Raw genomic sequence first — 71,151 nt, 5'->3', positions numbered from 1 at the left:
TCTATGTTTATGTGTGAATGGATCATAGGTATTAAGCTCAACTGTTTGTTCAGTTTCATGGAGAAGATAAAAGGAATAAGTTGGAGTCCAGCACTATAAAAAGAGAATGAAGAAAAGGATTTTAACTTGAACTCTGCATGATCATCTCTTTCAACTCTTTAAATATGTATAAGTTGTCTTTGCCGATCCCTTACTGTTGGTTTGAATAGAAGAAGGAATGGTAAAAGGAAGTTTGACTGTGAATGCCAAGTTTGAGCAGCTCCATATCCTCCCAGGTAATTAGTATAAATTTCTGCAATAAATTATGTATTCTGAGATGTTTGGTTTAACCTCAGGATAATCCTAACTCATGTAATGGTTTTGCCTTTTAAAGATTTAATGTTCTCTTTTGTGCTGGTTCTTGGACAATGTTTGTAACTTTAAGTGTTTGTTTGTGAGCTGATTGGTCAATTTAAGAGTAGGACCCAACTTTGAGTGATAAGAAATTTTCAATAACTAAACCTGTTGTTTAAGATTCTGTTATCTGAATAAGTATGTGTATGTGCTCGGCCACGCTTAAAATCTAAACTTTAGTATTTATTTGATGACTAAGTTTTGGTAATGCTTCAACACTTGAAACACTTCTGTTTTTCTTTCTTCTCTTGTTAGTATTTTACCAATGTCTTTATTCTCGGGATACTCCTCCTTCACCCATCTTTCTCTTTGCATGACTTGGGGAGTTTTAACTCCTAATCGTTCTTGAGCTGCGTGGGCTGCTGGTATACTTGGCCACACCTTGAGAAGTTGTTATGTTTACTCAGTTGTGCTACGGACGCCTTGATAAAACTGCTGCTTCTTTTCTATAACTTGAGAAGATCTCCGCTGCAGCTTTTAGCTGAGTTTTGCTGCAATTTTAGCCACTGAACTGATTCTAAGATTCCAATGAGGCCTGAAGGGCGAAGATTGTTGGAAGTACATTGTGCTCGACATTTTTCAATCCTGATTATCAGACTTAATATTCACTTTTATATTGTTTATTAACGGCTCCAGTTATTTAAAGTAACGGAAAAGATCCAAAAATACCCCTAACGTATGGGAAATTGCTCACAAATACCCTCCATCCACCTATTGGTCCAAAAATACCCATCCATCCACCTATTTGGTCCAAAAATACCCTAATTTAGTTTTTTTTTGCTTAAGAATACCCCTGAAACTAACACCTTAATTTTGATGGAATTTTTTCAATTTTAAAATGCCACATGGCTTGTTTTGATTGGCCACATATATTATTTAATTTAAAAATTAAACCCCACCCACATTGAAACCCAAACCCGCTGACCCATTTTTTTAAACCCACATTTTATTCGAAGAACATAAATGAGACAATTCTTGGGTGAAACTTCTTGTTTTCATTGGATAAGCAGAGATGGTACTATTACCTTCCTTTCATTTTCTTATTATATGACACAATTGCCTCACAGTTTGTAGACCTACAAGACAAACTTGAGATAGATTTCTATTTGAAAAGTTAACCTTCATCTCTTCTATTCTTGGTCAATAAACAACTCATAGAATTACATATATTTCAGATGCCATTTTCCAGAATATGGATGTCATTTTTCTATTTTTGTGTGTTCAATCAAAGTATTTAAAGAAGATCGGATGATATTTTTAGAACTAGGAATATCATATGCAAGAGATTTCTGTCCAAAATAGTCAAATAACATGCAGAAAAATATAAGAAAAAAGTCATCCCATGCTAAAGAAAGAGTTACAAGACCCAATTTCCAACTGTAGAAACCAGTTTTGAACAAGTATTCAAGATTCAAACTTGAAAACAAAAATAAAGATTACACAAATTACAGGACAACTAAAAACACATAGCTAATTCGATACTGATGATTAACGGATATGAAAAGACGACGTGGGAAAGACAGATTGGGGGTTAGGGTGCAAAGACTGCTTCCTCGGATATACGCTGCAAGAGTTCAGGAAATTGCATAGCGACATGTTACTTTCACATTAATTACAAAGATGTATGAAAAGAGACTTAGGCCTTATTTGTTTTTTTTAAGATTAAGACGTCTGAATCTGAATGCACATCTGAATAATTAAGATGTTGTCCCTAGATCTGAATACTGAATGATTAAGACCGTTTCTTTTTCAACATCTGAATGTGCATAATGTATTTATTTAAATATAATAAATATACAATTCAAATAAGAAAGTATCTAACTATTAGAAAATAAATACATATTTAATAAAATAAAAATATTATTTGATAAAAAATAAAGCATTTTTGTTTACTACTAATGATGGAGATGTCTGTAGTGGTGGTGCAGTGGGTGGTGGTGATGGGTGGTTGGGGGTAAGGTAGGTGGGTCATGGGGGTAGGTGTGGGTGGGTTTATGGGTCGGGGTGGTGGGTAGGTAGGACGGTGGTGAGTGGAGGGGTAGGGTTCGGGATGGGCGACTCGGTTGGGTAGTGGAGGGGTGGGTAGTGGTGCGGGTGGGAGTGAGGGGGTTGGGGAGGAGGTGGTGGTGGTAGGTTGGGGAGGAGGTGGTGGTGGTAGGTTGGGGGATGGGGTGGGTTGTGGAGGGTTGGGGTGGTTCGTAGGAGTTGTTGGGTGGAATCGGTGGTAAAAATTATCCGTACAAAATACCTTTTAATGATATTAAGACTTTGTTCAAGATCTTAATAATTAAGACCTATTAAGATCAAATAAGTGCTTAGATCTTTAATGTAAACAAAGACACTTAATGGTCTAAGGTCTGAACCATTCAGATTCAGACCTCCATTAAGTGCAAACAAATGATGCCTTAGACCATTCTTCATGTAGGGAAAAATGCAGCACATAACAATCCAATCCACAAAAAGGCATTGAAATCAATTAAAAGATTCAAGTTCTCATAAGAAATTCTAGGGGAAAAAAAATAGTGATTGAAAGATGGAGGAACATAGAAGAAAAAAGGATGTTAGAGAAAGAAGAACTCAATATTGAATTTCGCTATGAGTAATAAATCGCAAAAGAACTTGACAGGAAGAGATACAACATTCTTTTTTGAAGAAGGAAGGAGCTCGCATGAGAAGTCCTGGAACTGAATACTCCTAGAATAAAAAAGTAATGAGTGGAGTTTAATTTTTAAATTAAATAATATATGTAACCAATCAAAACAAGTCACGTGACATTCTAAAATTGGAAAAATACCATTAAAATTAAGGTGTTAGTTTGAGGGGTATTCTTGAGCCAAAAAAATAAGTTGAGGGTATTTTTGGACCAAATAGGTGAATGAAGGGATTTTTTTTTGGACCAATAGATGAATGGAGGGTATTTATGAGTCATTTTCCATACTATTTTTGGACCTTTTCCGTTAAAGTAATAGCCGTTGATCTTAATACTGATGATTAAATGGATATAATTTACTTTTAGTTAGAGAAATGAATGGTTGACTATTTCATGAAAGATCATTCAATATTGAGAAGGAAAAAATGTTACAACTGAAAATATGTTAGATAAAATTGAACAAAGAGGAAGACGTTTACGTGATTATAATTCTTGAGATATTATGATAATGTCAAATCTTCTATTTCACGTTGGAATATTAACTTTTAATAAGGATCTATATTTTCTTTTATCTTTCATATTCAGATATTAGAAAGAATCATTCGAAAGTTTAATGACGCCATTCATTATTTTTTATCAAATAAACTTGAAAGCGTAAGAATTGAGGCAAATTACGTAGTTTATTTAGTACTAGTACACGCTGGTGGTGCGCCTCATCCTGCAATTGTGGACCCTCACAATACTCACCACTCATTTTGATCCATAAATATCGCTCCAAAAAGTGGGACCCACAACTCATAAAGCTTATGCAAAAGACTGACAAAATCAATTCACACGAACCATCTCGGTCAAAAGTCGGTCGGTCGCATCTTTATCGGCCAAAAGAAAACAACAAAATAATGACGTTTGGATAAATTTTTTTTAATCGTGTTTGGATAAAAATAAAAAAACTTAAAACACTTATTTTTCAGCAAAATAACAAAAATAAATCTGGTTAAAATTCTTATGCCTAAAAAGTCAATCAATAGTTTTAGATCAAAAACAAAAAGAAGAACATTCAACCGAAATATGAGAGATTAGCAGGAAATCTATTATAATCTTATTTAATTGTAGTCATAAGATTAAACATCAACTGGTAGAAGCAAAACCACAACCAATTACATCACAACCCTAGACCTCGACCCGACCCGACCCGACCCAAACAAAGCAGTAACGATAGATTAAAATTAAAAACGACAAAGACTGATAATAATAAAACTAGATCATCATCAACGTTCAGATCTAGGAAAGTTGACCACAGTCAGCAACAACAACAGGCTTGGAGCACCTTCCAGAGCTAGATCCAACACCTTCAGCCTTCTTAATCACATCAAATCCTTCAACAACTTGACCAAACACAACATGTTTCCCATCAAGCCATTCAGTCTTAGCAGTACAGATAAAAAACTGACTACCATTAGTCCCAGGTCCAGCATTAGCCATAGAAAGCACACCAGGTCCAGTATGCTTTCTTACAAAGTTCTCATCAGCAAATTTAGCACCATAGATTGACTCACCACCTGTACCGTTTCCAGCAGTAAAGTCGCCACCCTGACACATGAAACCTGGAATCACACGATGGAAAGTTGACCCCTTGTAGTGCAAAGGTTTCCCCATCTTTCCAACACCTTTCTCACCGGTGCAAAGTGCACGGAAATTCTCAGCTGTCTTGGGAACTGTGTCGGCGTAGAGTTCCATCACAACACGACCAGCAGGGGCCCCACCGATGGTTAGGTCAAAGAAAACCTTTGGATTTGCCATACTAGATATTTTTTTCAACTCAAGATTTACAGTAAGGTTTTTTTTTTTGTGCTTAGGGTTAAGCGAGAGGGATGGTTATATAGGAAGATGTGAAAGGGGATTATTTATGGAAGAATATTTGTGGCCGTTGGATGGGACAGGAGTCAGGATCTTGGAGAGTTTGATTAAGAAAGGGCTTGGGTTAAAAGTGACTGTGGTTGGTGAAAAGTTTACCATGGTTAGTTAGGGATATGGCTAATCACGTGATATACTCTTCAGTCGGTCAGTGGTGCAAAGGGTCACATAAAGAAGGAAAAATATACAGGCCCAAGCCCAAATCCTTTTTGCATGATGAATCCAAACGGGATCATTTGCACTTTTATCCTTATTTTGTGCTTGTCTTTATTTTTTGGTCCCTCAAGCTGAATAACTTTTTTCGCGGACTATAAATTTTATAATTTTTCACATATAATGTTTCCCAAGTTATGTACCGCGCTTTTAAAGAACTTATGGTAGGCATAACATAAGTTCGATGGAACAGGTGTCAGGATCTTGGAGAGTCTGATAGAGAAAGGACTTGGGTTAAAGGTTACCGTGGTTGGTGAAAAGTTTACCGTAGTTAGTTAGTGATATGACTAATCACGTGATATATGCGTCAGGGATGCTAATGGGCCCATTTTAAAGGGGGTCAATATCTATAAGGCCCATTTACAAAGCCCAAGGACTTTTTGCATGATGGACCCAAACGTTTTATTGGGTTTTAAGTGTGTGCAGGGAATCCAAATGTTGCATTGTTGATCACTTCGATTCTGGTAAAGTTTTTTACTTTTTCTGTTTTATTAATTTGTGCTAGAAGAGTATTCACATAATTATAAACTGTTTGCGATCTTTTTGCTCTTCTAATTCATGTGCGCAATTTCTCAAACGAAAGCAACAAAAAAAATTTAATAATAGTAATAAGTTAGAAGTCCCATGGAGAACTTAAGATCAAGTGTTACGAAAAATTAGAACTTAAATACTTATAGTTAAGACTGACACTGGTATAAAAGGTACTCCTAGGAAGTTTGATATTATGGCTCGACAAATTGAATGATATTGATTAGGAGTAGTACCCAAAGCTAATGAATTATTCTATGTTAATTGCTTAATCATCGATTGCTAATGATAGGAAGTTTGATATTTTAGCTAACAAGTAGGTACGCACGCATTTAATGGAAAATGTCGGTCGCCGTGGAAGTTGCTATATTAGTAGTAATTAATTTGACTCTTTATAGCAACGGAAAATGAGCATTTAAGCGAGCAATGATTATGATAAAGATTGATAGAAACAGCAGAGGTGTCATCTCTATCGCCAATGATCACTGGATATTACTGGTACTATGGATTATTATGCTCTACAAAGTATTCTTATAATATTGACACTATTAACTTTGTAGCATTAGAGTGGGATAGGATTATTATAGTTTTCAGATTAAAAAAGAGATTTTCTTAAAGGAGAAGTCTTTGTAGTTCACCCATTGCTTGTCCAGAAGAAGAAGAGGACTAGTACAAGTTTCCATGAATAACAAAGACCAATAATATATAAAGAAAGGACCAGTTACAAGTTTACGTGAATAACAAAAGCCAACAGTATATTAAAAAAGAGATCACTAGTACAGATTTCCATGAATGAGTAAAAACCAATAACATAACAAGAAAGTAAAAAGATCCGTTCTTGAACGTATACACTACTAGCATACCACGATTATTCACCGGACCATGATTCACTTGAAGATATACAAACATTAATTTGCATGAAAACTCAACTAAACAAACCACCCCATGAACTTCCCTATTTCTCTGATGCTTTCCTTTCACATTCTCAAGCATTATATCTCTTGAATGTTTCTTCTTTTAATCTTATTTCATAAATTGCAAATAATTTTCAAAGGCTGCACGAAAAAAGATACAGCCCTACATGCACCCAAAGGAACTCTTCAATTTAATGTTTTGGTCTATGGGTGAGGAACTTTAGGAGGAAGTGGTGGGAAGAATGGATGGTGGAATGGAGGAGCTTTAGGGAAAGGTGGAAGTGGTGGGCATGGCTTTTTGTAGAATGGTGGCTTGTAAATTGGAACAGGTGGTGGTAGAGGTTTTACTACTGGTGGCTCGTAAACTGGAACTGGTGGTGGAAGTGGCTTCACTACTGGTGGCTTGTAAACTGGAACTGGTGGAGGAAGTGGCTTCACTACTGGTGGCTTGTAAACTGGAACTGGAGGAGGAAGTGGTTTTACTACTGGTGGCTCTGGTTTGGGCTTGGGTTTGTAAGTGGGCGCTTTAGGGGGGCATGGCTTTTTAACTGGAGGAGGCTTTGGTTTTGGCATTTTAGGGGGGCATGGCTTCTTAACTGGAGGCTCTGGTTTGGGCTTGTAGACGGGAACTGGAGGAGGCTTTGGTTTTGGTTTGTAGTTAGGAACTGGTGGAGGCTTAGGCTTCTCTACTGGTGGCTCCGGTTTGGGGTTGTAAACGGGAACCGGAGGTGGCATTGGTTTTGGTTTGTAAACGGGAACAGGAGGAGGCATTGGTTTTGGTGTGTAAACGGGAACCGGAGGTGGCATTGGTTTTGGTTTGTAAACAGGAACAGGAGGAGGCATTGGTTTTGGTGTGTAAACGGGAACTGGAGGGGGAAGTGGCTTTACTACTGGTGGTTCTGGTGTGGGCTTTGGTGTAGGGTTGTAAGTAGGAACTGGAGGAGGAAGTGGCGTTACTACTGGTGGCTCTGGTGTGGGCTTTGGTGTTGGGTTGTAAACTGGAACGGCTGGAGGGGGACATGGCTTTTTAAAAATGGGAGGAAGAGGGGGAAGAGGAAAAGGGTGGCCCCAGTGTTTCAATGGTGGCAATGGGGGCAATGGTGGCAAATTAGGGAATTTCTTCTTCCAAGGATGATCTTTTGGGAAAGGTGGCAACGTTGGCAATGGTGGGTACTTGAAGTAAGGCCACAAGAAAGCTGAAGTGCACAAGGGTGTTGAGAACTTAAGATTTCCAGCTGGTTTCAATGTGTGTTCTCCATCTGTTTTGATGGTTACGATCTTGGAGGATTCAATGCCATTGTGCGCTGGACACGGTGCAGCTGATGCACTGTGTAATTGGGCATAGCATTCTTCTTTTAGCTTGCCATCTTTCATCATCTCCTTAGGAAGTGATACTTCAAACTTGCCATCTCTGTCAAGCTGTCCTTCACCCCTTGTTTTGATCTCTCCATTTTCAAGCTTGCAGTCAATGCTTACATGAAGCCCTGAAACCAATAATATAACGTTGTTATGGAAATCTACTAAGAAATTTTTAGACACATTAAGAAAATGAACTTTGAACATAACTTAGTCAAAAAACTAGCTCAATAAGTGAGGATCTTTAAAAATCATATAAAAAGACAATAGCCATTTGTCAACCAATGAGTGACACGTTATACTCTTGCATGCTCGAGACCAGAACTCTGGAGCATGGACAAGAAAATGTGTGACCCAACATTGGAGAATACAATAACTGGGATGAGCCTTACTCTGATATCATGTCTGGAAAATGAACATTGGGCTTAACTCAACTCTACCATATCAAGAGACAATAGTTCATTCCGTCACCCGTTCATTGTGAGACAGTTTTTTTTTAATTTTTTGATTAAGTAACAAATTTAATTAAAGAAAGGGCAAAAATTTGCCCGTATACATAGTAAAACAGTTGACATGCACTCATATTAAATTATAGAAAGTACCTGAGAGTGCATGAATGGTGTTTATGTTACTCTCTTTGCAATCAGCGCATTCTCCAAAACCAACCACCTTTATTGTCTTGTCATCAGCAATGCAGAAACTACAGAGTAGTAAAGACAGGAATAGTCCTAGAAAGACTCTGCCACAAAGGGACTGAAGCCCCATCTTGTACATAACAAAAAAAAGTAAGTTATGAATTCTTGAGTGTGTTTGTCTCAACTGACGAAAGGGTATATTTATAGTACTTATTACTTCCCTAGATGTAAAGAAAGTCTGGTTTTTGTGACTCTCTCACTGGCACGTAATTAAGGTCCTCACATGAGTTTAGGTCCCATGGTCTTGATTTTTAATGAATGACAGAAAGACTGAAAAATCTGAAAGGTGATTTTTGTAAAATTAAAATAGATTTTGAGCAATGGGTGGTCACAGGCATAAAACGCCATTATCATCATTTAATGAGGTCTCCAACTGTACACCAAATCTCTTTTCTATCTGTAAACCTACTTTGTTAGCTCTCATTTATGTCACTTATTTTACTCAAAATCCTCAGTTATATGTGAAACTTTGACTACTTTTTGAATAAACTGGTGTAATGATATGATTGCCAGTCTTTCTACTACTTTACATCTTGTGTTTCTGTTTAGTTTTAAATTGAATAGGAGTAGGTAAATGTTGGCATTTATAATGAGTAACAAAAACATGTTCTTCTCTCAATCTTCACGTGAATTGATTGACATTTGTCAACCAACTTCTACTGCCAAAAAATTATAGAACAAAATTATTGTACTAATCATGAAGAAGGGAAATGCATGATTATTTTATGTATTATTGCATCCTACAGTACTTCTACCATAGCTGCATCCGACTATAGATCAATAAGAGTGAATATTGCAGCTTTTGCATTGCCTAGATGCAATGGCTGGGCCACATTGGTACAAAGTGGTCAATGAATCTTCTTTACCAGAAATTTACATTGTGCACCGGTATATCTTTTTTTTTTTTTTTTTTTTTTTTTTTTTTTTTTTTTTGAGGAATTGTTGAACTAATATAAGGAAAGCTTTCAGTGCATTAGCGAAGGGTTCAAAAAATACATTCCGTCTTGAGTTCGACTCTAATTCCCGTTGACTTCAATCCTGACTCTGCCTGCCTGAATGTGTTCGGTGTGCGAACAAAGTCCGATATATGTAGTTGAAAAGATTAAGAAGTTACTTGTAAGGTATAAATATTAGTACTAATGATGAAATATTCTTGGAAAAACAATGCCGATTTGCACCAAAATGAACAATAATACACCATGTTAGTTTAGCGGCTTTAGCCCAACAAGGTCTGCTATAAAATGGAAGAACATATATACTAAAAGACTTCATGCGTTCTGTATTCTGTTTATCCACAATTTATATGAAATTTCATTTACAGAAGTTCAATAATCTGGATTAATTATAACGTAAGCTCTTCTTTTGTTAATTTACTATGATTAGCCCCACCTGTAAAAATGCACATTGTTTTATCCTTGTATGGGAAACAAAAGTCTGACATTTTGAGAAGTTCATGAAAAGAAGCTGTTGACAAATGAATTGGCAAAGAACTGCAAAAAATTGTTTATCTTGTGTTCCCCTAAAAGGAATACTTGAATTAAAAAAATTTAAAAAAAGGAAGATGACGGTCCTTTGCATATCCACCATGACCCTACAAATTAAATCCCACCTTGGCCTCGTTGGCGGCTTCTTCCCCTGTCTATTTCTGACACAACCACCGTAGAAAACGTTTGCTCATAAATTTGACTTTTCAGTTCATTTTTGTCTTCTTTATCTGATTATTATAAAACTAATGAAATTTGTCTTTAAACCGTCTAATTATACGACTTTCATTTCTACGATTTCAAGGGACAGCCGACTGGTTAATATATATTTGTCTTCAAGCCATATTGCACGAATTTGAATGCCAATAGCTTGATGGCACCATCCAGGGTGGGATGGATAGGATTACATACCTTTAATCGAAGATTTCGAGTTTGAGCTCCACATATAGAAAATATCTTGATAGGAAGCGTTTTCTCTTTTAATAGGACTTAAAATTATATAGGACCCAATGCGTGTATTGAATGCCGATGAGAAGCTTTCTTTGAACCGAGGGTGAAAGCCAAGCAAATGACCAACTAATTAAGCATGCTTTCACTTGAATATGATCACCCACAGGCCACATGCAGCATTGTACTAGCCAAAGTACAAAATTGGTAAGTCACGTTAGGAGGTTTCTACTTATGTTGTCAATATTTAATTATAATGTACGAAGCGCAATGTGAACGTGTGCGGGGGTAAAAGAAAGGCAGCACCGAGCATTTCCCCTTGGAAATAAGTGAACAATTAGTTTTTCCTTTCTATATTTTCCTTTTAACCATAATTTACTATAGAAAATATACGAGTTAGCAGTTTTATTCTCCTTGTTTATCAAAAAAAAAAAAAGGAAACTTCTTCAATTAGTTTCCCCCTCCAAACAAAAAGGGGAAAGAAAATGAGGCCTCACGGTTAGCAGTTAGTTTTGTGAGGTTCCACGTGAGTCCGGAGCCAAAATGGCTTGTTTTTGGAGCTAATAGTCTAAAATAGGCTGTTTTTTTTTTTTTATACCACAATGGGTATTTCGTTGGATAACCAACGAAATACCTACAATTACCACCGTTCATGGCCGGAATATTTAGTTACATTTCGCTACACTTGTAGCGAAATGTAACAATTTTTTTTTTTTTTTAGCATTTCGTTGTTATATCAACGAAATGATTCATAAAACGAAATTGGAAAATAATATTTTATTTTATTTTTGCATTTCGTTGGTATATCAACGAAATAGTATTTTTTTTTGTTTATTAAAAAACGAAATAAGAATTTTTTTTTATTTCGTTCATCTAAAAACAAAATTGGAATATATATATATATATATTTTTTATTTGTTTTTATGCATTTCGTTGGTAGATCAACGAAATAGGATAAATTTTTTTTTTGTATTTCGTTGATATTCCAACGAAATAGGAAATTATCATTTATTTATTTTTTGCATTTAGTGTATTAAAAACGAAATAGGATAATTTTTTTTTTAATTTTTGTATTTCATTTATATAAAAAAATAGGAAAATAATTTTATTTTCATTTCGTTTATATAAAAACGAAATAAGAATATATATATATATATATATATTATTTTTATTTATTTCATTCATATACCAATGAAATAGGATAAATATATATATATATATATGTATATATTTTTTGTATTTCATTCATATAAAAACGAAATACGAAAATAATTATTTTTTTTCGTTTATATACCAACAAAATATATATTTATATATAAAAAAATATTTTTGTATTTCATTTATATAAAATATATATATATATTTCAATTTCGTTTTTATATGAACGAAATAAAAAAAAATCATATTTCTTTTAAACGAAATACAAAAAAATAAAAATTACTATTTCGTTGATATACCAACGAAATGCAAAAAAAAAAAAAAAAAAAATCCTATTTCGTTTTTATATAAATGAAATACAAAAAATATATATATGTTTATCCTATTTCATTGGTATATGAATGAAATTAAAAAAAAAAATATATATATATATATATATCGTTTTTATATAAACGAAATGAAAATAAAATTATTTTCCTATTTTTTTATATAAACGAAATACAAAAATAAAAAAAAATTATCCTATTTCGTTGGAATATCAACGAAACACAAAAAAAAAGTATCCTATTTCGTTGATCTACAAACGAAATGCATAAAATATATATATATATATATATATATATATATATATATTTTTCCAATTTCGTTTTTAGATGAACGAAATAAATAAAAAAATCTTATTTCGTTTTTTAATAAACGAAAAAAAAAAAAAACTAGTTGTAAAGTCAAGACATAACTTTATTTTGAATATAAATATAATTCTAAAAAATATATAGAGAAAAACTAGTTGTAAAGTCGTCAAACTTTAGATGGTCATAACTTTGCGCTCGGACGTCCGTTTTACGCGTTTTTTTTTAACTTGTGTATTTGTTTGAGATCTATGCGGACAAACTACCGCAAGGCGGTTTGGCCAAGCCGATTTTTAAAAAAACACCTTTTATCCCATTCAATTTCAATTTTCCCCCAAATTGGCGTGAAATTTTTAGTTTTATTTACTTATAAGATGATGATAAGCAATAGATTTCAACGTAAAAATCTCGGGGTAATGTAGCTATGAATGTCAATTTCACTTCTGCGGTTTCAATTTTTGAAAATAAAGCTGACTAATTTTCTCGACATATAAAGTTGACTAAAATAACCTTACAGTCAAACACTAAGTTTTTTCAAACAAAACTTACTTCGGGCACCTTTTCAACACCTAAAATGACGATCCGAACGTCTACGTATCCTTGATGTATTGGGCCTACATTATTGTACGCAGAAAAAAAATCAGGTTCTATATAAAATATTGACGTTTCGGAGTCTTGACACACGACTAATGATTGGTCAAAATATGGAAAAAAAACACTAAGTGTTGCAAAAAATAAAGTTGGCCAATTTTGTTTTTTTGGTACTGTTTCTATAACGCAATATTTTACTGCGTTATAGAAAAAAAATATATATATATATATATATATTTTCCAATTTCGTTTTGATATGAACGAAATAAAAAAAAAATCACATTTCGTTTTTTAATAAACGAAATACCAAAAAAAAAACTATTTCGTTGATATACCAACGAAATGCAAAAAAAAAAAAAAAATATATATATATATATATATATTCCAATTTCGTTTTGATATAAATGAAATAAAAAAAATCATATGTCAAATAAAATAAAAAAAATAAAAAAAAACTATTTCGTTGATGTATCTACGAAATGCTAAAAACAAAAAAAAAATTGTTACATTTCACTACAAGTGTAGCGAAATGTAACTATATATTCTGGCCATGAACAGTGGTAATTGTGGGTATTTCGTTGGTTATCCAACGAAATACCCATTGTGGTATAAAAAAAAGGCAGCCTATTTTGGGCTATTAGCTTCAAAAATAAGTCATTTTGGCTCCGGACTCGGTTCCACATTTACTCTTTATAGTGAATGGTGGCTTTATGTATTTTCTGTAGCATGTGATAATTGCTTTTACTATTTAGAGCAACAAATATGGATACTAGGCATCCAGCGAAGCCAGCAAATAAAAGATCTCTAATGAAATCTTTTGCAACTTCTCCAACAACTAAATGCCATATTAATGAAGCAGGGCTTGGTGATCTGTATATTGATGTGATCTGCTTCCACATTTCATCTAATATAAGTTAGGTGTTCACATTTCCATGGTCCAACCTATCGCTGTTTCTGCTAAATTTTACCACATTAAAATGTTCAAACCTTCCAAGCCGACAATCAGATTAAAGATGACAGAGCAGAAGTATCTAACTCAAAGAAACAAAAGCCACAAGAACCTAAGAGCAAAGGTAAATTTGATTAAAGGGAAAAATGAGAGTCGATTGACAAAATTGTTTCTTTGCATCCTCGATACCCAGTTAGTTCCTTGGCAGTAAAAATTAGAGGCTAATAAGTTATACCTCGTGCTACAACAGTGAAGCAGGCCTAACAATTCTAATTTAAAACCCTCACATTTTGGACATCTCGTAAAATCCAAGCTGAACTCACGAATTTAGACTCATCATACTGCTTCATACAGCTAAAACTACCAGTTCAAGACATTTACTTCTTCTTCTTCAACTTGTTGGCCTGCGACTGAGTATATGCAGTTCCCTTGACAAACAGAACAGGAAAAGTTAGTTAGCAAATTCTTCCCATCCAAGTTCAAACGTAGCTATAAGCATTGGTAATTTGAAATCTAGATTTAAACATTTGCAGATACTCCTAACAATATACTCCCTCCGTCCCAATTTATGTGATATAGTTTGACTGGGCACGGAGTTTAAGAAATCAATAAAGACTTTTGAATCTTGTGGTCTAAAATAAGCCAAAGATATTTGTGTGGTTATAGATCATCTCGTTAAGCGTAAAAGGTAAAGTTTAAAGTTATATTGTTGTCAAATAAGGAAATGTATCATTCTTTTTGGGACAGACTAAAGAAGAAAGTGTATCACATAAATTGGGACAGAGGGAGTAATAAACTACAAACCTGCAACCATTCATCCGTAGATGCATCAGTTGTTGCAGTTCCAACTTCAACCTTTGCCTTTGGTGCTCTCTTAGTTTTCTACACACATCCAGAAAAGAAAAGAGAATGGTTTAGAAGGGAAACAAGACCACAAAATACATACGCTTAAATGAAAAATCCTTCAAGTTTTTATTGCTGACAGAACTACTTTTTTTTTAAACTGGTAACTTATTGCTGACACAATCTTTTAAAGATAATTTATCCAGAGGGTGCACTAAGTTGCATCAAAAGGCAGGTATTTTTCTGAAATCCAGCTCGGCAGATTGGTTTGTTTTCATATGATAACGCCTCTGTATGTCTAAAAAACGCTCTCATTGTCAGCAGCACATCAGCTCTCAATCACTTCTAGAAGCAGATTTCAGAGTCTGTTGATATAGACATGTCAAGAGGATAGTGGTGCAAAATCTAAAAACAATAACCCCAGATACTAAATGCTTGTGGCCCCTCATACATGCCCTACAGGCATTTTACGATATAACCGAGTTTTTTGAAGCAACTTTGTAACGTCTTACAAGGAACATAGGTAAGTATAAGCACCTTTGAGAGATTTTGTATCTGACCACGTATCCAGAACCCAAGAAGGCCAAGGAGGGCAACACCAAGACAAAACAAGAAAACAGACTCAACACTGAGAAGACCACCAGGTTCAGTCACTTCAATAGTTCCATTATAGAACACGTTTTGGTAAGCGTTCTGGTCTATCTCGTAAATAATTGTGCCAACAAGATCAAAACTTCCAGGCTGCAACGTGATGAACAGAGCTATCAGTTCGGAGAAGAAACTGCCAGAATTAAGTGAAAGCAAATTATATGAAAATAAGATGAGAGCAAATGGTTACAATGCTGTAAACAAACCTGCATAAATTTGCTGACAGCAAATATATAAGGAAAGGTAGCCTGAGCTGAAGGAGGAACTGTTGCGTTGTTAAAAGCCTAGTAAATGAATGAACATAAACAATTAGCCAATTCTCAAATCCAAATCACAGTAAACAAAGCATGAAATATTGAACAGATGTTTGAACAAACACATACAATACACAACAATAACGACAACGACAACAACAATAATAAAAGTAACACTAATAATAATTGTGGGAAACACAACTTAGAGTTGGAGGTTACCATCACTGCTTCATCGCATCTAAAATAGAAAACCATTCGTCTGACCAAATGGAAATCTTTTAGTTTACATGAATACATGTTTAAGAGTGAAAGATCATCAAATAGTTCTCATGCTACTTAGCATATTTAGGCACTTACTGCCCTTGTACTAAATTAACAGTTCCAGTTTTCTTTTTAGGCCATCAATTTTGTTACTCCTTAAAATCATCTGTTTCACACACATAAATCATAATTAATACCCGCCCCAGCTTTGTTTGGAATGAGATAGTTGATTGATCACAATACTTTAAAACTTTTTTAAATACCAGAATCTATCTCATCTTTGGACCTGATATTTGAAAACCTTGTGAAGATTATCACTTAAAATAAACACTACTCCCAAATGGAACAATATGATTACAAGTTCAAAGCCTGAGGTAGATCAGTTTTTTAGACCTTGTGAAGAAAAATTCAGCTAACAAGGCAATGCATCCTGTAAATGATGCTTGGGATGGGGGTGGGGATGGGGGACCACCAAGCCTGAGCTTATAGGTACTCTGCTAAATTGGAAGCATAAACGGCTCAATTTCTTCCCCCTTTTTTTCATGGGACAGGTCACAACTGGCTCACCATAAAATTAACAATCATTGAGTGATTATTACTAATAAAACTGATAAATACACAAGCTTAACGGAAGGGCTCACGTTCTTAGCAACTATCGACTCGACTCCAACTCTCTATTGAGTAGAGAAGAAAAGCGGAGAACCCAAATGAATGACAACTCATCTCAGTCCACCTTGAGAAAACAGGCAACATAACACAGATCTTACAGCCTATGAAATGCAGTCCGTGAAGTACTAAGGTATAAGAAAAATGAGAATTCTAATTTTAGAGCTCAAAGGAATAATTTAACAAAGTTTCATTTTCGAAGCTTCTCAAATTTTATCATTTTATGATGTGCATAAAAATAAGCTGTTTGCAGATGGTTTTGTTTTTTCATAACCGTGGTATCCGACTGTCCTCGACAGATTCCACGGGGTACCTGCTACCTCCAACCAACACAGGTACCGGGTCACTCTATCCAATAAGGCGAAGCTTTTTGCAGCTTTTAGTGACTGTATGTCTTAAAACCCGTTTTTAGCATTTTAAACCAATTAAAATGCTTCAGTTTAAGGGGTTTTCTGTAAATCTCCCAGGAATACGGAACCTTGCAGAAGCATTAGGTATTAATGATAGAGTTTAACACAGTTTATTGTTTTTGGGTTAATGTTGAAGTTTATGGTATGCTCAATTTCTTTACAAGTCAAAGGAATGTTAGCACATTTGTTAGTTGATTTTGGAATCTCCTTCAGAATAGAATTCATTTTGAAGCTTTCCGAATTGCCAAAATAGTTTGATTGCATCATAATAGAATACAGTGAAGTTTCGTGCAAAAACTGGAATGTTTTTTGTTCTTTGAAAGAATAATGCTAAAGCAATTTCATATCTGTTAAGAGTGATCTTCTCTTCCCCATTTTCATGATCAATTGCGAATGTCCAGTAACTTTAAAAAACAAAACAAGGACCTTATTAATTCAAGAAATCTTATATTTGATCAAATATTTCTAAACAACAAATTTACGAGAGAGAACATAAATATTTAGAAAAACTATCCTGTTTTTCAGTTCAAGTTTCACTGCATTTGCTCCTAACAAACTACATTTCACAAGTGCAAACATGATCCATATCATGGAATATCTTCAGGTAACATTAAAAAATATTATCACCAAAATTTAAAACTAGGTAAATATAACAATACCTAAGCCCTGGCTCAAAGAAACTAACAACTAAAGATACAAGAGACAGAAAAAGCCTTTCAGACCACAAAAAATTGAGAAAAGGTAAATATGAAAACACTAGATGCAAACTTAGAGAACCAAATAAAAGCTAAATAATCTAAGAGAGAACAAAGCTATTGGTTCAGTTCAGTCAACATATTTGGCGTAAAATCTTAGGGAACAAGCAGCATCAAGCGTGATTAATAGGAAAGGATGTAAGCCAACAATTACCTGAACAGAAAGATTTTGAACCAAATAACGATGATCAAAAGGAAGGTGAACACTGGCTTGGATGGCAATGATATTCAGATTTGATTCCCCTGTTTTCAGCATCCAAAGTAGTAAATAAATGCATTAGAGCAGATAAAGAAATAGATGCTATCAGATCATTACTACTGAAAATCAAACACTAAATGGGAAAAAGAGAAGGAAAATAAAGAATTACCATCATTTTTCATTCCAACTAACAGCTCACTCTCCTCGCCAGCTGCCACTACTGCATAGACAACGAAAAACACGATTTAAGAGACGCAAACCATTAATATATTAGGTAAAGATAATAAATACACAGAGTAGAACACCGAATTTAAACTTACCTTTAGTAGGGTTTTTAGGGAAAACACAAACTGTTTCAACCCCAGCTGCAGGAGTATAACTGTCACTGCTAAAATCTTGGACATCCTCACCAACAATTCCAAGATCCCCTCCTTCCTCAGTACCCTCAACCACTTCTTCGGATTGACCTCTAGCAACTAAAAAGAAAAAACCAACACCAAAAGAAACCATAATGAACTTTACAAAATACAACTACTATGCCTCGATCCAAAACCATTTAAGGCCAGCAACATACATTTTGCTCAAAATAACACGTTAAAGCGTGAAAGCAAATTCTCACATTCAATCTAATCAACATCATAAACATATAAGAAGGTGCAAAAATTGTGACAATAAAGATGTAACTAAATCAAAAGAGTGAACAATTCTATCAGGGAACAGGCAATGCATGCATCAACACTTCTTTTCCAAGCCATTAAATGACAATTAAGTTATTGTCAACTTAAAGACAATTAGTTTGAAGTCTTTGAATAACCAAAACTAGCAAAAATTTCCATAATCAGAAGTCAACTTTCAACTCTAATGCTTACCATTTCCAAATGGAGAACATGTCAAGCATAATATTTAATATTCCAGATTTACTTGAGCAATCAAAATCATATCCAGCCCCGAAGTCAATAGGACAATAACAAATTATTCTAACATTAAATATAGTCAAACCTCGATTACATCGAAGGGAATCTCAATTCCGAATAACAAAGAAACAGAGTATTAATTATACATGAAATCGTGCATGAGAATGCAAATGGAAAGTATCAAATTAACATGCAAAAATGAAGGATTTGATTAAGGAAAGGGGGATCTACGATCTGAGAGGGCAAACCTTGAAGAAATGATGAAGAGAAGAGGAGAAGACCCAACACAAAGAAAACCCTAATTTCCATTTTTGCGCTTTAGATTAGATTAGAGAAAATATTTAGATTAGATTAGAGAGAGGAAGGCGGAAAATACCAAAGATGAGAGAGTTCAACAGTCAGAGAAGAAGAACACCCAGTTGATTACGTGGACACATCTATTATTACGTGGCAGACAAACTTTGTATGCCACTCCACTCATACTTTGCCACCTGGATTTTTGTGTCACCTTGCCCTATTTATCTCTCTATATCTCTCCTTTTATTTATTTATTTTTGGTTCAGTTGCTTTTACAAATTTTGCTACTTCCTTACCTTAATGTGGAATCAATATTTCTTGTCTAACTCTTCCTATTTTCAATATTCTAACACAATAACTTTAATTCGTTCTCTTATTCATCTCTAGCAATTTCATAATTTTTCAAAAGCACTCAAATCCATCAAATAATCTACAACAACAAACAAACAAAAAAAGAGTTTAGGAATAAATCTACCATGTGTTCGGTTAAGGGTCTTAGCTAAAATCAAGATAAATTTTATACACAATCACAGAATTTCGTCCCGTGTAAAAGGTGGAATAAATAATTTTTAGTTATAAGCCCAAGATAACATGATTTTAAACCAAACAACTCCTTCAGGTTATATTCGAAGGAATTTGAGTTATATCTTGTGGGCGCCCAAGACTTTTCTAACCCAAAAATAAATTTTTGAAACCAAACTAACTTGTTAAAAAAAAAATCAAAGTAGGCTTCACGCATAGAATCTGTGCGTGAAATCCCCCCACCCCCGGCACCCCAGCCTTTATTCTTTGGAAATCAAACTCAAAATTAAGCTTTTTTCATACTTTGACCGAAAATTAGTCACGTTTCAAAACACAGGAATATAAATATTTTATATAAAACTTAATATTTTTTTAGTGTACAATAATATCGACTCATTACATCAAGTATACATATAGATTTAGATCGTCGTTTTAGGGTTGTAAAGTGCTCCGAAGTAAGTTTGAAAACTTGTTATACATATACATTTAGATCGTCGTTATAGGGTTCTAATTAATATAGGATGTCGCACGAGTTATTATTAATCGACAATAATTACTAAAATAACTAATTATCATTAAAAAAATAATACCCAAAAATATATATAATATTAACATAAAATGTACATTTTATTTACAAATACACAATCTCCTAAGGCCTAAGGATCCTCCAAACCCTACCACCCTCACTATCATCAGGATCCTCTCTCCTCCTCTTAATGACAGGATGATTTATGCCATGATCATCCTTTCTTCCCTTCTTCAAGCCCTGGGTGAAAATATGCTTCCTGTGGGAGACGACAGCGGTCTCCACCTGAGTAGCCTCATTAGATGCCTTAGGAGATGACTCAATCGAAGGAGACTGGACCACAGGAGCAGAAGAATGAACCTGAAATAACATATAAACAATTTAATGTTTTCTAAACTAAACATGAAATAACATATAAACAATTATTTAATAAATTATTTCTTTGTAAAAAAACAAACCTGTGTGTTGACGGCCTCCTGAGATGGCTTGTCAGAGGGCTCCATAGCTGGCTCCTCAACGGTCTCCTAAGCGCTACCCGGAGCTGTAGCTAGAGGTGGAGACGGGTTAATCTGAACAAGAGGAGACGGGTCCACAGGCGCAGAAGAATGAACCTATAATACATGTAAATAATTTAGTTTAGATTAATAAAATAATTAATTAATACATTATTTTATTGTAAAAAAATAAATATGTGTGTCGACGGGCTCCTGAGATGGCATGTGAGAGGGCTCTTGAGTGGCCCGCGGAGCCGGAGATGCAGATGGTGCCGTAGGCCTGGCTGTAGAACGAAGAAAGTAGTCATCGAAAATAATATCCAAATTTATGTCCTAATCTCCGTCTCCCATATGTAGATCACTAACTGGCACGTGTGGAAATGATGACCAAGGATCATAATGTGGGAACATCTCTGGTGTATATCCAGGTCTCTGTGAAGTCGACGGCCTAGAAGAAGAAGTCGACGGGATATCTGTAACCGACGGAGCCTGACGGGCTATATCATCAGGCTCATCTACTAGACCACTGCCAGCCCGATCACTTCTGCCAGCCCGACCACCTCTATCAGCCCTACCACCCTCTGGAACACCCTCTGGTATAGGCTCGGGAGCAGGCTCTGGAACATCCCCATCGACACGATGCCACTCCTGTGCCCGTGTCATACCAGTGTCGATAAGCTGAACTATCCGTGCTGCATATGCCGTTATCCCGAGGTCGGTGGACTCCGTATGGAGAATGCACTCATGGCATATCATCAGAGTCATCTGTAGCTACATATATTTGCAAATTTTAAGAATTGAATAAATTCGTAAAGTGATACATAATAAGACGATGGATTAAGTTTAACACTAATAAAACTTACCAACGCCTCATACGTTCCTCAGAGTGATGCATATCCTCGGCCATCAGGACGAGGCGTCGAGGGGTTAGCAATCAAAGAGCGAGTGATATGCATGTACCACATCATGTACTCATGGACCGGAGTGTCATGTCCGACCGCCGCTAGAGTCGTCATCCTCGCGTTCCATGCATCGACTTCCTGGTGCATACGCGCCCGCCATGTCGCATTGTCGATTGAACGCTCGTCCCTGGTATAGTGGGTGTGCTCCCAACGTGTAGCTACGGGTATGTTCTGTACATGCTCAAACTGTTGTAACACGCGGTAGGGCGCGTGATGCTCAACGATGTCCATATGGATCAATGGACACCGTGCCATCCACATGTGCTCACCAGCCCTACAAAACACCGGCAGCTGACCCAAAATCTGATCATACGGCGTCCATATGAAAGCTTATAAAAAGAATTCAACTAGTTAACAATAAAAGACTAACAAAAATAACAAACTACTGTTAAATCAAAAAAACTTACCTCGGGCGCCGTGATGCAGTCTAACTGATCCCTAAACGGGAGAATGACATGGTGCGTCTCCACACCTCTGGTACGGCATTGCGACCATCTCCGCGCGGATGGCATATCCTCAACAGCATAGTCATCGGAAGGGTGAGCACTTATGGGCTGAAAAGGTCTCAAACTAGTCCACACCCATATCTGTCATAGTCATCAAAAAAATTATTTATCAGTCGTCGTTTCAAAAAAATATATTTAGTGTTTTATTACACACACTTAAATATATTACCTGAAGAAGAGGGCTAAATGCAGCGACCTCAAGCTTCTCGCCCATAGAGGCTCGATCAAATCCTCTGTACATGTAAGCCAGAACAGCGGCGCCCCAACTGTAACATCCCAGCTGGTTTAGATCCTCAATAAAGAGCAGATACCTCATGCTCATATCCGCACTCGACGTGTTCGGGAACATGATGCCCCCGAATATGATGAGAAGATATAAGCGAGCACGTCGGTCAACATCAACCTGACACGTCGTCTCGCCAATCGGATGTTGCAGATGTACGAGGCGCAAGTGATCATGGAGGGAGGACTGCAACAACCGACTCTGTCCATGCATATCCCTCTGATGAGGCACGAAACCAGTGAGCCTAGTCAACTCCTGGGGATACAACAGTTGCTGAGGCTCCACTCTATACAATGTCTGTCCATCAATATGTAGACCATAAATCACCTCGACATCCTGCAGGGTGATGGTAGCCTCGCCAGTGCAGAGATGAAATGTATGGGTCTCCGGTCGCCAACGCTCAATCATGGCCTTCACTAGAGCCCTATCGTGCACAAGCCGACCAACCTCGATGCACTGGTAGATACCGCCCTGACGTAGTATATCTATGACACGAGGATGTGGGGGAATAGCCTCTAGAATATCCCATGCTGACTCCCCCGAGCGGGTACAGATCACTCTACTAGAGGATACCGGTGCATCCCGTACATACTGGGACCTATGCTTATGCTGTAGATAAAGTACCCCTCTGTCGTCGAAGGGCCCCGGCTCTATGGAGGTGTCCTATCTATTTTAGGCATTTTAAATTAATCATTAATACATGAAGTAAGGATTAAAGTGGTATATTTTTTACGCATTTTAAATTAATCATTATTTTTTTAATTAATCTCTAATACGTAGTATTAGTTATGTAATCTTTTACCGAGAAATTATACAAAGGATTGAATCCTAAACTAAGGATTTTCAATTTCTAATTAGAAAATAAATAAATTAACAATTAAATATATAAAGATTAATAATTAACAAATCAAAAAAGTAACAATTAGCTAGCAAACAATTAGCATATAATTAATAAATAAACAATTAACTAACTAATCAAACAATTAATAAATTATTAGCATATAATTAATAAATATACAATTAACTAACTAATCAAATAATTAACAAATTATTAACAAATAAACAATTGGTTTAACAAAAACTAAATAAATAATTAGCTAGTCTAACAATTGAAATAACTAATCTAACAATTAACAAATAAAAAATAAAAAATCAACAAATTAACAACAAATAAACAAATTAAAAAAAAAAAAAAAAAAAGGGCAGAAACAGCCCATTTTGCGCACAAAAAAAGTGCGTAAAAGTTTTTTTTTTTTGTCCATATCCGCAAATAATACACAATAGTAATGCTTAGGTTAATAATGTAATAGAAAAATCGTAGTAAAATGCCTAGATTGAAGCTTTGATTTTGAGTTTTTGAATTGAATTATACGCCGCTTTATTGCGAAGAAACTTGTTCCTAGACTTCAATACACCAAAAATATTGACTTTTGGGTTGAAAATCAACAAGAAAACGATATTTTTTTTTCTTTTGATCGTGGAGGACCAGTGGTGGGGAAGAAGGAGCGCGTATTATTTAAGAGCTTTTATGCACAAAATCTGTGCGTAAAAGGACTTAAGTGTAAAACTATACTTTGGTTCTTTTACGCACAGATTCTGTGCGTAAAGCCTATTTTAATTTTTTTTTTTAATGAGTTATTTTGATTTTAAAAATTTATTTTTGAGTTACAAAAGTACTTGGGCCCATCTTGTGGAGTACTACTCCACTTAATTACCTCAAGGAAGAACATTACACTTTGCAAGTACGTACCCTTGGTAAAATTACATTAAGCTTCTCGATGTAAACTAGAGCAGTCACGAGCTTCTGTACAAAATTAGATTATTAGCTTTACATGCTAAAAGGTAAAATCTTAGTAGTGACACATCTTTGTTAAATTGTTTTTCCTTTATAAAGTCACATTAACAATTAGCATGTTAATCATGCTAAGATCGTGAAGGGTAAAAATACAAGTTGACATTCAGAACACCAAATGCGCTGCACTTTCAGATTGTATATTATCTGCAATTTTCTGGTTTACGACGCCCACTCACCTAGCAAGTGGTATCAACAAATAAAAATGCAGCGAACAGACAACTGAAAGTGGACTTGTAGTGCGCAAGTTGCCAACCTGCTAATAACTAAATAAAAAGTTCAACAGGGATCTTCTACGTAAACTGGAAAACAACATAGAAGAAGAAATACAAATATTAAAACAAATATCGGTACACTGATCATCTAGAATAAGAGCTCTTAACGCAAAAGGATAATATATCGGGTGAAGAAGAAATACAGTAGCAATCCCTTTGTTCTTACACAAGCATCATACAAAATAAAAACTATAGATTAAGCCCTTTGTCTTTAGCATGTCAAATGATGGTGGAAAATGGCAATCTCATTGGTGATGAAGATGAAATCAGCTTTACAATTACACTTAATCCCCGTGGATGGTATATCGTTCCCACTTCTTTGTAGGGTCATAGATCTGCAACAAGAAGACAGCAAAGGCATATTATTTAGAAGAAAATAGTGATGCAATACAATAATACAGTTTCTTAATGGAAGCGGTGGAAGGGTGTACTGAGTGCAAATACAATAGTAGTTGCAGTAAGGTATCATAGCAGCATTAATATACTCAAAATACATGTGTTAAAGTGAGAAGTTACAAGACGTGACCTATATAATTGTCAATCAAGTCCATCGCCAGCCAGTGAAGAATAGAAACACAGAGACGGAGAGAAATAAAGAAAGAGATTTTACCTCCCACCGAGAAGCTGGAAATATGTGCTTGTTCTTTTCATACCAATGCCTCTCTACAACTTTTCCAGCATGTGACTGCATAGCAATCGTAACACAAGTTAAGCAAATTCAAAGTTCAGTTGTAATGGGCAACTGACTTGGACAAACCTATCAAGTATCAGCTAATTTATAGTTCTCTACATAAGGAGAGAAAAGTGTATTGATAGATCATGAGCACCAAAGTGCAGAAACTAACATTTATGGGATCTCTCCTTCCCTCTCTTGCATACACACACACACAGCTTCTACGTTCTCTGGGATGTTATTGTTTCCAAGGACATTATACTGCATATTTGCTATTTAGGATAATTTCGGAGGAACAGTAAAGAGGAAGAAAAACTAAAAAGAGAACCTTCAATTTCTATTACTTAAAAAAGACAATGCTACACCGGCATCCCAAAATTATAACTTCTATTTTTTTAAGGTAAAAAGTAAAACTTATTGTACTAAGCATTCAATACGATATATCATGGAGAACAGTATTCGAACCCAACACAGTCAAAAGTAACATGGAGAAAATGAATCTGCAAATAGGAAATCATACCTCATCTTTCTCTATAGTAGCATCAGCAATGGTCCGCACATCTTCATGGACATCAAAGTGAAAAAGCTGTCAAGAATAGTAAAGATAGTTCTGAGTAATCTGCCACAGGATATAACAACCATGGAAACAATACTAGAAATCAGGTACTTGACATCGCACAACATGACATAACTCGTAAGGCTTTATGCAAAGACCAAGACGCAGACTTATAGATACATAGTTATACATCTTTTATAATCACTATTGTTGGACATTATTTTGTAATTACACACGTGAAAGGACATGTTTGTGCCCCTTTACTTATAAAATAAGCTTAATTGAAAATCAAATTCTGTTGACTATGCAGAAACTAAAGCAAAAAATAGCAAATACAAGTTTGATATGGAAAAAAAAAAAACCAAATTTCAGTACAGAAACATTATTAATAGTGTTGTCTGTTATGACTGACTTCATAAACAGTTATGTGTAATAGTCACATACAATAGATGTAAAATGGAAACTGTAGGTATTTTTCAAATTTCAATAATTATGTTTACCAAAGAGTAGTTATCAGGAAAGGAAAAGAAAAAAGATAACCAAAGAGCACAGATCATTACAGATCCAACTCTCCTTATAGTATCCCTTTTTCTTTCAAATGCTATTATTGAAAAGTAGACGGAGTTCAATTGAAGAAAAAATGCACTCAGTACAGTATAGAGATTCTACTTTCTTTGATTGATTAATGTGAAGATATTGGAAACAGGTATCTTACAGTTGACGTAAGACACTAACTAGTACTCTTCTTTTCTTAGACATAAACAAAAAGCAACGTGATGCATCAAATTCACCAGAATATAGGTCAGGATTGAACATTACCGGTCCACTCTTTCCCCTGGCTTTGTTTATAATCAGCTCATAGAAACTGTGTTGCTGAATGTTCACCAACATCAGTAGCAAGTTAGCCAGTATTCAGCAAATTAGAAGGTAAGAAGACATGAATCACAAGAGTAAGAAGGGTCTTACATGAGGAATGATTAGATCTTCTTTCACATAAAGAAGATTCTCCACTGAAGTAGTTCGAACCTCTCGAAACTCCGGCGCAAGCTGCTGCTGAACTGCCCGAAGAAACTCCCCTATGCTATCACCCTTTCGCACCTGGAAATGGAAGTAGTACAAGTGAATTCAAAAGTTCGGACAACCTTTTGGGCTCTTTATGTCTAGTAGTTACTGACCTGGATCGCCCGTCTATGGCCTGTTCCGTCCCAATAACTGTAAGTGATCTGTAGAGGCTCATCTAGAAATGTCGCAAGAGAAACAATCAGAAGCTAAACTACTTCAAAGGCTTCAGAATTCTAGGAAGCTGTCTCCATAGACAGGGTAAGGGGAGACTGAAAAATGTTTAAGTATGAATCATATACTTACTTTTGATTAGCTCCTGCTCCCGCATCCACTGTTTCCGGAGTCTCTCACGTTCGGCTTGTTCCTCTGCCTCTCTCTCACTGAAAAAGTGCGCTTCGAATTCCAAATTATATTAAATGAGTGAAAAGGCCCAAAGAGAACAGGATAAGTAAAAAAGAAGTAGAAAGGGGTTTATTTTGGGGGAGGCAGATTGTAGGAATGCCCAACCTGTCCGGTAAGAAGCTGGTCTCTACTGTAGGATCTTTCCCAAATTTTCTCCACACACGTTTGTCAGATTCTTCATTCTCTATATAGTAGATGAAAAGTGAAAAATGAACTATAAGTACCATGCCATCACAATCTGAACCCAACATATATCCTCAACTACATCGGAAAGATTAGCTAAAATAATTGTTTAGAGACGCCCGTGTCGTGGATGGCTCTGCACATATGCACATAATATACTCGTGCATATCTGATGACACTTGATAATGCCATAGTGTCCGCACCACAGCAAACATACTTATTTGATAGAAAAATTAGAGCAAGAAAGAGATGATATATGCTACAAGATTTTCATTAAACAAGACATGACCTATAGGGTATCTACTTTCAGAAACTCGTGAATCCTAAGAGCATTTCCTTCAAAGCTGAAATATGTGATCAAAACTGACCAAGCAGAAAGTTTTCTCACTTTTAATACTGGGACAACTCATGCCATATGCATGTCAGAGTTCCAAAACAAGATGTCACAAGCCATGTAGCAATATCCACCAAAATCCCATCTCGATGAAACTAAAATATTGAAAGCATACAACAACCATCCCCCACCCCCCAGTAAAGGTGAGAGAGAAGCATTACATTCTAAGGTAGATAACCCAAGTGACACTGAATAATGTGTTCTCTAACATGGCAGAAACAAATTAAGATTAAGAACCGACAAGACTGCTAGTCAGCTTGTTTGAAGCTTATATTGAATGTGCCATCAAGAAAGCTACCCAATCGTCACATACAGAATGAGAATTTCATACATAATTTCATGGTTTTCATAAATTTCACTTCAAAAAGAAGCATGTGAAGGAAATGGTCCCAATTGCTCTGAAAGACTTCAAATCTCAAAGAATAGATAAAAATTATATTTCTTACTATTTTCCTCATCTTCATCTTCGTCTTCATTGCCATTATCCAAATCATCACAAAAAGAGAGCCGAGGGTCAGCCTTTATCTTCCTCTTTTTAAGCTTTTGTAACTGGAGTTCCTCCTCCCTGTGGCAGAAGAATCAATCAAAATTTTTTACATAACATCACAACAAAATTCATACATATTACACTATTTCAGCTTTGAAAGAATGCCACAGAAGAAGGAAATACACTCACTCCTGTTGCAACTTTTGAAGCTTCTCCTTTTCTTCCTCTTCAAGCTTGGTTTTGATAGTGACCCTCTACCGCACATGAACCGAAATACAAGAGCAGTTAATTTAACCAAAGATGAAATTAAAAGAGAAAGCAACGCTCTTAGGCAAACAATCAGCTCACCTTCTCAACATATTGCTCCCTTGTAACAAGTCCCACAGTTTCCTTTTTAAACGCAGTCTCAAGAATCTAAAAAAAAAAAAAAACATATCTCAATAATGAGAATTAACCAAAACAGCAATTTCTAAAAGAACACATCCACTTGTCTATCCAGTGAGTCAACAACTGAAGCAAAACATAATTACAACTCTTCCTTACAACAAGAGAAACAGCATGTCTAATTCGCTATGAGCAAAAGACTGAATAAGCTCATGTGTCATAAAAATCAAATCTTGTGAGTTACATTTCAATACATAACAATTACTCCTCAACTAGGCCTTAATCCCAAACTAGTTGAGGTCCACTATATGAATTATTTATAGCCATTCTGCTCTATTGGCTCAACTTCAGACCAAATTTTTACTTCTCCACTCTATTTGGACCCATTATATGCAAAACTATATACGTTTACATATCAATTAAAAACAAATGAAATAAAAGACCAAGCTTTGTATGCAAGTGCAACCGAAATCTCAGATGTGCAAAGGCTAAAATAAATTCAGGTGTAACAGAAGTCCCAGAAATCTTGTAAGTTAATTTCAATATATAACAATTGATCAACTACACCTTAATCCCAAACTACTAGTTGAGGTCAACTAAATGAATCATTTATATCCATTCTTCTATATTCGCGCAATTTCATAACAAGTTACTTCTCTATATCAAAACTAGTTACGTTTGCATATCAGTTAAAAAGTAAATTAAATAAAAGATCAAGCTTTGTATGCAAGTGTAATGTGTGACAGAAGGCCCAAAAATCTTGTAAGTTAATTCTATATAACAATTGATCAACTACACCTCAATCCCAAACTACTAGAGTGGAGGTCGACTAAATGAATCATTTATATCCATTCTGCTCTATTCACGCAATTTCATACCAAATTAGTTATCTATACCAAAACTAGTTACGTCTGCATATCAGTTAAAAGTCAAAACTCGCGAGTTACAACATTTCAATAGATAACAATACAACTAGGCCTTAATCCCAAAATACTAGTTGAGGTCGAGTATAAGGGCAGCCCGGTGCACTAAGCTCCCGCTATGCGCGGGGTCCAGGGAAGGGCCGGACCACAAGGGTCTATTGTACGCAGCCTTACCTTGCATTTCTGCAAGAGGCTGTTTCCACGGCTCGAACCCGTGACCTCCTGGTCACATGGCAGCAACTTTACCAGTTGAGGTCGAGTATAGGAATCATTTATATCCATACTGCTCTATTGGCTCAATTTCATACCAAATTAGTATTACTTCCCCAATCTATCAGTTCTCTATATCAAATTTAGTTACTGTCTGCATATCAGTTAAAAATCACATTAAATAAAAGAACGAGCAATAGTGTAATGCAAACCTCGGATGTACTTGACCCGAATTGAAGAAGACCGGGTTGACCTTTAGATGAAGCCGTCTTATTCTTTAGCTCCTGAATTTTACGCCTCTCTGCTTCTCTCTGCTTTTCAAGCCGCCTGATTCTAACGGCGTCTTGGGCCGTGCCCACATAGCCATCTCCCATACCCGACATTTTCCCCTAAATTTCTTATTCTAGGGCACAAAAAAATTGAACTAGAACAACTGATTAGGAAAATGATTTTGTTAATTATCAAACGCTGCGGAGGGGGGAAATTGGGGCGTGAGTCGGTTCAAGTTGTAAACCCAGAGGCGTAAGTATTGGTTAATTACAAAACCCTACCTGGAGGTTTCTCTTGACAAGGGTTATATTCCCCATAGTTTTAAATGTTACGCAAATCTCTCTCGTTTTAAGTTTTATTTAACCAAACTCCTTTTTTCTTTTTTCACGTGAATTCACAAACTTTCAATTTAACTTTGGTGATAATGTATTGCAATAGAGGTGAAGTTGAGTGCAAAAAATTAATGTTAGAGGGATGGCAAATTCTCTAAGTTTTTAAGTTATATCCTTGCGTTTTTCAGTTTAACCACAAAATATTTATTTTTTTAAGTTTTTTGTTAAAATAGCGTAAATAGAAAGAGTAAAAAAGGGAATAGGTTTTACTTATGAATTTTTAATAACAATCCAACCAACATAGTATGCGGAAAAAGTTCCTACAGAGTGAGTCAACTTGTCATTTATCCATTTTATCAATCACAATGTTAGAAATTTAAGAGTATTTTGACGATTTTAAATAATCATAAGTGTGTCAAACATACTACTCCATTGAAGTGAGATTTAAATATTTATTTTTTATTTTTGTTGTATGTCAATGTAACGTCCACTATATTTTTATTTTTATTTTTTTGATTCTCATCCCGTATCCAGTACCATTTCATTGTATAATATAAACCTTCTTTTTCACAATTATTCTATTGTTAATAATGAAAAAAAATTACAAGCCTCACATCTGTTTTCTTGTTCTGATATTAAATAAGTTTATGTTTTAACTACTATTTAAATTTTGTAAATCTACTTGACATTTCACTCAAATGGACGAGAGAATCAAAAGGTGAAAACAAAAACATCCAAGTCAAATGCGAGCATTTCAAAGATCTTATACCCAAGAAAGCTGTTTGGAGAAAGCTGAGTGGCAAATTTTATATTTTAAGTTAGCCAGTAAGTTGGCTCTCAACTTGTCATTTATCCCTTCTTATTGACATAAATTTTGAACTTTATAATAATTTTGATCAATCATTAAAATGAGCCTAATATAAATATTTTAAGTAAGTTAGAATTAAACATATATTTTTTGTCACAAAATTATTCCAATTGTGCAACAACATACCATATAATTCCACGAGTGAAGTCTGGAGAGGGTGGTGCGTACGTAGCCTTAGCCTTACCTTGTAGAGGTAGATAGACGTTTTTTGAGAGAGACTCTGCTGAAGTAAAGCATACCAAATCAAGTATGAAAATGAAATACAATGGTGAAGCCATGTTGAAAATAATGAAGGAAATAATTATAGCAACAACAAATAATAAATTAACCAAAGCAAGGAAACAACGTGTAATAATAAAATCGAAGAATTAGATAATAGCAGGGCAACAATAACTAATAAGAAAAATTAGACAATGCTCGACTTCGAACCTAATACTCGACCTTCATATCCTCTTATCTAGGGTCATGTCCTCAATAAGCTACATGAGTTCCATGTCTCGTCTAATCACCCCTCCCAATACTTCTTTAGCCTAATACTTCCAATTTTATTGTCAAAAAATAAAAATAAAAACATATATTTCAAAAGATTTCCGCGTATACAAGTAATAAATAAATTTTAAAATTAACTCTTATTTTAAGTTTTGTCTTATCCAATTTGGACATTACATTCCAATTGATGAGAGATTCAAGAAGGTTAAAAAAACAAAGAATCCAAGTCAAATGCAAATATACTCCATCAGAGGTGGATCTAGAATTTGTAGGTGGCGGGTGCCACTATTTTCTTCAATATACATTTTGTTAGAAACGTATATTTGGGTCGGGTCTATCTCTTTTTAATTTATTCGGGTCAAATTAATAGTTTTTTTTTTATTATTTGCAAATATGAAAATTACATCACAAAAATCAAGAAATGAACATAATTAACACCTTAAACAAGGAATCACACTCATTAACACCCATTGACAACATAAGTAAAATCAACATTTTCACCAAGGACTTGCATCTCTTATGTATATTAAAAAAAATGAATTTGCACAAGTAAAATAACATCTTCAATAAGAGAATTACACTAATCAAAATAAGAAAAATAATAGAAAAACTCTTCAATAGGTAAATACATCCCACAAGTAAATGTAGAATTAGATAAACTACAAGTTCTCAAAAATAAATCATAAATTTCATGTTTTTTCTAAGCAGTGATTACGAAATTTTCATCACAATTTAAGTAGTAAAAGTGATTTAAATTGAAATTATACGTACTCTAATTCATTTCTCATTTTTTTATTAAGTACTCCAATTCATTTCTCATGTTATTTATTGCTTATTAAGAGTGTCTCAAGTCAAATCTAGACAAGTAAACATGGACGGAGGGAGTAATAAGCAAAAGAAATTATATAAAAAAAAAATTGAATTTTGATCTCAATCCAAAATTTCCATTGAGACCCAAGTTTTTCGATTTAAATACTCACATATTTGAGATTAAGAGAAATGCTTAATTTAAGGGATTTTGAAGTTTCTATTTGTGTGTTGCCGCTAGAGATCACAGATAAAATAATAGAAAAGAGGAAAGGTAATATAAATAATAAAAAGATAAATAGAAAATTGAAAGGGTCGAAAAGGAAAAACTGGTACAAAGGTAGTAAAAAGCGCAAAGAAAAATAGAAGTAAAAAAATGTTCAAGTAGATTCAAACTCGTGTCAGCCAGCCGTGGTACCTTTGTCTAATTTACGATAGGAGTGACAGCATCAAATATTTAATATAATTTAAGCAAATTATAACATAAATATATAAAAAATTTATTAATCGAGTGTCACCCCACCCTAAAGGGTGATCCGCCTCAGTACTCCACCGGTTATTGTTTTGTATGCAAAGATGCTATTGGAAGAAAGTTGAGTGGGAGATTTTATATTTTCAAGAAACAAGTTGAAAACGAAAAATATATAAAAATAAAAAAAGAGTAAATTGAAGGAAAGAGATAACGGATAACGTGAAGGTGGAATCTCGCATCGGAAACCACTGCGAAATAAATCATCAGTGCATGAACTTCAAAACCCTAAATTCCCAATTCAATTCGGGTCGGTAATAAACTGGAGAAAATGGATCAATTAAACCACGGCGGGCTCTATCAATCGAATCAACTTCCTAATCATTGTTTAACAGAGTTAAATCAGCTTCCTAATGAGCCTCCTAATGGCTTGCATTCTGAATCCAGGTTAGAAAAGAAAAATTATAAGTATGTTTTTTCCAAAATTCCATGTGTTTCCAGCTTACGTTTCGTATTTTAGTATGTCTGATGATGTATATGAGATTATGTACATATTTATGCTATTGCGTTTTAGCTGTACTACTTCAATTAGCAATTTTAATTTCAGTTTTTGAAATTAATAAATTGAATGGAGAACCAAATAAATTAATTGAGATTCTAATTGATTTGCAAAGATCCGTATCTTCTAAAGGTTTTTTCTCACATTTATTAGTAATTTTTTATAAGTTCAAATTTTCAAATTTAGTAAAATGAATGGAGAAAGTTGAATACAGAACCAAATTAATCGAGATTCTAATTGATTGCAAAGATCTGTATCTTTTAAAGGTTTTTTGCTCACATTTGCTGGTAGAGGAAGTTGCAGCAATAGCTATGCCATGCTAAGACGGTGAACTCCTTAGGTTTGCGTGGTATTATCAAGGTGTGCTTGTGCTTTGGTAGGATTTGCGTTAAAATACTTATTTTGAAGTTCCTTTTGGGGATATTTGAGAACATAGAGCAGAAAACTTCTGAAACTGAAAACCATAACTTCGAGAACATAACTACTTTTGATCATATTTGTCCCTTCCGGGACATTCGATAAACTGGGATGACAAAGAGAAGATCAACATGGCCCCTGCGGATGATGACATGCACAAATCAAGAAATGGTCCAAATTTTTACCTTATTTTTTTGTCAAAAAACATAACTTCGAGAAAATGTGATCGTAAACAGATGATGACTCATTTCAGTTCAGTCCTCCATCTTTCCTGCTTACTTTTGTGAAACTTCCGTCAATTAAATTCATCATTCTGAGGTGCAATGTGAAAGTGGGCAGCTCAGAATTTTGATTCACATGGAAGTATATTGGGCAATTCTTAGGCACAGTAGGTGCTGCCAAACTTAACTGTTTTACAAGCATCTAGTTAGCTACATTTAACGAAAAATACTAACTGAATTCTGGACAAGCATCTAATTAGCTACACGTGCAACTGGGGAATTTCTTATATTTCCTTTTCCTTAGTCATATTACACAGAGATATAAATGTTGTTTGAATATGCGTTCATTGGAATTTTCGTGAACTAACCTAATTCTTTTTCATGCACAGTAGTAAGCAAAATCCTGAAGCAGAACTCAAAGACTCTATTGCTGCAAGAAAAGTGCAGAAGGCAGATCGAGAAAAATTAAGGAGGGAACGCTTAAACGAGCAGTTCATTGAATTAGGAAAGACTCTTGGTAAATCAGCACATCTTTGTTTGATAAAATTAAATACTAAGTTCTTGCTACGCTTTGTTTTCTCCGAGCCCGTCGGCACATTTGACACTGCATGTTATTTTACCTCATTGAGGCATGTTATACTTTCATGTTGCAACTGCACATTGCCCTTTAATGTTCTTCTTGTTTTTGTATTTTGTTATGTTTTAAGTTTTACATTTACAATTGGAATATTGCAACTGAATTACCAGAAATTATACATCTTTCAAGATCAACTCACAAATTGTATTTGATTTTGCTCATGGTGTTTTATTCTGCAAATAGGTTTATCATATCCTGAACTTTGAGAGGCAATGCTTTTTTATTAATTGTACTTGTAGGGTTCATTTTGTACACTGATAACAAAATATGGTTCTGAATTCTAATACAAGATTTGAATAATACATGAATTATAAAATGGGAAATACTAGAATTATAGTCGAGTTTTTGGTTGATCGTGCAAAATGTGGTTCCAATACTATGTTTAGTTTGCAATTTTATTACCTTATTCTTGTCTCAAATTTAGCCTTAAATTTCTATCTCTCACATTGTAAGAGGATTAAAGTCATTTGAAGGCCTCATATGGCATATTGACAGCATCACCTGTTCATTGGTATGATGTTTTGCTAATACGCTAATTGTTATAATACAGAGTGCCAAAGGGCATACCAAACACCAGAATAGATGCTTACAAAATTTGTACTTCTGGTCTTAAAGTAGCCTCCTAGTGAATCTGAATCAGTATATGGATTTCTGAGGAGAGCGTGGTAGTCTGCCTTCTTAGACTTGTCGGGAAGAAGAGCATATTAGGCTGCCTGCTTTTTTCTTTGTATTTTTGCTCTTTTCTGTACCTTCTCGGTACTGTTTTATAAACTTTTATCTTATCAAACAAAAACAAAAAAACACCAGAATATCTAATACAGTGTCCAATACAGCTTTTAAATGAGTACCAAATGACCAGTTAGTTTTTGTGCACAATCTATGTATACATTCTTTCAGTATAAAACAGTTAGGCCTTTAAGAGAAAAATAGGTTCAAGCATGAATTCTTATTCAGCCAAAAATTTAATATGCAGATCCTGATAGGCCTAAAAATGACAAAGCATCCATTCTTTGTGATACCGTTCAAATGCTGAGGGATTTGACTTCTCAGGTCAGCAAGCTAAAATCTGAGTATGCTGCACTCACTGATGAAAGCCGTGAGGTGATCTCTTGATACATTCTGAAAGTAATGTTCTACTCTCTCATTTCATAGCCATAGAAGTGCTTATTCTTTGTTTTGTTCTGAAGCAGTTGACCCAGGAGAAGAATGATCTCAGAGAAGAGAAGGCATCTCTTAAATCTGATATTGAGAGCCTTAATGCCCAATATCAACAAAGAGTGAGGACTATGTATCCATGGGCCGGGATGGATCCTTCTATGGTCATGCATCCACCTTCTTATTCGTATCCGATGCCTGTTCCGGTTCCGACTGGACCAGTTCCAATGCATCCATCTATGCAGCCCTATCCTTTCTTCAGCAATCAAAATCATGCAGTTGTACCAAACCCCTGTTCATCTTTTGTTCAATACATGACTCCCAATAGGTTGATGGAACAGCAACCGACTCAGTATATGTCTCCAATAATACAACCAGGTAGTATGACCAGACAAGAATCCAGAAACAAGTCATCAGATCAAGGAGATAGCAGAACTGAGAAAAGTGAAGATTCCAATGAAGTGGCCACAAATTTAGAGCTTAAGACACCTGGATCTACATCTGAGCAGGTTAGTTAGTACTGCTGATTTACTTGGCCTACTTCCCCCCTTAGGATATCCGAATGACCGGTTTCTTAAATAACCAAATCTCTGATCTCCAATCATTCAAATTAATATTCAACTACACTTTTTTTCCTTTGTCAATAAGATAATATTTTATAACTTGTGTAACTTGCACCAAGTAGCTGCTGTGATTACAAAATGCAAAGGAAATCTATCAAGCTATTCAACTACTCTTACTTTACTCTAGCATTGCCTCAATTTCACTTCTATAAAACTACTTCACTTTTATATATTTCAACCAGCATATTATTCAACTGCTCTTATTTTACTCTAGCATTGCCTCAATTTCACTTCTATAAAACTACTTCAGTTTTATATATTTCCACTTGTATATTAAGCATAGATTTACTTGCACCATTATTATGATTCCTGTCACCCTTCAAGGTGTATTCTTTTCTTGATCTATTGCTGGTGAAAGAGCATTCAACAAAATAGGATACCAGAGTATCTTCTGTATCCTCAAGGAGCTTTGGCAAATTACATATACCATCATGACACACTAGCAAATCTTGCAGGACCTTTCATCTGGACAAAAGAAATGCAAAAAGTTGTCAAAGAAGGATAACACCCTCACAGATGGAAGTTCGTCAAGTAGATGTTCGTCATCCCGTAGTGTACAGGCTGTGTCTTCAAATAGTGTAGTTAAGGGAACAAAGACAGATGATTGACATTGGGAACAGAATAGGAACCAGGTTATTACCCTTTTTTTATTACTTCTCCTTTAGTCTGCTCCATCTGTTGTATAAAAAGGTTTGCAGTAAAGAGTCAGGGACAATGGGTTCTGAATTTGGATCTTTCTCTTTGTATTTCCCTAGCAGCTCCAAGGGGGTTGTGACTTGTGACATGGAGGCTAGTGCTATTGTTCCTGTAAGAATAATATTGAATACAAGGGAAATCTAGCTCTCTATAACATGAATGTAATGGTGACATAATGCCATACCAGTCACCATCATTAATCTCCTGGTATATCTAATTTCTACACATCCCTACAAACTCTTATCCTTTTTGCGTGTGAATGTGATTAAATTCGGAAGTTTTGGTGAACATTTGGTGTTACACTACTTGAATCTTCGACTGAGATATGTCTGGAAACTGGAATTAGTACCTCATCAAGACCTGTCCAGTTGTCTGGAATTTCAGTTAACCGCATATTTCAAGACCACAATGCACGATAGAGGTGTAAAAGAGGTTTTCCATTATGACCTGTATGGAAGATTCCTAGTTTCCTGCTAATGTAAAGGATTCATCATTGAGTTTATCAGCACTGCCGTTAGATTGTATGGGATCTTTCACAATTTCCGGCAGCTCTTCTGCTATGGGAAAACTGAAATACGCCTTGTTAACACCTTTTATATTATTCAATAGCTAATTGGGCGGTAGAGTATTAGAAATCTAAGCTGGTTCTTAGGGTTAACAACTTATTGAACTTGATTAGCTGATCACTTAAAGTGAGCAATTTTTTTCTTCTTCTTTTTATTCTAGTTATTTTGAGCATTTTCTTGTAGAAGCATCATTTATAAATTGGTATTGGACGTTGGTGCGTATGGGCTGCTCAACGAACCAGAGAGGGGATAGATAAGAGGTCTTTTCTTTGCTAGGTTGCTACCACATAGACTGTAACACGTGGCAATAGTGGAGGAAGCGTGGAATTATCCCAACCTTTGAAAATAATTATCCTTGAGAAAATAAAAAAAACAAAAAGGAAGTTAATGACTTGTCACGGAGAAGCCGGCCATCAGTTGGTACAATGGCTGGGCATAGACAACGACGTCTTTTCATTTTTAACCTCCGCCAGCACGAGTGTGTTGTTGTTTGATCACATGAAAATATCATTTATTCACATGATTCGTAATACGTGAACTATAATCGAATGCTTGGTTCTTTGTAAAATAGGATAAGTAATACGTGAACCATAGGAGAATTGACATGTGAAATTTAATCAGATGGTAAGACGCTTCTATTATTGTTGTTGATGATTTTAAAAGGACGGGTGAAGGGAAAAAGGATTATACTTAATCATTGCGTTCATTGACTAAAATATAAGATGTACGAACTATACAAGTGCTGGATACATTTGTTGTGCGATTAGATGCACTTATTTTCCAATCCAGTGTTATCTTTTAAAATTATGCCATGTAAGGCAATGAAGTAAATGTGTACACGAGATGAGTTAAAATTGTATAACAATTATATAAAAGTACAATGTGTTCTTAATAACTATTTATTGTGAATACGAAGTGCTAAATGAAGCATCAAATACCAGACTATTTAATAAACGGAAAAGGTCCAAAAATACCCTTAAACTATTGAAAAAGGCTCATAAATACCCTTCTTCCATCTTTTGGTCTAAAAATATCCTTCCATCCACCTTTTAGGTCTAAAAATACCCTTAAGGTTTGTTTTTGGCTCAAATATACCCTTTAAACTAACAGAATATGTTTTTATTTTTTTATTTTTTTTCGGAAAAGGTCCAAAAATACCCTTAATCTATTGAAAAAGGCTCATAAATACCCTCCTTCCACCTTTTGGTCTAAAAAAATATGAACGAAATATGTTTTTTTTTTTGGGTTTTTTTTGCATTTCATGAATAAAAAAATGAAATAGGAAATTATAATTTTTTTTTTTACATTTCGTGTATTAAAAAACAAAATAGGAAATTATAATTTTTTTTTTCATTTCGTGTATTAAAAAACGAATAGGATAAAAAAAATTAATTTCGTTCATATAAAAACGAACTTGGAAAATATATATACCAACGAAATAAAAAAAAAAATATATATATATATATATATATATATATATATATATATTCCAATTTCGTTTTTATATGAACGATTTTTTTTTATCCTATTTTTTTTAATACACGAAATGCAAAAAAAATAAATATAATTTCCTATTTTGTTTTTTAATACACGAAATGCAAAAAAAAAATTATAATTTCCTATTTCGTTTTTTTATTCATGAAATGCAAAAAAAACCCAAAAAAAAAAACTTATTTCGTTCATATTTTTTTAGACCAAAAGGTGGAAGGAGGGTATTTATGAGCCTTTTTCAATAGATTAAGGGTATTTTTGGACCTTTTCCGATAAAGAAAAACAAAAAAATATATTCTGTTAGTTTAAAGGGTATATTTGAGCCAAAAACAAACCTTAAGGGTATATTTAGACCTAAAAGGTGGATGGAAGGGTATTTTTAGACCAAAAGATGGAAGGAGGGTATTTATGAATCTTTTTCAATAATTTAAGGGTATTTTTGGACCTTTTCCGTTTAATAAAGTGTCTAATAAGCATCCAACATAGACAGAAAGAAGCTCAAAGTTTGTCATTTTGAACTTATATTTTCTAGAACGCTTATATACTCCACATAAAATGCAAATCAAGTACTATTGTAAATTGTAATGACAAAAGTAAATAAGAACTCATGAGGAGTTGTTTGGTACATGGATAAAGATAATAATTCGAAGTTGAAATTAACTTTATCTCATATTAGCTAATTCCAATAATGAGAATCCGTATAGAAAGCGAGATAGCTAATCACCTAAATATTCAACAAAAGGCCCGTTAAATCCTCACCAACCCTAATACCAGAAAAGAAAAGAAAAAGGGAAAAAAAAAAGAAAAAATAAAAAGTTCACCAACCCTTAATTAGGTTTTATTACTGGTGTGGAAATTATGGTGTTTGTTTAAGCAATCGTGTGTTCCACGCTCATAAATAGATATTGGGAACAGGGGCACTTTGTTCTCAGGCGCAGAAGAAGCTAGCTAGTTGGTGTTGTAGTCCAAAAAAAGATCTTTCTAAAATGGCGGTAGCATCAACATCTCTAGTTTCTCAAATGTCTGGCCCTAAATCCGCAACTTCTCACTTCTCTGGTCTCCGTAAATCATCTTTCTCCAAGCTTGATACCATCTCTACTTCTCAGGCTTTGTTCCACAACGTCGATTCTCACCTCCACCTTTCTTCCTCCCGAAAAGCTTGTAGGGCTGTCGTCACCATGGCCGGCTCCGGCAAGGTAACCCTTTTTTACTTACCTACTACTTCCTCCATAGCGAGTTCCGAGTACAATGGTCATTTTATCTACTCTCTCCATCCCATTTATGTGGCACAGTTGTAATTTCGAGAATCAATCCAGTGTTTCTTTGACCGGAATTTCTATATATGCCTTTTAAATATAGTATTAAGTTGTTAATTGTTGTGATTTATAGTAGTACTATTTTTAGGTAGTTTCTAAATATATAAATTTTATTTCAGAAAACTTTAAAGCTTCTATGTCTGAATTCAAGGTCAAAGTTTAGAAGTTTGAATCTTGATATTCCAACTCTGCCACATAAATATAAATTGAGACAGAGGGAGTATATTTTAGTGACATCATTTCCTTTTTGTAAAGAAAATATACATGTTTTAATTAAAATTTTATCGAGAAATAGTGATCGATGAAAAAACTAGTATTTGATATTTCTCGTAGTAGTATTGTTCTTTCTCAGGATCGAGGATGTACATTTTTAGATCTGTTGTTGTTTGTTAACTCTTTTGGATTTTACACGCTCTGATTTGTTCCTCAAGTTGGAGGAAGAAAAAAAACGGCCTTGCGGTTTTTGTTCTAAACTTCTAATGCTAAGTTGAAGAGTTTGAACTGTTTAGATCACTGTTCTTTAGACTCGTATGTAATTATGTAACCTCTCAAGAGTATTATAGTATGCCTTGTGAGTGAGTCAACTAACAGTCTACGTGAACAAATTCGATACTCGGAGCAAAAATTAATCATCTGAACTTAGTTGGAGCTACACTATAAACTGATTAAAGAAAAAAAAGATCTTTGTACTTATCAAAAGAAGAGAAGAAAACCTTTCTTTTCCCCGGGCTCCCCTTTTTTCCCGACTGTAAGCAATGAAAGTTGGAAATATAGCTACAGTACCCTGGGATGGATCACCAGCATGACATTGGCCTGCATTCCTTTCACTGACTGGATTAAGGCCAGTATCATTTTCAGTCATTGATGAGCATCTGATACAACGTCTGCACTAAGTTTGCCATTAGACACTAGAATTTTCCCACATTATGCATGATCATATGCTTTCACCTTCTCTCTCAATGAGAATTCTGAAATAGCTGCTTAAGCTGATTCATCCTTTTCTGTGAATGGAAACTCATTTTGTTTTGGTCACGAGACATTGTGATACTTTTTTATATCCTAGGTTACTCCTCTAACCAATAGCTATTATAAATGTTAATAATTATTAGAGATATTGCTTCTTAAGTGTTCTTAAATCATTGGCAAATGAATTAATCGCACTACTTAGAGTTTTAGTGTGAAAATTTAAGTGCTTGAATTTATTCATATTTCCCTCCATAGCACTTATACTGAATTTTTGATTTCATCTTGACCATTGGTCCCAAAGGACTGCCAAACATCATCTTGAAGTTGGTGATAATTGACCAGTTGCTAACCCATGGAAGATTGAATTCCCCAAGACTAATAGATACATCTAAGTATGGCATAAGAAGATTACTTCTTACTGGTTGATCTGAAATGCTTAAAGTATTTCTCCATAAAAGGAAATCCATCTCATTAACCAGGCAGAAAAAATTTGAAAAACAACGAGAATTTGCGGACAAAAGCTGAGCGATGGCCTAATTGGATTTTGAGAATTGGTATCTTAAAAGAGGAAGTATTGAAACTTCTAAATTAGAAGAAGGGAAAGATGAAATTAGCTGCAAATGAATCAGTTCCCAATAAGGCTTCTATTAGTCCTTTTTTTACATGTTTAAATTGTTCCCCTTTTCCAATAGGGTTTCTGATCTTGTCTTCATACTTGCTTGCAGTTCTTTGTTGGTGGAAACTGGAAATGTGTAAGTATCACTTCTTTGTTCCCTACTGGATTTATTTAGGTGATAGATTATGATATTTTATGCATGGCTGGTTGGATGGACTTTCATATATCCTCCATGTTACTTTCATCAATGTTTCTACCAGAATGGAACAAAGGACTCCATAAGCAAGCTTGTCTCTGATCTGAATAGTGCTCAGCTCGAGTCTGATGTTGGTGAGTTCTTCTGCATTGATATCCTATCACCGATGAAAATATATTTGTATATGTCAACATTTCTAGGAAGTTGGGTGTGTGCGAGCGGGTGTTGCAATTTATGTGGCAACATTTCCTTTTTAGTCTGTTTCAAAAAGAATGAAAACATCTAACATATCTCTTACATCAGATGTTAATGCAAGAATCTGCTTTTGTAAAATTTCCAGATGTGGTTGTAGCACCTCCCTTTGTGTACATTGATCAAGTAAAGAATTCACTCACCGACAGGATTGAGGTTTCTGCCCAGAATTGTTGGACTGGAAAAGGAGGAGCTTTCACGGGTGAAATCAGGTAGAATTCCATTTCCCCGAGCTTAAGACTAAATTGATTCTGATCTAATGGCTGGATTGATTAACACTTTTGGTATGTGATATTATTACGATAATTTGAGAAAACTCATAAAAAAACCTATGCTAATTTGAGAAGGTTGGTTTATAATTTCTATAGATTCTTAAACTAATAAAGTTGCAGTCTTCCCAACTCCTGAAAGCTCGGACCATAATGTTCTTGGATAAATAATTTACATTTGACAGTGTCTCTTGTTAAAAGGGCTCATTACTGTGCGATGACAACATACGAGCTCAGTAGCTTATTACAGGCAGTTAGTTTAGTGATTTTACCACAGTAACAGAAGTGACAAGATTGCAGTCCACAAGCTTACTTGCTTCACCTGATTCCCATTTAAGTTTTAATTGGTTTGCTTTCCTTGTAGCATCAACCGTCTGTTTCTCTTGTCTGTTTATATCCGAGAGTGTTACAAGGATAGGTTTCAGAATTGTTTGCCTGTGTAGCATCCTAAGTGGATATAACCTTTTTTAGATTCCATGTTGTGTGTTGTAAAATCAACATATTATGGCTTTGTATTTTGTTGCCATAAAATTCCTGTCGTTGCTGAAGTAAAGGGTCACAGACGGCATCCAAGGGTGTGGCCTAGTTGTCAATAAAGGGGGAGGAGAACCACGAGGTCTCATGTTCAAATCCAGATAGAGGCAAAAAACACTAGGTGATTTTTTCCAATCTGCCTAAGCCATGATGTGCAGAGTCACCCGGTATCTGTGCTAGTGAGATGTAGCAGGTACCTAGTGAAATAGTCTAGGTGCGCAAGTTGGCCTGGACACCACCGTCATTAAAAAAAGTGAAGGGTTATAAAAGCCATTATTTCTTTGTTGTTTACCGTGTTTGCCTGCAAAACCATTGTTATGAATCTACTTTGAGTTTACAATTGTTATCCTGGTTGTGTTGTTCTCCACTCTATGATATTTATCCTTCCATTTGCAGTGTAGAACAGGTGAAAGATCTTGGCTGTAAGTGGGTCATTCTTGGTCATTCGGAGAGGAGACACGTAATTGGAGAAAATGATGAAGTAAGAGTTATCTGGAACTTTTGATTTGTTAATATGAACACTTGGAATTTTGATCACAAGTCGAAGAAAGAAAGCATTTGCAATGTCTTGATGATACCTGATTGTGAGTTAGAGCTGCTTACTAAGGACTTGACTGTACCATTCTCATGCAGTTTATTGGCAAGAAGGCTGCTTATGCTTTGAGCCAAGGTGTTGGTGTTATAGCCTGTATTGGAGAGCTGTTACAAGATAGAGAAGCGGGGAAAACTTTTGATGTCTGTTTCCAGCAATTGAAGGCTTATGCAGGCAGGTTTTGCTGATTAATATTGTCTCCTTTCTCTCTTAAAACATTTTTCTATGTACACACAATGCTAGTAGATATGATTGATGCTTTACAGAAATAAAAAGTATTTGCTGGGGGCAGAGATGTGTTATCCATTTTATAGTAACCTGATTTAATGAGTTTTGCTGATAAGATAAACACATTACACTTAAGAACTTTTTACCCCTTCACATCTTTTTAATTGTTTTTTTAAATGCGCAGATGCTTTACCAAGCTGGGATAATGTTGTCATTGCATATGAACCTGTCTGGGCTATTGGAACTGGTAAAGTTGCCACGCCTGAGCAGGCCCAGGAGGTACATGCAGCTCTTCGCGACTGGCTTACTAAGAATGTTTCAGCAGAAGTTGCTTCTAAAACACGCATTATATATGGAGGTATTTAGTTAATATTATTTAGTTAATATATAGTATCTTCTTCCATCTTTTATTACAGTATTGTATGAGTTGCTAAGGTTGAATTGCATCTATATGTCAATTAGACATTGTAAAGGTTCCCCTATTCACTTGGGTGAGATGGAACCTCTTTGTTAGAAGTTCAAAAAGAAATCCATTTCCCTTGCTGAAATCAATGGCAAAGTTGTGCTACAGCCGAGGATTTCCATTTTTCTGTTTCTTTTAGTTGTTTATCTTTTGAGTTCAGATCATCATCGTGCTTTGTTAAATCTGCAGAACCTGTGTTTTCTACTAGAAGGGCTTTGGTTGTGCTTATTATTGTGCTTATTACTCTGTTCATCGACGATACACCACATTTCAGTGTCAATGACTCTGGTTACTATGTTTCCTAAAAAATTGAATTGTTACTGGCAGGCTCCGTGAACGGAAGCAACTCTTCTGACCTTGCAAAGAAAGAAGACATTGATGGTTTTCTAGTCGGAGGTGCTTCCTTAAAGGTAATTTGATTATTGCTAATATGTCTGTCTTACTAGTCTAAGCTACAGTTCTTCAAATACTTGGCCTCTACTTAACATCATCAGTTTTTTCCACATATGTTGAGGAGTTTTTCGTGGACCAAGATGTTCTAGTAGATCGATGCATTATACCAGTCCATGCGTGAATTAGTTATTTTGACTTTAAGGGAGAACAGGGAATCAGCCATAGTCAGAAATGTTATGCTTTTTATGGTTATGGTTAACAAGAGTGACAACATCTGGATGCCAGATAGACCGTCTTATTTAGGTGATAATGTTTAGCGCATAAATAGCTGTCTGGAGATGCTGAGCTGGTTCTGAAACTGAGTAGTATATGAGTCATGTTTGGAGATTCTTTCCCTTGTAGTTGTATTTGCTTCCTGATATGCAAAAATCAAGAATTTGATAGTTGATAGAACCTGTGAGGTTGATTAGATAGGGAGTCCTTCGGTGGAGACAGAGGAAGAGATTGGGTAAGTAAAATATATTGCTAAGTTTGTTATGTGTCGCTGACCTGATGTCAATTATATAACTGATCCTTATGGAGCAAGAAATATGGCTGGCAAGGTGTTCATTTGATAAATGTTGTAGGGAAATGACATGGAAAATACTAGGTTGCTATGCTTGTGTTGATGGCATGAAGTGACAAAACTGGCCTGCCAAAATTGATTGTATCTTATATTTCTGAATGGAGATGATCAATATATGTGTGTGTGTTGTGTAAAACTTCCTCAAAAACCTCAGCTGGTTGTACCAAGAATGATGCTTGATATTCCACATTGCAGGGTCCGGAGTTCGCGACCATTGTTAATTCTGTGACTTCGAAGAAGGTGTCTGCTTGATGATTTGTCATGGCTTTTCATCATGGAGAAATAAACATCATAGAGAAACACTAGACAATAAACTAATGGTTCAGTTTTGCCAACTCTTCCGGCCTTGTAACATGCTTTCCATCCATCTCTTTGATTAAAAAGCTGTACTAGCAAAATCATGAGCTTTATTGTTTAGGCTGCTTGTATTGCGGGGTTTGTACTGCGCTCTACTTGATGCTTTGAAATTATACCATAGTCGGTCCTCTCCAATAGTCTCCTTACCCAAAATGCGGGGAAAGAGACATTGGAATTTGTGCAAGTTAACAAGGTTTAAAAAAAAAGTTTTACCCAACCATGAGATCCGAATTAAGGTTTCTGAAAATAATTAGGCACACAAGTATGTGGTGTTCTCTGAAAATACCTCTCCCCAGTTATATGTGAAGCTGTTTAGACAACAACCGGGGCCAAAATGGCGTATTTTTGCAGTCATTAGCCCAAAATGTAATATATTTTTTTTTTTTTGCATTTCGTTGTGCAATTCACGAAATAGTTTTTTTTTTTTTTTTGGCAATTCGTGAAAGAAACTGTGTGCATGCAATTGACCTCATTTTTTAGTGAATTGCATTTCGTTGTGCAATTCACGAAATATGCTCTTTTTTTTTTTTTTTTTTTGCAATTCGTGAAACTAATGATTTTTTTTTTTTTTTTTTTTTTTGCATTTCGTGAATTGGTTAACGAAATAGACTTATTTTTTTTTTTTGCATTTCGTGAATTGATCAACGAAGTAGGTTTTTTTTTTTTTTTTTTGCATTTCGTGAATCAATGAGCGAAATAGACTTATTTTTTTATTATTTTTTTTTGCATTTCGTGAAATTAATGAAAGAAACTGTTTTTTTTTTATTTCGTTGACCAATAAGAAATAGACTTTTTTTTTTTTTGCATTTCGTGAACCAATGAACGAAATAGTTTTTTTTATTTTATTTCGTTTTTTTTTTTTGCATTTCATTGGTAGATCAACGAAATAGGATTATATATATATATATATATATATATATATATATATATATATATATATTGTGTTTCGTTGATATACTAACGAAATAGGAAATTATAATTAATTTTTTTTTGCATTTCGTGTATTAAAAAATGAAATAGGATAAAAAAAAATTAGATTTATCCTATATGTCGAGAAAATTAGTCAGCTTTATTTTCAAAAATTGAAATCACATAAGTGAAATTGACATTCACAGCTACATTACTCCGAAATTTTATGTTGAATTCTATTGCGCATCATCATATTATAAGTAAAGAAAACTGAAAATTTCCTGCCAATTTGGGGGAAAAATAAAATTGGAAGGGAAAAAAGAGGTTTTCTAGAAAATTGGCCCGGCCAAATCGCCTTACGGCAGTTTGCGCTGCTAGATCTCGGAAAAATATGCAAAATCAATTTTTTTTTTGCATAAATCGGATATCCGAGCGCAAAGTTATGACTGTTTAAAGTTTCACCAATTTACAACTACTCTTTCACCAATTTATAACTACTCTTTCTCCTATATTTTTTAACTATGTTTTTATCTAATTGAATTAGATTTATATTCAAAATAAAGTTATGTTTTGATTAAAAAATAAAACACTTAAACCTAAAGTTTGCAAACAAAACAAGCGTGTTATTTTTTAATCAAAACATAACTTTATCTTAGAATTTTTTTTTAAACACGCTTGTTTTAAAAAAATCCACTTTATAAATTATCATAACTTTTTATAAAGTTAAAAAAAATTATATTTTCATAATTTTATTTTAGGAAACTTAAAAAAAAAAACACGAAAAAGTGAATTTAAAAAAAAAAGAAAAAACTATATTATTTTTGAATTTTGTGATTTTAATTGGTGTAATTACTAGTTGATATTTTTTCTTGTACATGCAAATAGGTATGTTATTTATATAAATGAAATACAAAATATATATATATATATATATATATTATCCTATTTCATTGATATATGAATGAAATATAAAAAAAAAAAATCAATTATTTTCCTATTTCGTTTTTATATAAACGAAATACAAAAATAAAATAAAATGTTTATCCTATTTCATTGGAAGATAAACGAAATGCAAAAAATAAATAAATTATAATTTCCTATTTCGTTGGAATATAACCGAAATGCAATATATATATATATATATATATATATATATATATATATATATATATATATATATATATATATATATATATTCCAATTTCGTTTTTATATGAACGAAATAATTTTTTTTATCCTATTTCGTTTTTTAATACACAAAATGCAAAAAAAAATAATTATAATTTCCTATTTTGTTGGTATATCAACGAAATACAATATATATATATATATATATATATATATATATATATATATATATATATATATATATATATATCCTATTTCCAATTTCGTTTTTAGATGAACGAAATAAAATAAAAAAACTATTTCGTTCATTGATTCACGAAATGCAAAAAAAAAAAAAAAAAACAGTTTCTTTCATTAATTTCAAGAAATGCAAAAAAAAAAAAAAGCCTATTTCGTTGATCAATTCACGAAATGCAAAAAAAAAAGTCTATTTTGTTGACCAATTCATGAAATGCAAAAAAAAAAAAAACACAATTTTTTTCATTAGTTTCACGAATTGCTAAAAAAAAAGAGCATATTTCGTGAATTGCACAACGAAATGCAATTCACTAAAAAATGAGGTCAATTGCATGCACACACAGTTTCTTTTACGAATTGCAAAAAAAAAAATCTATTTCGTGAATTGCACAACGAAATGCAAAAAAAAAAACTGTTGCATTTCGCTACATGTGTAGCGAAATGCAACAATTTATTCGGCACCGGAACAGTGTGTGTGGGGGTATTTCGTTGGTCTAAAAAAAAATAGCATACTATTTTGGGCTAATGGCTGCAAAAATACGTCATTTTGGCTCCGGACTCTTCAAACTCGTGACCTGTAATATAGATTGAATATTTTGTTCTATTCCAAATTCACCGTTGAATGATTGAGGGCCAATTTTTGTTTGCCCAAGAACGAAGCCGTCGAATCAAGCTTTTCTTGAAGATCAACTCAAAGGATTCACTTCTTTTTTTGAAGTTTCCAGAGATTATGTTCTGTAAATATTAAATTTGCCATTTATTCTTCCTTTATTGCATCTGATTTTATGTAAGAACAAATTTAGCCTCACCCCAAAGAAAAAAAATCCAAACTCACGAAGGAAGATGGTAAAAGTTTATCCGCATTGTATGTTTATATCAAACTAATAGACGCATATTATGTGTTTGCATTTAAATTTCTATCAGTTAACCATGAATAACTAATATATATTCTTACTTCATTTAGTAATTTAACCATAGTAAGTTAACATGATTTGATATATACATCGGATGCTTTTTCCCTTCAATTGATAACTAGGGACTGTGCAAGCAAGCAAAGTCAAGGATTTCAGACTACTATGGAAGACATAATTATAGTCTTTTATCCATTAAAGGAGTCAAAACCAGCATAAGACTGAAGTGGCTTAAAGTAGTATGGAGTGAGTGAAGTACCTGTACCGTAGCTTTGGCCAACCCATCATATGATAATTTCATAATGAGCAGTGTATTCCACTACTCGGCTTAATTTACGGGACCACCACAGAGTGCAAAGAATGTACGCTCAAAGTCAGTAGCAAGTAGTAACATGGTATATAAAATTACTAGGGGTGTCTTTCATTTGCTGGATATTTAAGTTAAAATTGTCTTTTTCGTCCGAATCATAGTTGATTCCGGCTTCGCCAATGAAACCATTTCCTGCTACTTTTCTTTAGGTTTATCCCTTAGATCGCTGATGTATATAACTATGGAAAACGATACAGTCTAATCTAAACTTTATTTATCAAAACAATACAGTACAATATAATATGACACGATATATATGAACCTATATGTAACAACCGTCCAAACAAGTTGTTCATCTGTGTCAAGGTCAGGAGAGTCTCAAGGGCAAGGCTACTAAACGTTTGCTTTAGGCACCCAATTTTTTTATTTTTTTTTTGTATAAAATTTACATAAATGGGAACAAAGAAAAACAACCTACTTTATAAAAAATATATTTTAGAACTACATTAAACACTCAATTTTTCATAATAAAAAATATTTTTTTACAACTACATCCAAGGTAATTTATTGCAAACACGTGGCTAATATCTTACTAACTTGAATTAATTCCTTAGTATTATAAGTAATAATAGTATTATGTAAAGTTAAAGACTTTATGTTTTTTCAAAATACTACAAAAAAATAATAAGTATGAAAAAAAAAAAGCAACACTAATTTGTGTGTGTGTGTTATTTAAGGTCTTTTATTAAAATTTGACTTTAGTCACTACTTTATTGAGATTAATATGAAAATCAGATTGATCTGACCATTAATGTAATGACTATTAGTATCATACACTGAGGAGGCTAGCAAGAGAAAGTGAAAACGACTTGATAAAAATTGATATTAGCCTGAATCCAACTACGCAAATCGAACTACCAATACTAATGCAGAATAAACGTAATGAAAAATATATATATACATCAAAGAAAAAAGAAAAAAGAAAAAAACTAGAAACAAGTGAGAACCATAAAAATGTCAAACTACTCCAATTAGCTACTAAGAATTCCATGCTCGACTTTGTATAGGTGTTCTCATTCCTTCATGAATTGGTGTTGCAAAATAATCTCTTGTTAGAGTTGTATACGGTAAAAACCGGACGCGAGGTAAACCGGTGGAGCGAGGGGGCCGACTGATCTGCCTTCTTCGTCATTGGAACGACCAAGCCCGGTGACCCGAGCATTCGTGGCCGTTGGTCCGTGTGGCCGTTGGTCCGAGTAGCCGTTGGTCCGGGTGGCCGTTGGTCCGAGTAGCCGTTGGTCCGGGTGGCCGTTGCACGCGGGTCACGCGCCAGTAACGTCCTGTCCTGGTCAACTACCCACCATGCGTGTGTCAGACGGCGCCGTCAGTCTAATCCCACCAAATCTGTGCAGAGCTGTCCTTGTTGATATTATTTTATTAGCTCACATCATATGAGACCCATGGAGGTCACACTATAAATAGAGCACATCCCTCTCCTTTGTAGGGGCTGGCTCCCCGGGATCAACAACAGATTTGTACTAGAAGATACATACAAATCTCTCTCTCAATATTAGATTTTGGTCCGGAATCATTGTGTTCATCTCTATTACTTGTTCAAACAAATAATACTTATATGTTAGTAGATGTATAAATCCACAGTGGTCCTCTAAGCATCATCGTTTTCTTCACATCTTAACCATACGAATCTTGTATCCATCAAATATATCGAGATTCAAACACATATCCTATACCCGCGTACAAATTCAATTGATTTGTCAAATTCGGGGTAAACAGTTTGGCGCCCACCGTGGGGATAGGATAATAGTGGTCTTTGATCTTGATCTCTATCTTACCCATCAAAATCGGAAACATCTGCTGTCCGTCTCGGAAGAAACGGATCAAATGGCTAACAGTGGGCAATCTGGTCACGTCAACAACAACGAGATCGTGGCCGAAAATGAAAGCAGCGGGCCGCGAGGATTGCCAAACCCCACTAACCCTTTAAATACTAACAGTTCGATTACTTTGTCCGGGACACAAGTCCGGAAAGAACAGGATACCCCGAATGATAATATTGACTTGCGTTTAATTTTTGAAATGTTGCAGGAACAGAGAGCGGCGATTGCTGAACAGGGAATCGCAATAGCCCGGTTGCAAAACGGAGGAGATGAAGCAACCCCGGGGAAGACGAAGGGTGTTGTCGAAATTGGAAGAAACGAGCCACGGATGGTCGAGAGTAACGGTTCCGGAGCCGGTTCCTCCACCGAGGTTCTAAAGATGCTCGAAACTTTGGCAAAACGGGTAGACTCGACCGAAAAAAGGGTCGAGACGTATAACTCCCGGGTGGATCAAATATCGGGGGCTCCACCTTTGCTAAAAGGGCCAAACTCGAAAAGGTACATTCAAAGGCCTTTTCCTCCGAGTGCGGCCCCGAAATTGATCCCGAAGAGGTTCAAAATGCCGGAAATCCAAAAATATGACGGCACAACGGACCCTTGCGAACACGTGACCTCATACACCTGTGCTATAAAAGGCAATGATATGGAAGAGGATGAAATCGAATCCGTGTTGCTGAAAAAATTCGGGGAAACTCTGGCAAAAGGAGCATTGACTTGGTACGATCATCTGCCCGAGCATTCAATCACTTCTTTCGAAACGCTCGCTTATGCCTTCATAAAAGCACACGCCGGAGCCAAAAAGGTGCAGGCTCGGAAGGCGGATATTTTCCGTATTGCCCAAAGAAACGATGAGTTACTGCGTGAATTTGTGAGTCGGTTCCAAAGTGAACGAATGGAGCTTCCCCCGGTTCCGGAGGAATGGGCTGCACAAGCTTTCACAAAGGGGCTCAATGTTCGGAGCTCGACGGCTTCGTTCAAATTAAAGGAAAGCTTGGTGGAATACGAGGCCGTGACATGGGCAGATGTCCATAACCGGTACGAGTCGAAGATTCGGGTGGAGGATGACCAACTCGAGCTTCCCCCGGGGCCCGTAAATATGAACAAAAGTCTGGAGAGACCAAGGAAGAATTACGAACCGGAGGCCAGATCGTCGAGGGAGAGGTACCGGCCATATTCTCATCCGGAGAAACCAAGCTTCAGGTCGGACTAAGGTATGGACTCCTCGTGTTTTTCTATTGACCTCTTTCTTTTTTTGCAGGAAGTCAAGTACCGGATAAAGTTAGAATCTAGGTCTGAAAACACGTGTTGCACTCTTTTCCTTAGTACGGTTTTGTCCCAAAATGGGTTTTCCGACTAGGTTTTTAATGAGGCAACGAGTACAACGTGTTACTCAACAAAGATAAGGGACCAGCACCCGGAAACTCGAGGTCACACCCTCCGAAGTGGGGGCTTGATAGCACTCACCCGACCTCGCAGCTCGGATAAATACTAGGGGACTTATACCCACATCGAGGTTTACCCCGGTTAGTGGAAAACGGAGGGGCTCAACAAGTCAAGACCGGACCAAATGATCATAACGAATCGTGTCTCATTCAGCATTTACTACGGCAAAACAAAGGCCCGGCCACCGGCCATAGCCTTCGACGTAAGGACCAAACGATCATAACGAATCGTGTCCCATTCAACATTTGCTACGGCAAAACAAAGGCCCGGCCACCGGCCATAGCCTTCGACGTAAGGACCAAACGATCATAATGAATCGTGTCCCATTCAACATTTGCTACGGCAAAACTAAGGCCCGGCCACCGGCCACAACCTCCGATGTAAGGACCAAACGATCATAATGAATTGTGTCCCATTCAACATTTGCTACGGCAAAACTAAGGCCCGGCCACCGGCCACAGCCTCCGATGTAAGGACCAAACGATCATAATGAATCGTGTCCCATTTTTCATTTACTACAACAAGGCAGAAGGAATTAAAATTCTCATATGTACAAACATTTTGCAAACGCAAAAGCTGGTATAACAAAATCTTGGGTGTCTTTCTGTTAAAAGGACTTCGCCCCGATGGTAACCGCCGTATTCCGGCACTGCCCCACTCACATACTCTATATCGAGGATTGTGCCCGAAATTCGACAAAGGCGACAAGGTCACAATGACCCAAGCCAAAGCTCGGCAAATTCCCCCAAAACGGGGACTGCTACATCAAAAACTTTGCCAAGGTTGAAAAAATACCGACCCTGAAGAAAATGCCTATCGTAATTCGGAAGCATCTGAACTTATGAAGCATCGGATAAGTCCCACGGGCACGGTGAATTAACGACTATAAGTCGACCTGTCCTAAAACGGACCAACGATCATGACCAAAATAATGGCAAACATTCAAAACAAAGAAATAAGAAGGTAACGACGAGTTGACAGGGCCACCGGTTTCGGAAGTTATCCACTCCCCGTTACTCCGATAGATCGGAGATCCGGGAAGTGTGGGGCTATCTGTATACGGTAAAAACCGGACGCGAGGTAAACCGGTGGAGCGAGGGGGCCGACTGATCTGCCTTCTTCGTCATTGGAACGACCAAGCCCGGTGACCCGAGCATTCGTGGCCGTTGGTCCGTGTGGCCGTTGGTCCGAGTAGCCGTTGGTCCGAGTAGTCGTTGGTCCGGGTGGCCGTTGCATGCGGGTCACGCGCCAGTAACGTCCTGTCCTGGTCAACTACCCACCATGCGTGTGTCAGACGGCGCCGTCAGTCTAATCCCACCAAATCCGTGCAGAGCTGTCCTTGTTGATATTATTTTATTAGCTCACATCATATGAGACCCATGGAGGTCACACTATAAATAGAGCACATCCCTCTCCTTTGTAGGGGCTGGCTCCCCGGGATCAACAACAGATTTGTACTAGAAGATACATACAAATCTCTCTCTCAATATTAGATTTTGGTCCGGAATCATTGTGTTCATCTCTATTACTTGTTCAAACAAATAATACTTATATGTTAGTAGATGTATAAATCCACAGTGGTCCTCTAAGCATCATCGTTTTCTTCACATCTTAACCATACGAATCTTGTATCCATCAAATATATCGAGATTCAAACACATATCCTATACCCGCGTACAAATTCAATTGATTTACCAAATTCGGGGTAAACAAGAGTCATCCATGGACGAAGTAGAGTTCTTGCACAATACACAGGAATCTCACCCCCTAGACCATGACGTTCTTCCATGCAAATATAATTATGCACTTCCACATTCTCATAAGCTCGATTGCGATCAACATAAATAAACTTCATTTGAGCCTCCAATTTTATCCGAATTTTATTCCCTTTAACTAACACAACTTTTCCAGCCATCCTGTATTAAGGTCCTTGATGTATTCTGATTCGAGCATCTAGCACGGGGTCATGCCTTTCTAGCACGGGGTCACGCCTTACTCTTCCAAATTTGTATCCTTTCTTTGCAGGTGAAGATCTGAAGTTGGTTATTGATACTAATCTTACATAACCATTTCTACTTTTATTGTTTTTATAATGAATTATATTGTTTAGGCTGCTTGTATTGAGGGGTTTGAGTGTTTTGCTTGATAATTTGAAATTATACCCATAGTGAGGTTACTCAGTCCTCTCCCTTGATCTCCTTATCCAAAATGAGGGAAAAGGACACTCAAATATGTGCAAGTTAATAAGGTTTTAAAAATTTTTTTACTCAATCATGAGATTCAAACTAAGTTTTCTAAAAATAATTAGCACATTATAAGTATGTATCGTTCTTTGAAAATATATGTCTCCACTTAAATATCAAATTGTTTAGTTAGCAACAAGGTTCAAGTTTGTGACTTGTAATATAGATTGAATACTTTGTTCTGATCCAAATTCGCTGTTGAAAGATCAAGGAATAGTTTTTGTTTGCCCAAGAAAAAGCCATGGTATCAAACTTTTCTTGAAGATCAACTCAACGATTCACTTCTTTTATTTGAAGTTTCTAAGGATTATAGTATGTAAATAATAAATTTGCTGTTTATTCTCCCTTTTTTTTTTTTTTTTTTCAGCCCAACATGCTTTTTTTTTTTATTCATCTTCAAAACACCATTACATCTGATTTGAGGTGGAAATAGAGCCATAATTCCCTACTTAACTGAAAAAAGACTAATTCTACCTAGTTACATTTGAGATGGGGTAAATGCCTAAAATTTGAGATTTTGGCCAGTACCTTACTTTACAAAATTTATACACTTCTCATGGAAGATCAAAAAGCCTTTCAAGGCTCTAGCAACTTTTCTAGCACAGCCTTCACAGTGCATATCAATCTTTAGCACTATATCTTGAGCCTCTTCTTCCTTTTTTCTTCTTTCTTCTCCTCTCTGAATTTCCCTTCTCATCAGCTCTTCTCCAGCTCCAGTACCTTGCTTCCCATCTTTTCCATTTCTGCTTTAATCATTTCCTCTTTACTGCTGCTTGTCCCCCTTGCATCTTCCTGATCTTCTTCCAGCTTCAACAATTGGTTATCAGTATCCTCTTGGCCACAACCTATTCAAGGGGAATGGTACTCCACAAAAGTGGAGCTGGACATCTGACAATGAACCAGGCATTGGTTTCCTTCAAAGAACAAAAACTTCTGCTTCATTCCACCAACCCCATCTGAGCCAAGAATCTTGTCATCTATACATATCAAAAATTTCCAGTACCCATTCCTCGTTCGACGATCTGGTCCAGTCAGTATTCCGTAAATTCGACGCCTTGGTGTCAATACATAGCATTCCTTTACTTCACCACCACATATGTCCACAGTGTCTTTAAAGACCTTATGATCAGAGTGGTAATATCCTGAAACATTATTCTTGCCAGTAGGTCATCTGCTCGAATGATGACTGCTGAAAGAAAAATTTACCCTCCCTTTGTTGCATCTAATTTTATATAAATTTACCCTCACTGAAAGAAAAAAAAAATCAACTCACGAACGTAGGGTATAGAAAATGGTAAAAAAAAAATTGCACCCCGCGTTTATATCTATATATAATATAAAGTTAGGCAGAAACAAGGTGATGTGACAGCTCCCTATAGCCTAGAATACCATTTATCTTTTTTTTTTTTTTTTATGAAATTTTTCCGACACTTTCATTTACTTCTTGCTTTTTATTTCCTCTCGTGCTTTACATTCAATTAACCTAAATGTTGTATTAAACTAAATTATACAACACTTACCGTTTGGAAGCCGAAAGAAACAACCGTTCCGCATTCGAAAAGTCTTTACCAAAAGTTTAAAAAGACCCTGTTTGTAGATCAAACCCAAAAAAGAAAATGCATGAAATGTTGAGTTCAATCTATGCAATTTGTATTCTTTGCAGCACTTCAACCTGTTTCTGGTAAGTCGATTTCCAAGGGTATCTATGCATTTTGTATAAATTAATCTCATCCGAGTTCAAGGAATTTGACAATATCAAACCGGTGCAATAGTACAATACTAAAAACAGACATTATATTCCTCCATTAAGATTATAAGGAACTTGTGTTTTGAATAAGCATTGTTAGACAGTGTGCTATGGTTTTGCTGGCTACCGTTGCTAGCAATTACGGAACCTGGGTAGTGAAATCAATTTGGGTTCAGATGGTGTTCAAGGAATTGAAATTGACACTGCAAAAATAGAGCCTTTCATATATATACTTGGGAATTTCAATTCATAATAGGTATTTATGAATTGAATTGAAATTAACTTTATACTTTAAAAAACTTAGATATATATATATATATATAATATAAAGCTAGGCATTAAGGAGACGATGTGGCACCTCTCATTGGCCAAAGATCCTATTTATACTTTTTCTTAATTTTTTAGCAATTTCCTACATTTCTATTTACTTATTATTCAAAAATAAATGTATCAATTACTACTACTCTATTCATTTTTATTCTTAAATGTCTCAAAATTTACTACCCCACTAATTCCTATTCTTTATTAAAAAAAAAAGTCTCAATATTTACTACTCCAACCTTTCAAAACATTATGAGCACTAATGCATTAAACTTTATTGTACACGTCCTTTCCTCCACCCACGTTCCTATCCTTCATAACCAATACTCCCTCCAGATTAAAAAAAAAAAAAAAAAATTCACTTAGTCATTTGTACATCCTTAAGAAAATATTAATTTCTAGATAAAAATAGATAATTTAACTAAACTACCCTAATTAAATAGACATTGAGATTTGATCATATAACACTTAATAGGGGGCAAATATGGAAAAACAAGGTTAATTCTTTCTTGATTGGCTAAGTGAACTCTTTTTTTGATCCAAGAAAAAAGGCTAAGTGGACTCTTTTTTTGATCCGGAGGGAGTAACTTATAACATAAATACAATTGATGGCACCATAAATATAATTGAATGAAAATCATGCATTCTCGTGGGGTTGCTTTTTTCCTTGTACATTAATTCAGCAGCTCTAAGTGAATTCCCACACTAGCGGACATGCACACTCTCAGAATATCACAAGGACTCTCACAAGAATTCGCCAGCATACCCATTCCAGTGGAGAGTAGTGTTGTTGACGGGTGATTTCTGATCTCAAGAAAGGAAAGAAACCAAACAGACATAAGTCTGTAAATGAAAAACATAACTTATTCTAGAGATATTTGTCTAATTTATTTGTATCAACTTTTTTTTTTTTTAGTTTTCTCATTTATTTTCTTTTAAGGACATGTTAAAATAGGAGAAAGCTATAGAAGTACAAATTCCTAAATATTTTTAAGGGAAAATATCAAATATTTACGGACTTTTATACACTTAAAAATCAAAGAGTTAAGTGTGTGATAAAAATGTAATATTCATAAAATAGAGACGGAGTTCCAAAAATTATGAAAGAAGATATAAACAGTATTATTGTAAATATTTTTTTGAAAAAAAAAAGTCCGGTAAATCTACAACTAAAGATCTCAAAATGATTTTTGTTAAAATATATTTTAAATATACAATTATAAAGGAAATGGAACGATCAGAAGATGTGAATACTACTTATTTATGGTTATTCTTAATATTCAATATTAGATAAAAATATTTCATGAATTTAATCAGATGTTTTATAATCGCGCGAAGCGCGATCAAGTTCACTAAGATATATATAAAGCAGGGATATAGGCCCGGTGACGTAGCGCTCTCTTAAGCCAGCATTTGCAATTATCATTTTTGTCAAATTTTTGCTTTTTCTCCTGTTTTAAAATGTTGAAAAAAGATTTTAATTTCCACTAAAAAAGCCATCCGCCCCCTTCGTTTTCCCCGGAACGTCACTTAATTATAAACCTCTGTCATAGACATACCAGACTCAAAAGATGCTATTCATGCTACATATATCCGACAGACAAGCAATGACCATGTCAAATACCTGTAACAGAAACGAACAGGACTACAAAGAAACAATATTTTTTTCAACGGATATCATACTATATAAAAATCCTGCTGAATTAATATGGAGTCTTCAACAAAAACTTGGTTGATGTGATATTCACGGACAAGTCGCTGGCGGGTATAGAGGACGCACGGCAGACGGAAGTTTCAACCTTATGGTGTTCCTAATACCTTTATTGGTGCTTTTTGTACGTTTTCTTCTCTTTCAATATTGTTTAAGAGTACTGTTAAATATCTTTATTCTGGTTATAGAGTCAATCAAAAAATCACTACTAAAAAACTGGCAAAATTCGACGGACTGCGTCGTTTTGAAAAATCGATGGAAAACCGACTCCGTGCGTCGGTTTTGTGTATTTCTAATGTTTTTTTTATTTTTTTAATTAAAAAACCGACGGACAACGTCGGTTTTTTCCGCAAAATTTTGAAATTATAAATCCGCAAAAAAAAACCGACGTCCCACGTCGGTTTTATTTTTAAAAATATTTTAAATAATATGCCATTCAATTTGTTTTTTTTTTTAAATAATAAACAACTTTTTTTTTTAGGAAACCGACGGACAGGGTCGGTTTCCTCTTTCTTTTTTTTAATTTTTGGGTCAAATCTGGTCAAACGTGCGGGAAAAACCGACGGACAGGGTCGGTTTTGTCCGTCGGTTTTTCTTTAAATTCATAGCAGACGGGTTTCATACCCATTTCTGCTCCCTCTTCCAAATTAAAACCCCCATTCCCCCAAACCCTACCCGCCGCCCCCCTCCCCTCCGCCAGCGCCGCCGCATATTTTTCCGCCGCCCAACGCCGCTATCTGCGCAGCCCGTTCCCACCTACCCCATACCCATTTTGAAGTTAATAAATTGAGGTTAGTTTCTCTTAAATTAGGGCATTTAAAATTCTTTTAATTTTAGTTTTATTTGTAGATTTTAGGCCTAATGCTAGTCTATTTAGCTTTGTTAAACATCATTTGCAATGTTATTAATGTTGAATTTGTGAAAAAAAATGTAAACTTTATTTGACTAATTTAGTTGTCATTTTTTTTTTTTTTGCTTGAGATTGTGCTATATTTCATGTTCTTTGTCAATGTATTTGTGTTAGCTTAGTTATCATTCTTTGTAATATTATTGATGTTGAATATGTGCAAAAATGTATACTTTAATTATTTGACTAGTCTTTTTTTTTTTTTTGGATTGTGCTTTTTGTTAGAATTCCATAAGTTATTAGAATTGTTATTGATCATTCTAAAGTTAGAATTGGTTGGGATTGTGCTTTTGAAAGTTAGAATTGTTAAGTTATAGTATTTCTATAATCTCAATACTAAAATGTAGATTTTATTTCTCTAGATTTACTTTTTAATTTTTAGAATTGATTGGAATTGTGCTTTTTAAAGTTAGAATTATTAAGTTATGTTAGAATTATTAAGTTATAATATTTCTATAACCTCAAAACTAATATGTAGACTTTATTTGACTAGATTTACTTTTTAATTTTTAGAATTAAAGTTAGAATCCATAAGTTATTAAAGTTAGAATTGTTATTGAGAATTCAAAGTTAGAATTGGTTGGGAGTGTGCTTTTCAAAGTTAGAATTGGTTGGGAGTGTGCTTTTCAAAGTTAGAATTGTTAAGTTATAGTATTTCTATAACCTCAATACTAAAATGTAGATTTTATTTCTCTAGATTTACTTTTCAATTTTTAGAATTGTGCTTTTTAAAGTTAGAATTATTAAGTTATAATATTTCTATAACCTCAAAACTAATATGTAGACTTTATTTGACTGGATTTATTTTTTAATTTTTAGAATTAAAGTTAGAATCCATAAGTTATTAAAGTTAGAATTGTTATTGAGAATTCAAAGTTAGAATTGGTTGGGATTGTGCTTTTCAAAGTTAGAATTGTTAAGTTATAGTATTTCTATAACCTCAATACTAAAATGTAGATTATATTTCTCTAGATTTACTTTTCAATTTTTAGAATTGGTTGGAATTGTGCTTTTCAAAGTTAGAATTATTTGATGTGTTTAGATCGTATTTGATGCGTTTAGATAGTGTTTGATGTGTTTTATTATTACTTAGGGTGATTTTATTTTATTGAGAATTCAAAGTTAGAATTGGTTGAGATTGTGCTTTTAAAAGTTATATTAAATTAGAATCCATAAGTTATTAAAGTTAGAATTGTTATTGAGAATTCAAAGTTAGAATTGATTGGGATTGTGCTTTTAAAAGTTATATTAAATTAGAATCCATAAGTTATTAAAGTTAGAATTGTTATTGAGAATTCAAAGTTAGAATTGGTTGGGATTGTGCTTTTAAAAGTTATATTAAATTAGAATCCATAAGTTATTAAAGTTAGAATTGTTATTGAGAATTCAAAGTTAGAATTGGTTGGGATTGTGTTTTCTTAAGTTATATTTTAAGTTAGAATTCTTAAGTTAAAATATATTTCTATAACCTCAATAATTTGTGCGTATATTTTTGTAGATGGATCGTATGTGGATGTATAATATAAACAATAGTGATCGTGTGGGTGTACACGATGAATTTGTTGACAAGTTTACACACATGCAATGTCACTTCACCCTTTTCAAAATGAAGGGGTAATTAGGTGTGCTTGTTCTCGTTGCCGGTGTAAGAAGTATTTGAAACCGGAAGCGGTTAGGGTTCATTTATATAGTCGTGGAGCTTATATTTTAGTTTGGATTTCATAATGAACTTATGTTTTATGCTTTATGGACTTATGTTAAAAGTATGTAGAACTAGTTAATGGTACTTTTGGTTGGACATTTAAATATGTTTGAACTTTGAAGGTCTATTTAGATCGTATTTGATGTGTTTAGATAGTGTTTGATGTGTTTTATTATTACTTAGGGTGATTTTATGTGTTGTAGCTCTATTAGAATTGATTTGGAGCATTTTAATGCTAGTTTGAGCAGCTTTTGGTACTGGTTTCTGTGCAGGTGTGGTTGCAGAAAATGCAGGATTTGCATGCTGGAAATTTTCCAGAAAACCGACTCAGTCCGTCAGTTTTCTGGAAATTAATTTTGCAAATTTTCCAGAAAACCGACTCAGTCCGTCGGTTTTCTGGAAATTAATTCTTAATTTTTATACAAAACCGACACACTGTGTCGGTTTTTTAATTAAAATAAAAAAATTTAAATAAAAAACCGACGCATTGCGTCGTTTTTTTCATAAAATATATATTATTTTTGTATAAGATAAAAAATCAGAAATTAAAAAATCGACTCTGTCCGTCGGAAAAAACCGACGTGTTCCGTCGGTTTTCGAAAAGCGAGGCTATGTAAACCGACGGACCGTAAAGGGTCGGTTTCCGGTCGGTTTCATTAAAAAAACCGACGTGGGCCGTCGGTTTTTGGCATCGATTTTTTTCGTTTTTTTAGTAGTGAATTAAAGTTAAGCACATTAATCCTCTTAAGGATGTAAAGAAATATTTTGACGTTGTTGGCAAGGGTGACGTTGTTTCACTACCTTTTATGGCCATTGTGGATGAAATGGTTGTTTCCGGTGGCAAATACATATTCCCAGTAGAGTCAGTAGTTCCAAATTGCAGAAAATTGTACAAACGCCGCATGAGTCTACTTTGAGATACAAGCTGCATCTTTTAAGTATATATATATATATATATATATATATATATATATATATATATAAAGCTACCATACAAGATATTTATAGCTAACTAAATAATTAACCTCAAAGTAATAGTGAAAATATGTGTCACTTAATCATGGTTAAATGTTAAAAAGTGTATATGCTAGACATATATTCGATATTCATTGCCTTAGTGTAAACACCGGGTAAACTTTTTATTGTAGTTAATATGTATTTTTTTTTTGTGAATTACATTTACATATTTCAAATATGCATGAGACTAAAATAAATAACAATCTTAATATCTTAAAATTTAAAAGAATACTTCAAGAAATTACAATTATAGAAGAATCTGTTTAACTTCTCAAATAATAATAAACTAATAAAACTGTTATTTTTTAATTTATTAATAATTTCGCGCGAGAAAGTATACTAGTTAAATTATAAATGCATGTTATGTATTTGCATTCAAATTTCTATCACTTAATCATAATTAATTAATATACATTTTTACTTCATTTAGTTATATCATTTAATTATTTAACCATAGTAAATTAACATAATTTGCTATAAACATCGAGTGCTAATAAATAGCAGTACTTATTATTTTCCCTTTCAATTGATAACTAGAAATTGTGCAAGCAAGCAAAATCAAAGATTTCCCCTGAAAGATATAAGTATATAAGTAATAGTCTTCCGCCACACGCTATACTATATTTCTTGAACCCCATGCCTTTATCCATTGAAGGAGTCAAAACCAAAAATAAGACTGAAATGGCTTAAAGTAGCATGGAGTGAAGTACCCGTGCCATAACTTTGGCCGACCTCATCATATATTATAATATGATAATGAACAGTGTATCCCACTACTAATTTCAGGGGACCACCACCAGATGCAAAGTATGTAAGCTTTTAAAGTCAGTAGCAACATCTAAAAATACTAGTACTAAGGTGTGCCGACTTTCCTGCGACACGAAAGAGATTTAATTTGGTAATTTGAAAAATTAAGTTAAATAAAATTCTTCTCCAAATAAACTTATGAGCATGTTCGGATAGGCTTAAAAAAAAACAGTTTATAAGCTGAAAATAACTTATAAGTCACAAAAAAAAAATAAGCTATGGTTGCCCAATTTATTTAGATAAGCTAAGCCAAACGGGCTAAATTATTTTTTTAGATTTATTTAAAGCACCAAAATGTCAAACAGTCAAAAAAGCTGAAAACAGCTTATATAAGCTGTTTTCAGTAACTTATAAGTCAATCCAAACGGGCTCTAAGTCAGGTAGCTTGCGAATGATTTAAGAATTTTATTTCGTCTCATTAGCTGGACATAACATAGGGATTTTAAGTTTCATGCACGGACGGCTCAAAAATATTTACAAAATCAAGTCATTTATTAGCTAATTACAAATATAAATTGTCAATTAAAATGGTAACTAACATGCCATAATAGGTGCAAGGAGATTTATAAACTACACTTTATCAGTGTGTGTAATTTAAATATGTGTGTTAATAACAAGAAAATAAGAATCTAAACAAGAGTTTCGTTTTCATTTTTCTTTTTGCCACTTTTGGGCACCATTAATTAAGATCCGTAATTGCGAGTTTCCAGGGTTTATGTCCAATACTGCTTGACCAAGTAGTCTACGCACTATACTTTGTCTGTTTACCTATGTTTTTGCCTATTGACACGTTGAAGGAACAATAATAATATTAATAAATAATCAAATCGTCGACGCTCAATTATCGGATTGATATCAAACCTCAAAAGTCATTCCCAGGCCAAATAGGGTCTTTGGCACCAATAATTGCATTCGACGATTTCATATCCTTCATGATTTCGATAATTCTAATCCGCAATATGTCAATCTAGAAGCCAATTATGGTCCGATAGGATTCATTTCAGATTTGACAACAAAGAAAAAAGGGGATATTTTGGGAAACATGATTAAAGCTTAAAACCTAAGAAATGACTACACTAACTGAATCCATTTTTCACTTTAATTACCCGCTGATTATTTAGTGGATATACTTGGTAGATGTTTGATTTATTGGATTAAAAACAAGATATACAAGGTGTAATATAAAACTATTTTTGATTGATAAAGCGGGATAAAATTTTAGTCTCAATTTTAACCTTAAATTTCTTAAAGGGCTTTGGAAGAAGATTATAATTCCTTATCCTTCAGAAACATTGAGGTCTTTTATGAAATATTAACCGATTTATTTCTGGAGAAGAGAATGGCGATTGGCGTGACTCAACTACTCATCAATTTTTACTTGAAATTTGAATCGAGTGACAATTTTACTTTTTGTGCTAGTAGTTCATAAATCCTTAATAAATATAAAGCTTAAAGAGACTACACAAAATAAAGGAGAAGTAACCACCACAAGTGATAATCTCTCTATTGTGGGGTTTTAATCGTAATATACCAATCTTTCTATCTTTTATCTCTACCCTGCCATCATGATTGATGGCCCATTCTAAACAACACTAACAAACCAATCAAGTGATAAATGAAAAAGTAGGGTAATCAACCTAACCTCACCTTTACCTTAGTACACTCCACCAAAGTACAATCAACCTATAGTTCTAGCACATTCCCCCAAATTACGATCAACATTTAGTTCGAGCACATTCCACCAAATGACTTCATTTATACTTTTTCTTAGGAACTCAGAACGTACTTGGTCCTATATTGAAGGTCATTTTTTATAAAATGTTTTAGTTGAAGAGTGAAAAACTATAAAATGGTTATAATATTAAGAAACTAGAGAGTGTTAGTCTAGAATAATGATATTAGCAAACCAGATTGAGGTATGGGGTTCGACCCCTAAAAAAAGAATTTCTATTAAGGAGCACTTTCCTTTAAATACACCTTATGCACTAAAATATGAAGTCAAACTATAGTGGATTCTGAATATGGAATTGTTAAATAAAAATATAGTAGTATTAAAAATTGATAAATAAAATCTAAAAAATTGGTTAAAACATAAAATAAAGTTGAGAGTTGAAATAATAGTAAGGGAAAATGAAGGGAAGTCATTGTCATCCAAAAATGACTTATTTTTTGACAATTATTTTTATCTTACCAAACACACCCTCAAATTACTGAATTATTCTTGATCCAGGAATATCACTATAGTGGACTGAATCTTGATCTGATCCAAACGAAATTAAGGTCAATTCTATTTTTTCTTAGTGGAAGCTGGATTACAATCAGTAGTTACATATATATACATACTTTATTAACAAGACCTTAAATACAAAATTCCTCTAGTAATAATAATAACAACTACCTATAAGAACCACATACCAAGAAAATGACTTACTACTATTTGTTTGACAAACATTTTTCATCTTTACCAAACACCCCCTCAAATTACTGAATTATTCTTGATCCATGAAAATCACTTTAGTGGACTGAATCTTGATCTGATGCAAACGAAAATATGGTTCAACATATTTCTATTTTTCCTGGTAGAAGTTGAATTACAATCAGTAGTTACATATATACACGCCTTAATCAACACATACATATTAGTAATTCCTCATGTAATAATAAAAACAACTACTCTATATAAACCACATGTAATATTTCTATTTTTCCTCGTAGAAGTTGAATTACAATCAGTAGTTACATATATACACACTTAATCAACACATTAATATTAGTAATTCCTCATGTAATAATAAAAACAACTACTCTATATAAACCACATATCAAGAAAAGAAGACTGATACTGCAACAAAACTAGTAACAATACAATCAAAGCAGCCACTCCCCAAGGTGAGCTTCCTTCAGATGGCATTTGATACATCCTCCGCCGTCGATCCCAAGGTGACCCGCCGGAACACCACTCCGGTGTGTCCATGGTGGACAACCATCGGACGACAAATAAAAGGACAAGTGGCACAGCCAAAAGTATCCAACCAAAACTTTCTTCAGTAGCTTCCATCACTTCTTCATATGAAACAAACCATTGTATACCAAGAAATAAGAAAATTACAGCTAGAATTAATAAGACTGGATATGGTAAAGGATTTAGCGAAAAACCCTCCAAGATTGAGGAGGCTGTGTTTCTTCTTTGGTAGTACATGAATATCTTTTAGTTAAGGGGATAGTTTTTTTTTTTTTTTTTTGAAATTTAGAATTTGGACAAGTTTAAGAGAGTGGTTGATTATGAGAGTGTAAGGCTCACCTAATTTATAGCAAAGGCTAAAGCTAAAAGCTATGTGGGTGATACTTGTCACTCACTGATTTGAAGATGTATTGATAGCCGTTGGATACTCACTTGTTTTGACTATTTCACGAAAATGACTTTTTTTATTTGGTTTTTTCATCTTTAGTCTGATCATTATCAGTTGAGATTTTATTTTGAGGGTTTAAACTCGAGACTACTCATTAAAGATATAAAAGGGTATTTCACTATCTCACAATAGCCTTTAGTTTTTAGCCGTTGGATTCTCACTCTATTTGACTATTTTACAAAAATGATACTACTTTTTTTGGTTTTTCATGTGGGGTGTTTGATATTCGATTTGGGGTTTGAGTAATTCTGACTCGACCCAGAAAATTCACTTTGAAATATAAAAAACTTCCTATCAGAGGAACTTTGAAACTATTTTGAAAGCTCAAACTCAAAATCTTTAATTAAAGATGAAATTATACTTATTGTCCTATGGTTAAAAAATGACATTATCTTTAGAGCCCGTTTGGATTAGCTGAAAAAAAAGTGACTGCTTTTATCCAAATATGTAACTGTTTTATGCTTAAAATGCTTAAAGTACTTTTTAAGTGCTTAAAATTATTTTATAAATAAGTAGTTACATGTTTGGATAAAAGTGCTTAAAGAATTTTTAGAAGTAAGAGTAGTATTGAAATTAACAGAAAATATAAACGATAAAAAAGTAAAGTTGTTGATCAAACTAAAATGACTTTTAAGTCAAAAAAAAGTTGGGGTTCAGCAACTTCTTAATTTTAACTTATTTTAAGTATTTTTTAATTTAATTTAAACTGTTTTTTATTTTATCAAACACTCAAATAAATTAAAAATGATTTATAAACTAGTTTGACCAAACGGGCTCTTAGTTACATCTGACAAGTGAAAACTTCGTTAACTTTCAGGAAATTTCGGATAACTTCTACTTTAGGAGATGCCAAATGTTTTGCAAAGGACATTGCTTTTTACTCTCTCGCTCGCTCTCTCTTTTATTTTGTCACAAACTTCAACTTTGATATCTACAAATGATCCAGCTACTGCAGCTGAAAAGCAAAGTTCTATAGCAATAGAATAAAAATTATTTTCATTTTCCCCATTTTAGTAACCACATATGTGTTTTTTTTTTTAACCACATATGTCTTTATATTTGAGTTCTATTTTTTTTTTCCTACGGACAATATTTTCCGTAGAAAGTCGCAACTGGCACGAGCCTCTGATCAATAACCAAGTGCGATGATCAATTGTGAAAACACTAATCAAGAACAAATGTCGGTTGCTCAAGAATATCACATGTCATCCTAATAAATTAAGCAATTAAATGAGGAATCGGCTAGTCATATTTTGAACCAAAGTGCAAAGAGCAAATATGCTTTCTAGATGCTCTAATTTCAGTAAGCACAAGTGATATCCATAAAGTTAATGAGAATAATATCTTAATCATTAGAGGAGACAACCATTGTGAACTTTAGCTACTTTACTTCAAAATTTGGGGAAAGCAGCAAAACTTGAGAAGCAATTTAAGAAAACAGAGAGAATGTGTGTAAAATGTGTGTAAGAGTTTACTAATCTATGTGTGGATTAAGTTTTTATCCAATTGTTCAAGTTTTGAATAGTAAAAGCCGATGAAAAAGATACAAAAGAACCCAATACTATGATATCATCTCAAACATGATAAAAGTGATACCAGAACCCAATACTAACACGGGTCATTTGCACGATTATCCTTCAAAGGCACTGGTCTTTAATTTTTGGCCCTCAAATTGTTGGTCTTTAATTTTTACCCCTCGCTTAATACCCCGAGGTTTTGAGTTCGAACTCCGGCTCAGTAAAAAAAAAAATTCCAAGGCAAAGGTTTGTAACAAAATTAGGCTTATTTGGGTAAAAGTTAGGCTTTAAGGCAAAGGCCTATTCAGGTAAAAATTAGGCCCTAAGGCAGACTTTTAACCAAACTATGCCTTCTAAGGTTCAAACTCTACCTTTTGAATCCATAACTCTGCCTGGCGAGTCCGAAACTCTGCCTTGCGAATTTATTTTTAATTTTTGACTGAGCGATGTTCGAATCCGAAACTCATAAATTTTAGGCGAAGGATAAAAATTAAAGACAAACAATTTGAGGGACAAAAATTAAAGACGAATGCCTTTGAAGGTCATTCCGCACAAAAAAAATGTACTAACACAAAGACTCTAAGGCCCAAACTGTGGCACCTCACTTCAAGGTGGTACATTCAGTTCTTTTCAATTTTTCTAGGAATACATGTATCTTAAGATTAATAGAGTACATTAATTCATGATTTAATATAATTAATGTACCACAAAAATTAAAAAGTCTTTTCCTCTTCCAACACAAGGTTCAATTTTGCAAAAAGGATTAAAGCTTTGACTTTCTTATTTAATTAATGCTTTGACTCAAACTACCTAATAACCTCCTTCCACCCCCCCCCCCCCCCCACCCTCCCTCCCCCCAAATTCGTTTTTATTTGATCCATATTGACTTGATACTTTCTTGAAGAAAGCACTCTATTTATCAAGGGTTTATTTTGGTAAACTAACCTTATTTATTATTTTTTGGAAATCTAAGTTTTACTACTAGCCTCTGTGTAGTTAGTTAACTTATTGATTGGGGTAATATTGAAAGGAAATACTAATAAATCTCTGAACAAGTTAAAAGGAAAATCCATAGTTAGTACTCTTTTCGGATTAAAAAAAATGTTCACTTAGTCATTTGCACACCCCTTAAGAAAATACTAACTCCTAGACAAAAATAAATAATTTGACTAAACTGCTCCTAATTAAATATGTATTGGAATTGAGCATATAACACTTAATAGGGGTAAATTTTTAAAAATAAGGATAATTCTTTTTTGATTTTATAAGTGAACACTCTTTTTTACACAAGAAAAAAGGCTAAGTGGAAACTTTTTTGGGCAATTTGCAAGATTGTCCTTCGCTAGGGGTGGTCTTTAATTTTTGCCCCACAAATTAGAGGTCTTTAATTTTTTCCCTCTGAAAATTCTGCCTTAAGGCAGAATTTCGCAAGACATAATTCTGCCCATGCAAATTCTGTCTTAAGGCCTGAAAGGCAAAACTTAAAGACCACCAATTTGAAGGACAAAAATTAAAGACCACCCCAAATGAAGGCCAATCCGACCAAAAAAAAAGAACTTTTTTTTTTTATCCGAAGGGAGTGTAACAGACAAGTATAAAGGAACAGAAAGAGATAGGGAGTACAGTCAAACCTCTCTATAATTGTCATTCGTTATAACAACATTTCACTAAAACGGCCTGATTTTCTCCGGAACTGATTTTTAATGTTAAATGTTACTTCTCTATAACATAATTCTACCTATAACAGCAATGACATTCATTATAGCGGTACACTCTTTATAAAATCACCTTTCTATAACAACCATACTCAAATAGTGTGTAATAATATTTCGTAATTATGTATAAAAATAAAAAAGCTAATGTTAAGAGTCAATTGTTACTTGAGTCAGATAGAAGAGCCAACTGTTAAGCTCTTAGACAACTTTCAAGAGAAAGTTATTGAATTCTCTTTTGTTGAAAGTTTGGACAAAATTCTTTATCAATTCAAGCGTTTTTTTATCACTAAGGGACTGAAATTTACGAAACTACCTACAATTGTAGAATTCTTACGTCAAACTTGAAATATTTAAATTCTCAATTAATTTTAAATGCATATGTTCCTTAGATTTTAATTCTTTATTGGTATTGGTACAACTAGTTATGAATTTATTTTCTTTTCAATTTTTAATTAATGAGATATGAAAATCAATTGAGATTCTAAATTACAAGTATATTGCTTTCGTTTATACATAATATAAAATGTGCAAAAAAAAAAAAATGTTTGCGTAGTTTTGTTTATAACAGCTAAATGAGATCTAAACATCAAATGCCAATATACATGCATAAATCACCTCACTATAGCAGCCATGAAATTTTCGAATAAACGCTGTTATTATAGAGAGATTTGACTGTAGTTGAAGCATCCTTCGAGATTTATTGTACACTATATATCATTGGATTTACTAACTTAATCGTGGATCCTTCAATGATCAAAGCAGTCTTAAATAATCAAACATGAACTGAGAAACCCTTCACATGGCTCCAGGCAGAACAATATATAGTATAGTAACCAATAATGTAAGCAACAGAACAATATGTTTCTTAATTTTGGGAGGATGGAAATTAGTAGAGTCCGGAGCCAAAATGGCATATTTTTACAGCAATTAGACCAAAATAGGCTGTCTT

General features: G+C 34.4%; 7 protein-coding genes and 1 non-coding gene across 9 annotated transcripts; 3 read left to right on the top strand and 5 right to left on the bottom strand.

Moving 5' to 3' along the window:
* Positions 1–4,119: 4,119 nt before the first annotated feature.
* LOC132599290 (peptidyl-prolyl cis-trans isomerase-like) lies at positions 4,120–4,908 on the bottom strand. The gene has a single exon (XM_060312595.1). It carries the CDS (start codon positions 4,841–4,843, stop codon positions 4,325–4,327), a length of 519 nt encoding a protein of 172 aa, XP_060168578.1. The 5' UTR covers positions 4,844–4,908; the 3' UTR covers positions 4,120–4,324.
* A 1,524-nt stretch (positions 4,909–6,432) lies between these two features.
* LOC132599289 (proline-rich protein 4) lies at positions 6,433–8,783 on the bottom strand. The gene is made up of 2 exons (XM_060312594.1): positions 8,571–8,783; positions 6,433–8,096 (listed from the first exon to the last, which is right to left on the bottom strand). The coding sequence occupies exons 1-2, from the start codon at positions 8,740–8,742 to the stop codon at positions 6,817–6,819; spliced, it is 1,452 nt and encodes a 483-aa protein (XP_060168577.1). The 5' UTR covers positions 8,743–8,783; the 3' UTR covers positions 6,433–6,816.
* Positions 8,784–14,034: 5,251 nt separating this feature from the next.
* Positions 14,035–19,260, bottom strand: LOC132599288 (translocon-associated protein subunit alpha-like). Its single transcript, XM_060312593.1, has 8 exons — positions 19,120–19,260; positions 18,278–18,433; positions 18,127–18,177; positions 17,913–18,001; positions 15,619–15,696; positions 15,302–15,505; positions 14,726–14,803; positions 14,035–14,349 (listed from the first exon to the last, which is right to left on the bottom strand). The coding sequence occupies exons 1-8, from the start codon at positions 19,178–19,180 to the stop codon at positions 14,299–14,301; spliced, it is 768 nt and encodes a 255-aa protein (XP_060168576.1). The 5' UTR covers positions 19,181–19,260; the 3' UTR covers positions 14,035–14,298.
* Positions 19,261–24,628: 5,368 nt separating this feature from the next.
* On the bottom strand, positions 24,629–30,423 carry LOC132599287 (protein XAP5 CIRCADIAN TIMEKEEPER). The gene is made up of 12 exons (XM_060312592.1): positions 30,075–30,423; positions 28,694–28,759; positions 28,535–28,599; positions 28,305–28,423; positions 27,387–27,465; positions 27,183–27,259; positions 26,993–27,054; positions 26,784–26,915; positions 26,637–26,690; positions 25,782–25,847; positions 25,199–25,273; positions 24,629–24,923 (listed from the first exon to the last, which is right to left on the bottom strand). Exons 1-12 carry the CDS (start codon positions 30,243–30,245, stop codon positions 24,873–24,875), a joined length of 1,017 nt encoding a protein of 338 aa, XP_060168575.1. The 5' UTR covers positions 30,246–30,423; the 3' UTR covers positions 24,629–24,872.
* Positions 30,424–33,162: 2,739 nt separating this feature from the next.
* Positions 33,163–37,605, top strand: LOC132599286 (transcription factor bHLH121). Of its 2 annotated transcripts, none has more exons than XM_060312591.1 (5): positions 33,163–33,544; positions 34,687–34,811; positions 35,905–36,032; positions 36,122–36,595; positions 37,165–37,605. In XM_060312591.1, the coding sequence occupies exons 1-5, from the start codon at positions 33,429–33,431 to the stop codon at positions 37,315–37,317; spliced, it is 996 nt and encodes a 331-aa protein (XP_060168574.1). In that variant the 5' UTR covers positions 33,163–33,428; the 3' UTR covers positions 37,318–37,605. The 2 variants fall into 2 exon arrangements, with proteins under 2 accessions (XP_060168574.1, XP_060168573.1); XM_060312590.1 differs by having other exon boundaries at positions 33,166–33,544; positions 34,684–34,811.
* On the top strand, positions 34,156–34,256 carry LOC132600909 (U6 spliceosomal RNA). Its single transcript, XR_009567370.1, has one exon. It is a non-coding gene; the product is annotated as a U6 spliceosomal RNA (small nuclear RNA).
* A 2,632-nt stretch (positions 37,606–40,237) lies between the features above and the next one.
* Positions 40,238–46,350, top strand: LOC132599285 (triosephosphate isomerase, chloroplastic). The gene is made up of 9 exons (XM_060312588.1): positions 40,238–40,658; positions 42,470–42,496; positions 42,621–42,690; positions 42,897–43,020; positions 44,008–44,092; positions 44,245–44,377; positions 44,616–44,789; positions 45,222–45,304; positions 46,108–46,350. Exons 1-9 carry the CDS (start codon positions 40,449–40,451, stop codon positions 46,162–46,164), a joined length of 963 nt encoding a protein of 320 aa, XP_060168571.1. The 5' UTR covers positions 40,238–40,448; the 3' UTR covers positions 46,165–46,350.
* Positions 46,351–66,098: 19,748 nt separating this feature from the next.
* On the bottom strand, positions 66,099–66,849 carry LOC132600275 (uncharacterized). The gene has a single exon (XM_060313347.1). The coding sequence runs from the start codon at positions 66,757–66,759 to the stop codon at positions 66,367–66,369; it is 393 nt and encodes a 130-aa protein (XP_060169330.1). The 5' UTR covers positions 66,760–66,849; the 3' UTR covers positions 66,099–66,366.
* Positions 66,850–71,151: the final 4,302 nt, after the last annotated feature.

Source organism: Lycium barbarum, chromosome 6 (genome assembly GCF_019175385.1).
Source record: "Lycium barbarum isolate Lr01 chromosome 6, ASM1917538v2, whole genome shotgun sequence".
NCBI lineage: Eukaryota > Viridiplantae > Streptophyta > Magnoliopsida > Solanales > Solanaceae > Lycium > Lycium barbarum.
Note: the sequence above shows the minus strand (reverse complement) of the source record. Positions and strands in the feature narration are given on the sequence as shown.

What these genes read in the sequence shown, in the direction of transcription:
- LOC132599289 (XM_060312594.1), bottom strand. Translation starts at nt 8,742, where the DNA reads ATGTACAAGATGGGGCTTCAGTCCCTTTGTGGCAGAGTCTTTCTAGGA. An exon ending in CACCATTCATGCACTCTCAG is followed by an intron (nt 8,097 to 8,570) that starts GTACTTTCTATA and finishes TATTGGTTTCAG; the next exon opens with GGCTTCATGTAAGCATTGAC.
- LOC132599285 (XM_060312588.1), top strand. Translation starts at nt 40,449, where the DNA reads ATGGCGGTAGCATCAACATCTCTAGTTTCTCAAATGTCTGGCCCTAAA. An exon ending in TCAGCTCGAGTCTGATGTTG is followed by an intron (nt 42,691 to 42,896) that starts GTGAGTTCTTCT and finishes TAAAATTTCCAG; the next exon opens with ATGTGGTTGTAGCACCTCCC. An exon ending in GCTTTCACGGGTGAAATCAG is followed by an intron (nt 43,021 to 44,007) that starts GTAGAATTCCAT and finishes TTCCATTTGCAG; the next exon opens with TGTAGAACAGGTGAAAGATC.
- LOC132599286 (XM_060312590.1), top strand. Translation starts at nt 33,429, where the DNA reads ATGGATCAATTAAACCACGGCGGGCTCTATCAATCGAATCAACTTCCT. An exon ending in GGCTTGCATTCTGAATCCAG is followed by an intron (nt 33,545 to 34,683) that starts GTTAGAAAAGAA and finishes TTTCATGCACAG; the next exon opens with TAGTAAGCAAAATCCTGAAG. An exon ending in TCACTGATGAAAGCCGTGAG is followed by an intron (nt 36,033 to 36,121) that starts GTGATCTCTTGA and finishes GTTCTGAAGCAG; the next exon opens with TTGACCCAGGAGAAGAATGA.
- LOC132599288 (XM_060312593.1), bottom strand. Translation starts at nt 19,180, where the DNA reads ATGGAAATTAGGGTTTTCTTTGTGTTGGGTCTTCTCCTCTTCTCTTCA. An exon ending in CTCTTCATCATTTCTTCAAG is followed by an intron (nt 18,434 to 19,119) that starts GTTTGCCCTCTC and finishes TTTTCTTTTTAG; the next exon opens with TTGCTAGAGGTCAATCCGAA. An exon ending in CCCTAAAAACCCTACTAAAG is followed by an intron (nt 18,178 to 18,277) that starts GTAAGTTTAAAT and finishes TTGTCTATGCAG; the next exon opens with TAGTGGCAGCTGGCGAGGAG.
- LOC132600275 (XM_060313347.1), bottom strand. Translation starts at nt 66,759, where the DNA reads ATGTACTACCAAAGAAGAAACACAGCCTCCTCAATCTTGGAGGGTTTT.
- LOC132599287 (XM_060312592.1), bottom strand. Translation starts at nt 30,245, where the DNA reads ATGTCGGGTATGGGAGATGGCTATGTGGGCACGGCCCAAGACGCCGTT. An exon ending in ACCAGCTTCTTACCGGACAG is followed by an intron (nt 27,260 to 27,386) that starts GTTGGGCATTCC and finishes GCACTTTTTCAG; the next exon opens with TGAGAGAGAGGCAGAGGAAC. An exon ending in GCCATAGACGGGCGATCCAG is followed by an intron (nt 26,916 to 26,992) that starts GTCAGTAACTAC and finishes TTCCATTTCCAG; the next exon opens with GTGCGAAAGGGTGATAGCAT.
- LOC132599290 (XM_060312595.1), bottom strand. Translation starts at nt 4,843, where the DNA reads ATGGCAAATCCAAAGGTTTTCTTTGACCTAACCATCGGTGGGGCCCCT.